Source organism: Crinia signifera, chromosome 4 (genome assembly GCF_055691185.1).
Source record: "Crinia signifera chromosome 4, ASM5569118v1, whole genome shotgun sequence".
Classification (NCBI taxonomy): Eukaryota; Metazoa; Chordata; class Amphibia; order Anura; family Myobatrachidae; genus Crinia; species Crinia signifera.
In genome coordinates this window covers 4,167,553-4,239,641 of record NC_139220.1, presented here as the reverse complement: position 1 = coordinate 4,239,641, position 72,089 = coordinate 4,167,553, and the positions used below count along the sequence as shown (strand labels likewise).

Here is a 72,089-nt window from a genome sequence, read left to right as displayed (position 1 = left end):
CTTCTATCATGCAGCCCAACCCTAACCTTCTATCCCGCAGCCTAACCCTAACCTACTATCCCGCAGCCCAACCCTAACCTCCCCTCCTACAGCCTAACCCTAACCTTCTATCCCGCAGCCCAACCATAACCTACTATCCCGCAGCCTAACCCTAACCTTCTATCCTGCAGCCTAACCCTAACCTTCTATCATGCAGCCCAACCCTAACCTTCTATCCCGCAGATTAACCTTAACCTTCAACCCCGCAGCCCAACCCTAACCTTCTATCCCGCAGCCCAACCCTAACCTACTATCCCGCAACCCAACCCTAACCTTCTATCCCGCAGCCTAACCCTAACCTTCTACGCCGCAGCCCAACCCTAACCTTCTATCCCGCAGCCCAACCCTAACCTTCTATCCTGCAGCCCAACCCGAAACTGCTATCCCGCAGCCTAACCCTTACCTACTATCCCACAGCCTAACCCTAACCTCCTATCCCACAGCCTAACCCTAACCTCTATCATGCAGCCTAACCCTTACCTTCTATCCCGCAGCCTAACCCTAACCTACTATCCCGCAGCCTAATCCTAACCTTCTATCCTGCAGCCCAACCCTAACCTTCTATCCTGCAGCCCAACCCTAAAGTTCTATACCGCAGCCCAACCCTAACCTTCTATCCTGCAGCCCAACCCTAACCTTCAATCCTGCAGCCCAACCCTAACCTTCTATCCTGCAGGCTAACCCTAACCTTCTATACCGCAGCCCAACCCTAACCTTCTATCCTGCAGCCCAACCCTAACCTTCTATCCCGCAGCCCAACCCTAACCTTCTATCCTGCAGCCTAACCCTAACCTTCTATCCCACAGCCCAACCCTAACCTTCTATCCCGCAGCCCAACCCTAACCTTCTATCCCGCAGCCCAACCATAACCTTCTATCATGCAGCCCAACCCTAACCTCTATCATGCAGCCCAACCCTAACCTTCTATTTCGCAGCCCAACCCTTCTATCCCGCAGCCTAACCCTAACCTTCTATCCCGCAGCCTAACCCTAACCTTCTATCCCGCTGCCTAACCCTAACCTTCTATCCCGCAGCCCAACCCTAACCTTCTATCCCGCAGCCAAACCATAACCTTCTATTCCGCAGCCTAATCCTAACCTTCTATCCCGCAGCCTAACCCTAACCTTCTATCCTGCAGCCCAACCCTAACTAACCTGCTATCCCGCAGCCTAACCCTAACCTTCTATCCCGCAGCCTAACGCTAACCTTCTATCCTGCAGACTAACCCTAACCTCTATCCCGCAGCCCAACCCTAACCTTCTATCCGGCAGCCTAACCCTAACCTTCTATCCCGCAGCCTAACCCTAACCTTCTATCCCACTGCCTAACCCTAACCTTCTATCCTGCAGCCCAACCCTAACCTTCTATCCCGCAGCCCAACCATAACCTACTATCCCGCAGCCTAACCCTAACCTTCTATCCTGCAGCCTAACCCTAACCTTCTACCCTGCAGCCCAACCCTAACCTTCTATCCCGCAGCCCAACCCTAACCTACTATCCCGCAACCCAACCCTAACCTTCTATCCCGCAGCCTAACCCTAACCTTCTACCCCGCAGCCCAACCCTAACCTTCTATCCCGCAGCCCAACCCTAACCTTCTATCCTGCAGCCCAACCCGAAACTGCTATCCCGCAGCCTAACCCTAACCTACTATCCCACAGCCTAACCCTAACCTCCTATCCCACAGCCTAACCCTAACCTCTATCATGCAGCCTAACCCTTACCTTCTATCCCGCAGCCTAACCCTAACCTACTATCCCGCAGCCCAACCCTAACCTTCTATCCTGCAGCCCAACCCTAACCTTCTATCCTGCAGCCCAACCCTAACCGTCTATCCTGCAGCCTAACCCTAACCTTCTATCCCGCAGCCTAACCCTAACCTTCTATCCCGCAGCACAACCCTAACCTTCTATCCTGCAGCCTAACCCTAACCTTCTATCCCACAGCCCAACCCTAACCTTCTATCCCGCAGCCCAACCCTAACCTTCTATCCCGCAGCCCAACCATAACCTTCTATCATGCAGCCCAACCCTAACCTCTATCATGCAGCCCAACCCTAACCTTCTATTCCGCAGCCCAACCCTAACCTTCTATCCTGCAGCCCAACCCTAACCTTCTATCCCGCAGCCCAACCCTAACCTTCTATCCCGCAGCCTAACCCTAACCTTCTATCCCACAGCCCAACCCTAACCTTCTATCCCGCAGCCCAACCCTAACCTTCTATCCCGCAGCCCAACCATAACCTTCTATCATGCAGCCCAACCCTAACCTCTATCATGCAGCCCAACCCTAACCTTCTATTCCGCAGCCCAACCCTAACCTTCTATCCCGCTGCCTAACCCTAACCTTCTATCATGCAGCCCAACCCTAACCTTCTATCCCGCAGCACAACCTTAACCTTCTATCCTGCAGCCTAATCCTAACCTATCCCGCAGCCCAACCCTAACCTTCTATTCCGCAGCGTAATCCTAACCTATCCCGCAGCCTAACCCTAACCTTCTATCCTGCAGCCTAACCCTAACCTTCTATCCCGCAGCCTAACCCTAACCTTCTATCCCGCAGCCTAACGCTAACCTTCTATCCTGCAGCCTAACCCTAACCTCTATCCCGCAGCCCAACCCTAACCTTCTATCCCGCAGCCTAACCCTAACCTTCTATCCCGCAGCCTAACCCTAACCTTCTATCCCGCTGCCTAACCCTAACCTTCTATCCTGCAGCCCAACCCTAACCTTCTATCCCGCAGCCCAACCCTAACCTTCTACCCCGCAGCCCAACCCTAACCTTCTATCATGCAGCCCAACCCTAACCTTCTATCCCGCAGCCTAACCCTAACCTACTATCCCGCAACCGAACCCTAACCTTCTATCCCGCAGCCCAACCCTAACCTTCTATCCTGCAGCCCAACCCTAACCTCCTATCCTGCAGCCTAACCCTAACCTTCTATCCCGCAGCCCAACCCTAACCTCCTATCCTGCAGCCTAACCCTAACCTTCTATCCCGCAGCCCAACCCTAACCTTCTATCCCGCAGCCCAACCCTAACTTCCTATCCTGCTGCCCAACCCTAACCTTCTATCCCGCAGCCTAACCCTAACCTTCTATCCCGCAGCCCAACCCTAACCTTCTATCCCGCAGCCCAACCCTAACCTTCTATCCCGCAATCTAACCCTAACCTTCTATCCTGCAGCCCAACCCTAACCTCTATCCCGCAGCCCAACCCTAACCTCCTATCCCGCATCCCAACACTAACCTTCTATTCCGCAGCCCAACCCTAACCTTCTATCCTGCAGCCTAACCCTAACCTTCTATCCCACAGCCTAAACTTCCATCCCGCAGCCTAACCCTAACCTTCTATCACACAACCCAACCCTAACCTTCTATCACACAACCCAACCCTAACCTTCGATCCCGCAGCCTAACCTTCCATCCCGCCGCCTAACCCTAACCTCTACCATGCAGCCCAACCCTAACCTACCTACTATCCTGCAGCCTAACCCTAACCTTCTATCCCGCAGCCAAACCCTAACCTCCTATCCCGCAGCCCAATCCTAACCTACTATCCCGCAGCCCCGCCCTAACCTTCTATCCCGCAGCCCAACTCTAACCTCTATTCCGCAGCCCAACCCTAACCTTCTATCCTGCAGCCTAACCCTAACCTTCTATCCCGCAGCCCAACCCTAACCTTCTATCCCGCAGCCCAACTCTAACCTTCTATACCGCAGCCCAACCCTAACCTTCTATCCTGCAGCAAAACCCTAACCTTCTATCCCGCAGCACAACCCTAACCTTCTATCCCGCAGCCTAACCCTAACCTACTATCCCGCAGCCCAACCCTAACCTCTATCATGCAGCCTAACCCTAACCTTCTATCCCACAGCCCAACCCTAACCTTCTATCCTGCAGCCCAACCCTAACCTTCTATCCTGCAGCCCAACCCTAACCTTCTATCCCGCAGCCCAACCCTAACCTTCTATCCCGAAATCTAACCCTAACCTTCTATCCCGCAGCCCAACCCTAACCTACTATCCCGCAACCCAACCCTAACCTTCTATCCCGCAGCCTAACCCTAACCTTCTACCCCGCAGCCCAACCCTAACCTTCTATCCCGCAGCCCAACCCTAACCTTCTATCCTGCAGCCTAACCCTAACCTTCTATCCTGCAGCCCAACCCGAAACTGCTATCCCGCAGCCTAACCCTAACCTACTATCCCACAGCCTAACCCTAACCTCCTATCCCACAGCCTAACCCTAACCTCTATCATGCAGCCTAACCCTTACCTTCTATCCCGCAGCCTAACCCTAACCTACTATCCCGCAGCCTAATCCTAACCTTCTATCCCGCAGCCCAACCCTAACCTTCTATCCTGCAGCCCAACCCTAACCTTGTATACCGCAGCCCAACCCTAACCTTCTATCCTGCAGCCCAACCCTAACCTTCTATTCTGCAGCCCAACCCTAACCGTCTATCCTGCAGCCTAACCCTAACCTTCTATACCGCAGCCCAACCCTAACCTTCTATGCTGCAGCCCAACCCTAACCTTCTATCCCGCAGCCCAACCCTAACCTTCTATCCCGCAGCCTAACCCTAACCTTCTATCCCACAGCCCAACCCTAACCTTCTATCCCGCAGCCCAACCCTAACCTTCTATCCCGCAGCCCAACCAAAACCTTCTATCATGCAGCCCAACCCTAACCTCTATCATGCAGCCCAACCCTAACCTTCTATTCCGCAGCCCAACCCTAACCTTCTATCCCGCTGCCTAACCCTAACCTTCTATCATGCAGCCCAACCCTAACCTTCTATCCCGCAGCCCAACCCTAACCATCTATTCCGCAGCCTAATCCTAACCTATCCCGCAGCCTAACCCTAACCTTCTATCCTGCAGCCTAACCCTAACCTTCTATCCCGCAGCCTAACCCTAACCTTCTAACCCGCAGCCTAACGCTAACCTTCTATCCTGCAGCCTAACCCTAACCTCTATCCTGCAGCCCAACCCTAACCTTCTATAGCGCAGCCTAACCCTAACCTTCTGTCCCGCAGCCTAACCCTAACCTTCTATCCCGCTGCCTAACCCTAACCTTCTATCCTGCAGCCCAACCGTAACCTTCTATCCCGCAGCCCAACCCTAACCTTCTATTCCGCAGCCTAATCCTAACCTTCTATCCCGCAGCCTAACCCTAACCTTCTATCCTTCAGCCCAACCCTAACCTTCTATCCCGCAGCCTAACCCTAACCTACTATCCCGCAACCGAACCCTAACCTTCTATCCCGCAACATAACCCTAACCTTCTATCCAGCAGCCCAACCCTAACCTCCTATCCTGCAGCCTAACCCTAACCTTCTATCCCGCAGCCTAACCCTTACCTTTTATCCCGCAGCCCAACCCTAACCTCCTATCCTGCAGCCTAACCCTAACCTTCTATCCCGCAGCCCAACCCTAACCTTCTATCCCGCAGCCCAACCCTAACTTCCTATCCTGCAGCCCAACCCTAACCTTCTATCCCGCAGCCTAACCCTAACCTTCTATCCCGCAGCCCAACCCTAACCTTCTATCCCGCAGCCCAACCCTAACCTACTATCCCGCAGCCCAACCCTAACCTTCTATCCCGCAGCCCAACCCTAACCTTCTATCCAGCAATCTAACCCTAACCTTCTATCCTGCAGCCCAACCCTAACCTCTATCCCGCAGCCCAACCCTAACCTCCTATCCCGCAGCCCAACCCTTACCTTCTATTCCGCAGCCCAACCCTAACCTTCTATCCTACAGCCTAACCCTACCCTTCTATCCCGCAGCCCAACCCTTACCTTCTATCCTGCAGCCTAACCCTAACCTTCTATCCCACAGCCTAAACTTCCATCCCGCAGCCTAACCCTAACCTTCTATCACACAACCCAACCCTAGCCTTCGATCCCGCAGCCTAACCTTCCATCCCGCCGCCTAACCCTAACCTCTACCATGCAGCCCAACCCTAACCTACCTACTATCCTGCAGCCTAACCCTAACCTTCTATCCCGCAGCTTAACCCTAACCTCCTATCCCGCAGCCCAACCCTAACCTACTATCCCGCAGCACAACCCTAAACTACTATCCTGCAGCCTAACCCTAACCTTCCATCCCGCAGCCTAACCCTAACCTCCTATCCCGCAGCCCAGCTTGAACCTCTATCCTGCAGCCCAACCCTAACCTCCTATCCCGCCGCCCAACCCTAACCTACTATCCCGTAGCCCAACCCTAACCTTCTATCCTGCAGCCCAACCCTAACCTTCTATCCTGCAGCACAACCCTAACCTTCTATCCCGCAGCCCAACCCTAACCTTCTATCCCGCAGCCTAACCCTAACCTTCTATCCCGCAGCCTAACCCTAACCTTCTTTACCGCAGCCTAACCCTAACCTTCTATCCTGCAGCCCAACCCTAACCTTCTATCCCGCAGTCCAACCCTAACCTTCTATCCTGCAGCCTAACCCTAACCTCCTATCCTGCAGCCTAACCCTAACCTCCTATCCCGTAGCCTAACCCTAACCTTCTATCCCGCAGCCCAACCCTAACCTCTATCCTGCAGCCCAACCCTAACCTTCTATCCTGCAGCCTAACCCTAATCTTCTATCCCGCAGCCCAACCCTAACCTTCTATCCCGTAGCCCAACCCTAACCTTCTATCCCGCAGCCTAACCCTAACCTACTATCCCGCAACCCAACCCTAACCTACTATCCCGCAGCCTAACCCTAACCTTCCATCCCGCAGCCTAACCCTAACCTTCTATTCCGCAGCCCAACCCTAACCTACTATCCCGCAGCCTAACCCTAACCTTCCATCCCGCAGCCTAACCCTAACCTTCTATTCCGCAGCCTAACCCTAACCTTCTATCCCGCAGCCCAACCCTAGCCTTCTATCCCGCAGCCTAACCTTCTATCCCGCAGCCTAACCCTAACCTCCTATCCCGCAGCCCAACCCTAACCTTCCATTCCGCAGCCCAACCCTAACCTTCTATCCCGCAGCTTAACCCTAACCTTCTATCCCGCAGCCCAACCCTAACCTCAATTCCGCAGCCCAACCCTAACCTTCTATCCTGCAGCCTAACCCTAACCTTCTATCCCGCAGCCCAACCCTAACCTTCTATCCCGCAGCCCAACCCTAACCTCCTATCCCGCAGCCTAACCCTAACCTTCTATCCCGCAGCCCAACCCTAACCTCTATTCCGCAGCCCAACCCTAACCTTCTATCCTGCAGCCTAACCCTAACCTTCTATCCTGCAGCCCAACCCTAACCTTCTATCCCGCAGCCCAACCCTAACCTTCTTTACCGCAGCCTAACCCTAACCTTCTATCCCGCAGTCCAACCCTAACCTTCTATCCTGCAGCCTAACCCTAACCTCCTATCCTGCAGCCTAACCCTAACCTCCTATCCCGTAGCCTAACCCTAACCTTCTATCCCGCAGCCCAACCCTAACCTCTATCCTGCAGCCCAACCCTAACCTTCTATCCTGCAGCCTAACCCTAATCTTCTATCCCGCAGCCCAACCCTAACCTTCTATCCCGTAGCCCAACCCTAACCTTCTATCCCGCAGCCTAACCCTAACCTACTATCCCGCAACCCAACCCTAACCTACTATCCCGCAGCCTAACCCTAACCTTCCATCCCGCAGCCTAACCCTAACCTTCTATTCCGCAGCCCAACCCTAACCTACTATCCCGCAGCCTAACCCTAACCTTCCATCCCGCAGCCTAACCCTAACCTTCTATTCCGCAGCCTAACCCTAACCTTCTATCCCGCAGCCCAACCCTAGCCTTCTATCCCGCAGCCTAACCTTCTATCCCGCAGCCTAACCCTAACCTCCTATCCCGCAGCCCAACCCTAACCTTCCATTCCGCAGCCCAACCCTAACCTTCTATCCCGCAGCTTAACCCTAACCTTCTATCCTGCAGCCTAACCCTAACCTTCTATCCCGCAGCCCAACCCTAACCTTCTATCCCGCAGCCCAACCCTAACCTTCTATCCCGCAGCCCAACCCTAACCTCCTATCCCGCAGCCTAACCCTAACCTTCTATCCCGCAGCCCAACCCTAACCTCTATTCCGCAGCCCAACCCTAACCTTCTATCCTGCAGCCTAACCCTAACCTTCTATCCCGCAGCCCAACCCTAACCTTCTATCCCGCAGCCCAACCCTAACCTTCTATCCCGCAGCCCAACCCTAACCTTCTATCCCGCAGCCAAACCCTAACCTTCTATCCCGCAGCCTAACCCTAACCTTCTACCCCGCAGCCCAACCCTAACCTTCTTTACCGCAGCCTAACCCTAACCTTCTATCCCGCAGTCCAACCCTAACCTTCTATCCTGCAGCCTAACCCTAACCTCCTATCCTGCAGCCTAACCCTAACCTCCTATCCCGTAGCCTAACCCTAACCTTCTATCCCGCAGCCCAAGCCTAACCTGTATCCCGCAGCCCAACCCTAACCTTCTATCCTGCAGCCTAACCCTAATCTTCTATCCCGCAGCCCAACCCTAACCTTCTATCCCGTAGCCCAACCCTAACCTTCTATCCCGCAGCCTAACCCTAACCTTCCATCCCGCAGCCCAACCCTAACCTTCTATACCGCAGCCTAACCCTAACCTACTATCCCGCAGCCTAACCCTAACCTTCCATCCCGCAGCCTAACCCTAACCTTCTATACCGCAGCCTAACCCTAACCTTCTATCCCGCAGCCCAACCCTAACCTTCTATCCCGCAGCCTAACCTTCTATCCCGCAGCCTAACCCTAACCTCCTATCCCGCAGCCCAACCCTAACCTTCCATTCCGCAGCCCAACCCTAACCTTCTATCCCGCAGCTTAACCCTAACCTATCCTGCAGCCTTACCCTAACCTACTATCCCGCAGCCTAATCCTAACCTTCTATCCCGCAGCCCAACCCTAACCTCTATTCCGCAGCCCAACCCTAACCTTCTATCCTGCAGCCTAACCCTAACCTTCTATCCCGCAGCCCAACCCTAACCTTCTATCCCGCAGCCCAACCCTAACCTTCTATACCGCAGCCCAACCCTAACCTTCTATCCTGCAGCAAAACCCTAACCTTCTATTCCGCAGCCTAACCCTAACCTACTATCCCGCAGCCCAACCCTGACCTCTATCATGCAGCCTAACCCTAACCTTCTATTCACAGCCCAACCCTAACCTTCTATCCTGCAGCCCAACCCTAACCTTCTATCCCGCAACCCAACCCTAACCTTCTATCCCGCAGCCTAACCCTAACCTTCTATCCCGCAACCCAACCCTAACCTACTATCCCACAGCCCAACCCTAACCTTCTATCCTGCAGCCCAACCCTAACCTTCTATCCTGCAGCCCAACCCTAACCTTCTATCCTGCAGCCCAACCCTAACCTTCTATCCCGCAGCCCAACCCTAACCTTCTATGCCGCAACCCAACACTAACCTTCTATCCCACAGCCCAACCCTAACCTTCTATCCCGCAGCCCAACCCTAACCTCCTATCCTGCAGCCCAACCCTAACCTTCTATCATGCAGCCTAACCCTAACCTTCTATCCCACAGCAGAACCCTAACCTTCTATCCCACAGCCCAACCCTAACCTTCTATCCCGCAGCCCAACCCTAACCTTCTATGCCGCAACCCAACACTAACCTTCTATCCCACAGCCCAACCCTAACCTTCTATCCTGCAGCCCAACCCTAACCTCCTATCCTGCAGCCCAACCCTAACCTTCTATCATGCAGCCTAACCCTAACCTTCTATCCCGCAGCCTAACCCTAACCTTCTTTACCGCAGCCTAACCCTAACCTTCTATCCTGCAGCCCAACCCTAACCTTCTATCCCGCAGTCCAACCCTAACCTTCTATCCTGCAGCCTAACCCTAACCTCCTATCCTGCAGCCTAACCCTAACCTCCTATCCCGTAGCCTAACCCTAACCTTCTATCCCGCAGCCCAACCCTAACCTCTATCCTGCAGCCCAACCCTAACCTTCTATCCTGCAGCCTAACCCTAATCTTCTATCCCGCAGCCCAACCCTAACCTTCTATCCCGTAGCCCAACCCTAACCTTCTATCCCGCAGCCTAACCCTAACCTACTATCCCGCAACCCAACCCTAACCTACTATCCCGCAGCCTAACCCTAACCTTCCATCCCGCAGCCTAACCCTAACCTTCTATTCCGCAGCCCAACCCTAACCTACTATCCCGCAGCCTAACCCTAACCTTCCATCCCGCAGCCTAACCCTAACCTTCTATTCCGCAGCCTAACCCTAACCTTCTATCCCGCAGCCCAACCCTAGCCTTCTATCCCGCAGCCTAACCTTCTATCCCGCAGCCTAACCCTAACCTCCTATCCCGCAGCCCAACCCTAACCTTCCATTCCGCAGCCCAACCCTAACCTTCTATCCCGCAGCTTAACCCTAACCTTCTATCCCGCAGCCCAACCCTAACCTCAATTCCGCAGCCCAACCCTAACCTTCTATCCTGCAGCCTAACCCTAACCTTCTATCCCGCAGCCCAACCCTAACCTTCTATCCCGCAGCCCAACCCTAACCTTCTATCCCGCAGCCCAACCCTAACCTCCTATCCCGCAGCCTAACCCTAACCTTCTATCCCGCAGCCCAACCCTAACCTCTATTCCGCAGCCCAACCCTAACCTTCTATCCTGCAGCCTAACCCTAACCTTCTATCCTGCAGCCCAACCCTAACCTTCTATCCCGCAGCCCAACCCTAACCTTCTTTACCGCAGCCTAACCCTAACCTTCTATCCCGCAGTCCAACCCTAACCTTCTATCCTGCAGCCTAACCCTAACCTCCTATCCTGCAGCCTAACCCTAACCTCCTATCCCGTAGCCTAACCCTAACCTTCTATCCCGCAGCCCAACCCTAACCTCTATCCTGCAGCCCAACCCTAACCTTCTATCCTGCAGCCTAACCCTAATCTTCTATCCCGCAGCCCAACCCTAACCTTCTATCCCGTAGCCCAACCCTAACCTTCTATCCCGCAGCCTAACCCTAACCTACTATCCCGCAACCCAACCCTAACCTACTATCCCGCAGCCTAACCCTAACCTTCCATCCCGCAGCCTAACCCTAACCTTCTATTCCGCAGCCCAACCCTAACCTACTATCCCGCAGCCTAACCCTAACCTTCCATCCCGCAGCCTAACCCTAACCTTCTATTCCGCAGCCTAACCCTAACCTTCTATCCCGCAGCCCAACCCTAGCCTTCTATCCCGCAGCCTAACCTTCTATCCCGCAGCCTAACCCTAACCTCCTATCCCGCAGCCCAACCCTAACCTTCCATTCCGCAGCCCAACCCTAACCTTCTATCCCGCAGCTTAACCCTAACCTTCTATCCTGCAGCCTAACCCTAACCTTCTATCCCGCAGCCCAACCCTAACCTTCTATCCCGCAGCCCAACCCTAACCTTCTATCCCGCAGCCCAACCCTAACCTCCTATCCCGCAGCCTAACCCTAACCTTCTATCCCGCAGCCCAACCCTAACCTCTATTCCGCAGCCCAACCCTAACCTTCTATCCTGCAGCCTAACCCTAACCTTCTATCCCGCAGCCCAACCCTAACCTTCTATCCCGCAGCCCAACCCTAACCTTCTATCCCGCAGCCCAACCCTAACCTTCTATCCCGCAGCCAAACCCTAACCTTCTATCCCGCAGCCTAACCCTAACCTTCTACCCCGCAGCCCAACCCTAACCTTCTTTACCGCAGCCTAACCCTAACCTTCTATCCCGCAGTCCAACCCTAACCTTCTATCCTGCAGCCTAACCCTAACCTCCTATCCTGCAGCCTAACCCTAACCTCCTATCCCGTAGCCTAACCCTAACCTTCTATCCCGCAGCCCAAGCCTAACCTGTATCCCGCAGCCCAACCCTAACCTTCTATCCTGCAGCCTAACCCTAATCTTCTATCCCGCAGCCCAACCCTAACCTTCTATCCCGTAGCCCAACCCTAACCTTCTATCCCGCAGCCTAACCCTAACCTTCCATCCCGCAGCCCAACCCTAACCTTCTATACCGCAGCCTAACCCTAACCTACTATCCCGCAGCCTAACCCTAACCTTCCATCCCGCAGCCTAACCCTAACCTTCTATACCGCAGCCTAACCCTAACCTTCTATCCCGCAGCCCAACCCTAACCTTCTATCCCGCAGCCTAACCTTCTATCCCGCAGCCTAACCCTAACCTCCTATCCCGCAGCCCAACCCTAACCTTCCATTCCGCAGCCCAACCCTAACCTTCTATCCCGCAGCTCAACCCTAACCTATCCTGCAGCCTTACCCTAACCTACTATCCCGCAGCCTAATCCTAACCTTCTATCCCGCAGCCCAACCCTAACCTCTATTCCGCAGCCCAACCCTAACCTTCTATCCTGCAGCCTAACCCTAACCTTCTATCCCGCAGCCCAACCCTAACCTTCTATCCCGCAGCCCAACCCTAACCTTCTATACCGCAGCCCAACCCTAACCTTCTATCCTGCAGCAAAACCCTAACCTTCTATTCCGCAGCCTAACCCTAACCTACTATCCCGCAGCCCAACCCTGACCTCTATCATGCAGCCTAACCCTAACCTTCTATTCACAGCCCAACCCTAACCTTCTATCCTGCAGCCCAACCCTAACCTTCTATCCCGCAACCCAACCCTAACCTTCTATCCCGCAGCCTAACCCTAACCTTCTATCCCGCAACCCAACCCTAACCTACTATCCCACAGCCCAACCCTAACCTTCTATCCTGCAGCCCAACCCTAACCTTCTATCCTGCAGCCCAACCCTAACCTTCTATCCTGCAGCCCAACCCTAACCTTCTATCCCGCAGCCCAACCCTAACCTTCTATGCCGCAACCCAACACTAACCTTCTATCCCACAGCCCAACCCTAACCTTCTATCCCGCAGCCCAACCCTAACCTCCTATCCTGCAGCCCAACCCTAACCTTCTATCATGCAGCCTAACCCTAACCTTCTATCCCACAGCAGAACCCTAACCTTCTATCCCACAGCCCAACCCTAACCTTCTATCCCGCAGCCCAACCCTAACCTTCTATGCCGCAACCCAACACTAACCTTCTATCCCACAGCCCAACCCTAACCTTCTATCCTGCAGCCCAACCCTAACCTCCTATCCTGCAGCCCAACCCTAACCTTCTATCATGCAGCCTAACCCTAACCTTCTATCCCGCAGCCCAACCCTAACCTTCTATCCCGCAACCCAACACTAACCTTCTATCCCACAGCCCAACCCTAACCTTCTATCATGCAGCCTAACCCTAATCTTCTATCCCACAGCACAACCCTAACCTTCTATCCCACAGCCCAACCCTAACCTTCTATCCCGCAGCCCAACTGCTACGTAATTGCAGTTGTAGAAGTACTTAAGGTGGCCATACACACGCAGATTTATCTGCAGATCTGTCTGGTTGGAACAAAATCCTGGTTATGGATGAGAGCCGATGATAGTTGACCATTTGCTTGGAAATGCTGGAAAACTGACAAACTGTCACTCATCCATAACCATGTTTTCGTTCCAACCAGCCAGATCTGAAGATAAATCTTACTAGTGTATGGGCACCTTAACTTAGACTTGCAGTCGCACGGCCAGGAAAACTGCACACACAACGTCAATCATGGCCTTGTCACCTCCAAAAAACGGTTGTTACACGTCTTGTTTTCCTGAGCGCCGGCCGCCTCTGCACACAGAGCTCGTCGCGTGAGCTAGTGATCGCTGTAGATGAGCTCCAGCAGGCGGACTCCTCATCCAAAACTGGCCGCCAGGCACTATAGGCACTTACCCATCTCGGAAAGTTTGCAGCTGCCGACGCTGACATCAGCATCCACCGACTGATAGAGAAGGTGGAAGCTATGTCAGAAAAGCAAAATTTACCTTTAACCCCTTGAGTGGTGGGTTTTGCTGGGGCAGGATAATCCAGGTTTGTCCTGCCCTAGCAAAACCCACCACAGATAGTAGGAAGCCGCCGCTCCCCCTCTCACCTCCGCTAACGCCGGAGCTCCTCTGCCGCCGCTTCCCCCGCCGCCTGTCAGTCATCACACAGGCGGCAGGCTCGGGGATGTTTTGCGGCGGCTCGGGAGGACTTGGGTGCCTGAACTCTCCCGAGACCCCCCGAGCCGCGCCGACCATCCCCGATAGCAACCTCAGATCTGCGTGCACATTTGGAGGGAAGTGGGCGGGCAGCTGACGTCTGATGATGTCAGCTGTCCCCCCCCCCCATTGGCCCATTAGCATGCCAACCCCCAGCGTTCTAATGGGAACAGCCATAAAATGCCGGTGTTTCCATACGCTATGGAACGACCCTCCGCGCCCCCAACGTCCGTTCACAAGGATGGGTGAGTGCACCCAGCAAAGTTTGTTCGCCGTGGACGCACGCACCCAGCGTATGTGCAAAGCGAAAATATCAGCCCTGTGCGAACACACCAGAATAAGGCCCAATATGTGTGTGCGGAGGTCTGTGGGGCATGTGGCGCACAGCAGAACTGTTGGGGGGCATCGTAGCACGTGTTTACATTGGGCATACATCTCTGTGCTTCCACTGGGTCGGGTTTGTTTCGTCAGTATCGAACCCCCCAATTTCTGATGGCGGTCCTGTCATCCTCTGTCCCCGTCTCCCACTATTCCTCCTCTCTCTCCTATCCCCCCTCCCGTTTTTCCTGTCTCCCATCTCACCATATTCATCCTCGCTCTCTCTCTCTCTCTCCCCAGTACTTCTCCTCTCTCTCTCTCTCATTCTCCAGTACTTCTCCTCTCTCTCTCTCTCTCCCCAGTACTTCTCCTCTCTCTCTCTCCCCAGTACTTCTCCTCTCTCTCTCTCTCTCCCCAGTACTTCTCCTCTCTCTCTCTCCCCAGTACTTCTCCTCTCTCTCTCTCTCTCCCCAGTACTTCTCCTCTCTCTCTCTCTCTCCCCAGTACTTCTCCTCTCTCTCTCTCCCCAGTACTTCTCCTCTCTCTCTCTCTCTCCCCAGTACTTCTCCTCTCTCTCTCTCTCTCCCCAGTACTTCTCCTCTCTCTTCTCCATTCTGTCTCCTGCCTATTCCTCCTGTGTATGTCTACCATTGCCATCCATTCTTTCTCTTCTTCTCTTGCTTCCTTCAATGCCCGTGGGAAATACAATGATGGGGGCCCTGGCTGTTTTGTCAGTCCTGGGCCCCACAATTTCTGGTGGCAGCCAGCGGCGCCGAACACTGCCACACACCTACAGTCTGCAGTGCAGGAAAGCGCCAGCAGGAGGCGCTCTCCCCGCTCTGCGGCTATCTGCCTCGGAGTCGGCCCCTTCCACACTCTCTCAACTAATCAGCGGCCGTCCATTCATTTGAAGGGGAGTTTTGAAATCTGCCCGCCCGATGCTACTAGAGCCTGTCCCCCCACCGGCAGCTGCCCGGGAGTTAGGAATGGCCATCGTTGCCATTGATGGCAATTCGGCAACTGGCCATCGATAAACTATGCAATGGATGGCCATCGATATTTTTTATCAAATCGATGGTCATCCATTGTGTTTGATTAGCCTGTGGGCCAATCAAAACATGGGGGGCGGGCTTCATGGGTGTCGGGGGGCAGAGCTATGCTCCGTGTCTCAGCACTTTGAAAAAAATAAAAAGCAAAACATCGTTTTGCTGTTCCATCGATGGAGGGAAACCATCTGGTTCTCCCCCATCGATGGCAAAAGTATTCGACATCGGCTATGAACCATCAATGATTTCTAATCATCAATATTCGATGGCCATCCCTACCAGGAGTCATGTGATTTATAGCATGAGTGCCAGATGGTGTGTGGCCATCCTGGGAAGCTGCTGGGGCAGGTGAAGGGATATCAGGTCTGACTTGTCCCTGGGACCTGTGTATGGGGCCTTTACTCACAATTTGCAGATGGCAAAGACTCTATGATGCTCCGGGATTTGTATATGGATCAGCGACGCATTCGCAAAATCAGCATGGGACATTGTCTCTTTCAGTCTCCGCCTTCAGCCGCCTCTGTCGTCGGTAGCATTGAGAACATTTAGTTCTGTGCTCGCTGCAATGAAGCCTGAAAGGGAAAAGGCCACAAACAGTGCTATATTCCGCGGCCACACCTTCACCTACACGGCCGCCCGTCCCTTGCGTCAGTCGGCAGTGCGGGCCTGTCAGACATGAAAGGGTTAACCGCGCTTCTCTCCAGTTCCCTGGAAATGCATTCGGTGACGTTACCACGGAACTTGCAATTTATCATCGCTATCTATATATTTTTTGTATCATTATTTTTATTTACGTTCAGTGTATTTCTCTTTGTTATGGATAATGGTGATAAATGATAATGTGTATTGAAGATAGTGACACACGCAGGGGGACACACATGAAATACTGCGCCCATAGGCTTTATGTAACACTGAGTGCACATGTGTATATTGGAGTGGAAACGATTACCATGATAAACGGACAAAGCGCAGATAGATTACAGTATTGATCAAGGTAAAGTGGAGATCGGGTTAATCTGTAACCGTAAGGTGTTCCGGGAATGTAGATAGAAGTTATCAGCGCAGGCTGTGCGCAGTGCGATACTGTGTGTACACATATTAGTAAATGGCATGGCCTGGGGTGACAGGTAAATATACTGCTTTCTGTGATTCCCTGGCTCCAGAGTTCTCCTCCACCCCAACGGCAGGGATCGGGGACAATGTATATATTGTGTGGACACATAAAGCTTGAGGAATATACTTCATATTCATGGCATCCTAGGGGCAGTTAAAGATGGGAACATTTCCTTAAAATTATTTAAATCCCTGTATATGAATGGCCAGTTGTTCCTGTTTTGTACTCTCTCCCAAAGGTCCACAAAAATGCCGGACGCCCACCAGGGCGACCCATCATAGCAGCCAGAGAATCTTTATATCAACCTGTTGCTAAATTGCTAGATTTCCTATTACAACCGCTATTACCTTTAAAACCTACATTCCTGAAAGATACAACCAGCTTTCTCAAATTACTGAATGAGATACTGTAGGGCCACTACCTAATGGGACCATTATGGTGTGCTTGGATGTATGCAGCCTATACACCTCCATCCCCCATGATGGAGGTGTGGAGGCAGTTAGGTTGTTCATTGGGCAATTTTTAGATCCTTTGCTGTTCAATCACGATTTATTCATCCAGCTGATTTTGTTAACCTTGAAAAGGAATTATTTCCTCTTTGACGGGGCGTATTACCTACAATTAAGAGGATGCGCTATGGGGTCCGCTGTGGCCCCATCATTTGCAAACATTTTTATGTTTAGTCAAGAGGAAATGACCTTTTTTAGTAATCCTGAAGTTAAGGGGGAAATTTACTAATATGGATTCGTAGGAAAAATTCATATTTTCCTAGGAAAATACGAATTTTTGGAGTGTATTTGTATTTTTGGCATTTACTAAGCCAAAAATACAAATATTCGTATTCATATTGATGGGACATTCGTATTTGTACATGTACACCATCGATAGAATATGACAGGAATCACCATTCAAAAGAATGGTGGTTCCTGATTTACTAAGCAGCCGTATTGAAAATACGGCTGCTATTAAGCGTGAAATACCCGGCCAAATAGGACAGGAAAATACACCTTATTTTCATGTCGTATTTGGCTTCAGCCTGCACGGATCAGTCAGATCCATGCAGGCTGCAATGTGTAAAAAAAATATAGATAAATAAATAAATGAAAAAAAAAACAGCGTCCCCCCCCCCCCCCCCCCCCCCACGGCTGTAACCAGCACCAGGCTCAAGGAGCCGGGGCCGGTAATAAAAAATCAGGAAACCCCGCAAATAGGGGTTCCCCGATTTTTACAACCAGCCCCAGGCTCCATGGCCGGGGCTGGTTCCCAAAATATGGGGGACAAAATGACTAGGGGTCCCCCGTATTTTAAGAACCAGCCCCAGGCACAACCAGCCGGCAGGGTAATGTCACAGCCGGGGAACACTTATGATATAAGGTGCCGCGGCCAAAACATCACCCTACTGACCAGTTAGCCTGGCCAGGGGCCCTGGGGGAGTGGGGACCCCCCCCCCAATTAAGGCCCCCCCCCCCTCCAGGACTAACCTGACCAGGCTGAAGCTTGGTGCTGTCCCCGGTGACCCTGGAGTGGTGGTCACCGGGCTGATGGCAGTGTAAAAAAAAAGAATAAACTATTGTCGGTACTTGTGGAGTATCACGGCTCCCATCGCATGCCATATATAGTGGCATGCGATGCGATTTTTACAGATTTTTGACAAAATCGTATGCAATCGCATCGCATGCGATTTGTTCGCATGCGATTTGATCGCATGTGATTTGATCGCACGCAATCGCATACGATTTTGCACTGAAAAGCAGCCAAATGCATTGGAATTAGTATTAAACATGTTCAATGGCCCCCAAATGGCATTTTTGAGGCTGTACCACCCACACTATCAACGCGAACCCGAAGCGTGGCGAGCGCAGCGAGCCCGCGAGGGGCGGCGGTACACGTCCTACGACCTTTTCATACCCCCACTATCCACGTCGGCGTGGAGTTGAGAATAGAAAGTGTGTCGAGCGCAGCGAGCCACCGAGCCCGAAGCGTGGCGAGGGGATGCGGACACCTGTGGAGCCCGTGAGGGGACGCGGATACCTTCACACTTTCTATTCTCAACTCCACGCCAACGCTCGCCACGCTTCGGGTTTGCGTTGATAGTGGGGGTGGTACAGCCTCAAAAATGCCATTTGGGGGCCATTGAACATGTTTAATACTAATTCCAATGCATTTGGATGCTTTTCAGTGCAAAATCGTATGCGATCGCATGCGATGCGATTTTTTCGCATACGATGCCCATCGTGGGAGCTGTGATACTCCACAAGTACCCTATTGTCTAATACTGGGGAACTATGAGCCCCAGCAAGCCTCCCCCACAAGCTGGGACTTGGAGAAACCATACTCACCTGTCCCGGGGCGACGTAGTCCAGGGGTTTTTTGCAAAATAACAAACCGACAAGCCGAACCAGACCGATCAGCTGAGCCGCACGGTACTCTGTGTACATGTGCGGCTCTGCCCCCGAATGCCGCTATTGGCCGCCTTGCCATGGAGCCTGGGGCTGGTTGTAAAAATCGGGGAACCCTTATTAGCGGGGTTTCCTGATTTTTTATTACCGGCCCCGGCTCCTTCATTTATTTATTTATCTATATTTTTTTTACACATTGCAGCCTGCACGGATCTGACTGATATTAGGGAGGCCAATCCCGGGGCATTTTTTCAATCCCGGGACTCGGGATTGAAAAATGCTCAATCCCGGGAATCCCGGGATTGGCCTCCCTAATAAAAAAAAAAAAAAAAATGACCCGCCCCCCCAAATAGCAATATTAATGCCCTCTTACTTCGCCCCGCCTGCCCGCCCGCCACTCTTCCCCATCCCCCTGCCCTGCGCTGTCACTTACAGAGGTAGTGGTGACAGGCAGCAGCAGGAGCGATGTTCCTCCATCCATCCAGCGGAGGAGCGGGCGGGCGGGCGGCTGAGCGATTGTGTGCTTGTGCTGAATTTAGTGCACTGACAGGCATGGCGGCGGACGGGCTGCGCAGCGTGGCATGATGTCAGGGGGTCACGCTGCGCAGCCTGGGCGCCGTCATGCCTGTCATCACAGAGCACCTGCACACAGCGGAGAGCGGACCAATCGGCCACCGGGGGGTACGGAGCAGACAGCCGGGCAGCATCTGAGCCATTCTAAAGTGCTCAGCGCTGCCCGGCTTTGAAAAAAAAGTACATTTAGCACTGGGATACTAATCCCGAAATCCCGGGATTGAAACCTTTAATCCCGGGATTCAAATCCTGACGATTTTAGGCCTAAATCCCGGGTTCCCGCCGATCCCGATCCCGGGATTGGCCTCCCTAACTCATATGATGGATCTGACTGATATGATGGATCTGACTGATCCGTGCAGACTGCCTGAAACATTCGTATTAGCGGCCGTATATATGTGCTGCTAATACGAATAGTTACACCATCGGAGGGTTACAAAGCAGTCGTATATGACTGCTTTGTAAATGACCGTCCGGAACACGACTTTGCATACGACTGAAACAGTCGTATGCAGTCGTAGGAAGAATGCAAATATGAATTTACATATTTGCATTCTTAGTAAATTTCCCCCTAAATGTCACATCCGACTCTTTACCCGTTACATAGATGACATTTTTATTCTATGGACGGGGGGTCATGAATCATTTATAATTATCAAAATTGTTGATTGACATTAATATGGGGGATTCCACCATTAAATATACATCTGTCTTTAGCAGCAGTGAGGCCCATTTTCTGGATGTAGCAGTAAGCATTCATGATAACATCATCAGCACGGATCTCTTTTTCAAAGACGTCGATAGGAACACCTTCCATATGTCATCCAGCCATCACCCTCCAGCCCTCAAATGAGGACTTCCCTCCTCCCAGATGATTAGGGTTAAAAGGATCATGAGTAATTCAGCTGACGTAGAATCCAGATTGGATTCATTGATAGAAAAATTTCTTGCCAGAGGTTATGATCGTGCAACTACAAAAACAGAGGGTTCTACACATGCCCAGATCTCAGCTCTTTGTTCTCAAAGTAAGAGATTCTGCAGCAGTTCTTCCCTGGTCTAGCACCTTTACGGTGGCTAGTCCAGTGATCAAACATGCCACCAATGCCTTATGGCCTATCGTGAAGACCGACCCTTATTCACCTGGTCTTAGTAAGATCAGACCACTAGCAGCATTCAGTAGAGGTCCAAATATCAGGGATCGGCTAGTTAAAGGGTTGGGCATCCCGAGACCCCCTAATACCTACATAAAACCCCCAGGCTGTTACAGCTGTTCAGCCTGTGAAACTTGCAAACACATGCTTTCATGTAGACAGATTAAGCACCCTCATAACCAAAAAATGTTTGACAGCAGGTCTGTTTTTTAACATGTAGAACATCACATGTTGTGTATGTGATTGTGTGCCCGTGTGGATTGTATTACGTCGGGCAGACGATACGATCCTTCCGTGAAAGGATGGCACTCCACCGGTCGGCCATAAACCTCTCTCTGCGCCACTTCAAAAGCATGGGCCCCTCTATTTCTGGGTTTAAGCATTTCATAATTGATCAGGTGGCAACAGAGCTCAGAAGTTGCTACGGAAAGAATCCGATTGGATTTTTCGCCTTAATACCATTTCACCACATGGATTGAACGAGAAAATTACCTGGAACAGTTTAATGTAACTCTGTTGTTTTTGTAGCGATTATGCCTTTTGTTCTCTATATGTCATGTTGTTTATTGCATTAGTTAGTGTGTTTTCATGCCACAGTGCGCACTGGCCCTGTGGATTGGATTCTGTGCAATGGATCTGGTCATGTGGGAGGTGACAGGCAGTGTTAGGTGCTGAGCCTTTCTAAGGCCGGGTTATGTGCAGGTTCCCATGCCGCTGGGTCAGTGCAGTAAGGCCTGTACTGATTCTTTTTGTATATATCTGTTTTTAATGTTTGTTGTTTTATGAAGGCAGCTCCAGCCCCCTGTCATCCCGCTACTCTGTGAGGACACTGAATGTTGATGGATCACCTGAGTTATCTTCTGGGTACTGAGACGCAAGCTGGTGGTTGCGTAGTAACATTCCTCCGGCGTCTGTAACCGGAAGCACACTGTGAGGACTTCCTGTCAGCGGTCCTGAGTAGAGATGGGCAAAACGGGTCAGTAGCGAGAGCAGTCAGTGAAAAGATCCGTATCTTTTGGGCGGGCCAACGGTTCACTTTGAAAGATGGGGTAATTTGATAATAATGAAGCATAAATTTGTTTCACAATCATTTATTGCCATTTTTTTACTTTTTTTTTTAAAACAGTGAGCTGAACAAATAAGAACATACATGACAGAGTAAAACACTGATCGATGGCTGGGTGCAGAATCGCCATCGATGGCAACCATCAATGGCGTCTGCACCGATGGCCATCCCTAGCAGCAGCCTTGTTATTCCTTCTCTCACTTGCAGTCGCAGCACTGAACTCAGTCTCCGGAGTCAGTACATCTCAGCTGCCACAGGTGGCAGTGCTGAGCTCAGGCAAATGCATTGTAATGGAAAACAAAACTGAAAGTAAAGGAACGACAGTTTACCTTTTTGGGATCGGCGGCTCACTCATTCTTTCATGGGATCTGTTCAAAAGACTCGCTTTGTTCGCGAACGACCTATCTCTAGGGGTGCCGGACGGGTTCCCGACAGTCGGGATCCCGACAATCATTTACCCGATGTCGGGATCCCGACTGTCAAAACGCCGACAGCCGGGTGCCCGACGGCCACCCGCTATTTTCCCTCGTGGGGGTCCACGACCCCCATAGAGGGAGAATAGAATAGGTGGCTCGCGTAGCGAGCCACCGTGCCCGCAGCGTGGAGAGCGCAGCGAGCCCGCAAGGGGCTTTTTTGCACTCGCCATGCTGTCTGACTCCGGCCAGTCGGGATCCCGACGTCGGGATAATGACTGTCGGGATCCCGACTGACGGGGTCCCATACCACACCCATCTCTAGTCCTGAGGGCACGATGACGGGTGAGACGCCAGGAGCCTGTAAGTATAAAAATGTTCTTTGTACTTGTGTGCAGTGCTGCAGGTTTTGGGCTGAAGACGGGGCTAATACCCCCGAAACGTCCCCAGAATACATCTCACTTGCATTTAATAATCGTCTCCTGAGTGCTGTGTCTGTCCGTATGGATTTGGATTTCTACTAGCATTGTTATTACTGGCACCGGGGGCATGTTGCAAGTGTTATACTAGAGTGCCGGCAGATCTTGGCGCTATATATATATAATTTCCATGTTTAGCTGAGGAAGGGGAGCAGAAACCGCTTGCAGTAACGATAAGGGAGACATCTGATATGACGACATGTCACAACAAACTCACAGAGAGATGTATAAAATTATACAGAAATCACAAACTGCTAAAAATAATTCTTTGACTCATATTGGCAAGTTTTTCTTTAACCCCCTCAGGTACCAATGTAGGGATGAGCGGATATCAGGCCTAATCTGGGAATTCGCAGGCGACTGAGGAGAAAGCCGCCACCTACACAGAAGGAGAAACCGCCACTTGGTAAATTGCGAGAGAATTGCGGACGGATCGCTATCCACTTGCAGATCCATAAGCAATTCCCGAACCATCTACTGGTTTTTGCCGTCTGTGCAAATGTGAGTTGGTCGGAGGCTTCCTGTAATGTGCGACTGAGACCGGCTGGAAGTGGTCAATGCTGATGTCACAGACCCTCCTGGTCCATTCGCATTTTCTGTATGCAAACAATTCGCATGCGCAGTTCATTTGTGAATTCTCTAGCGGTCTAGTCCGAATCAGGCCCAGTGAGCAAGAGGTCCAAAATCACACTGGATGCCAGTGCTGGAATCCCAACTGCTGAGATGCCAAACTAGAAGTAAAGAAGTATGCGGGCAGAACAGGCTGGATTTGGGGCACTCACAGATAGGCTGCATGGTGGAGGTGGTGCTAGGAAGGGTAAGGTAGAGGTGCGTGGTGGAGGTGGTGCTAGGAAGGGTAAGGTAGAGGTGCGTGGTGGAGGTGGTGCTAGGAAGGGTAAGGTAGAGCTGCGTGGTGGAGCTGGTGCTAGGAAGGGTAAGGTAGAGCTGCGCAGTGGAGGTGGTGCTAGGAAGGGTAAGGTAGAGCTGCGCGGTGGAGGTGGTGCTAGGATGGGTAAGGTAGAGCTGCGTGGTGGAGCTGGTGCTAGGAAGGGTAAGGTAGAGCTGCGCGGTGGAGGTGGTGCTAGGAAGGGTAAGGTTGGGCTGCGCAGTGGAGGTGGTGCTAGGAAGGGTAAGGTTGGGCTGCGCGGTGGAGGTGGTGCTAGGAAGGGTAAGGTAGAGCTGCGCGGTGGAGGTGGTGCTAGGAAGGGTAAGGTAGAGCTGCGCGGTGGAGGTGGTGCTAGTAAGAGTAAGGTAGAGCTGCGCGGTGGAGGTGGTGCTAGTAAGAGTAAGGTAGAGCTGCGCGGTGGAGGTGGTGCTAGGAAGGGTAAGGTTGGGCTGCGCAGTGGAGGTGGTGCTAGGAAGGGTAAGGTTGGGCTGCGCAGTGGAGGTGGTGCTAGGAAGGGTAAGGTTGGGCTGCGCGGTGGAGGTGGTGCTAGGAAGGGTAAGGTAGAGCTGCGCGGTGGAGGTGGTGCTAGGAAGGGTAAGGTAGAGCTGCGCGGTGGAGGTGGTGCTAGTAAGAGTAAGGCAGAGCTGCGCGGTGGAGGTGGTGCTAGGAAGGGTAAGGTAGAGCTGCGCGATGGAGGTGGTGCTAGGAAGGGTAAGGTTTGGCTGCAGGGAGGGGAGGTGCTAGGAAGGTTAAGGTAGGGCTGCGGGGGTGGGGCAGGTATGGATCATTAGATCTACAACACAATGGTCCACAAGCATTGGAGCGACACCATTAGGTCAACATGCAGAAAGGTATATATGGGTCTAGGTCGACAGGTCATTAGGTTGACACAAGCATTAGGTTGACATGGGCAATGTCGACTGACAAAAGGTCGACATGGGGTTTTTCACCTTTTTTTTACCAGAATTTCGACACAGTCGACATGGACTCTCGCATGGCTCGCTACACTTGGCAATAATGCACATTAACCACCAGGGATCGGGCACTATTGTACATCAACCACCAGGGATCAGGCACTATTGTACATTAACCACCAGGGATCGGGCACTATTGTACATTAACCACCAGGGATCGGGCACTATTGTACATTAACCACCAGGGATCGGGCACTATTGTACATTAACCACCAGGGATCAGGCACTATTTTACATTAACCACCAGGAAAAGGGCACTAATGTACATTGGCCACAGGGGATAGGGTACTATTGTACATTGGCCACAGGGGATCGGGCATTGTTGTACATTAACCACCTGGAATAGGGCACTATTATACATTAACCACTGGGGATCGGGCACTATTGTATGCTGGCCACTAGGGATAGGGCCCTATTCTAAATTAACCACTGGGGATCGGCCACTATTATACATTAACCACTGGGGATCTGGCAATATTGTATGCTGGCCACTAGGGATCGGGCACTATTGTACATTAGCCACCAGGAATAGGGCAGTAATGTAAATTGGCCACAGGGAATAGGGCACTTATGTACATTGGCCACTGGGGATCGGGCACTATTGTACACTGGCCACTAGGGATAGGGCACTATTGTACATAAGCCAGGGCACTTATGTACATTGGCCACAGGGGATCGGACTCTAATGCACATTAACCACTGGGGATCAGGCACTATTGTACATTAACCACTGGTGATTGGCCACTTATGTACATTGGCCACAGGGGATCGGGCACTATTGTACATTAGCCACCAGGGATAGGGCACTAATGTACATTGGCCACAGGGGATCGGGCACTATTGTACATTTGCCACAGGGGATCCGGCACTATTGTACACTAACCACTGTGGATCGGGCACTATTGTACACTGGCCACTAGGGATAGGGCACTTATGTACATTGGCCACAGGGGATCGGACTTTAATGCACATTAACCACCAGGAATAGCGCACTAATGTACATTGGCCACAGGGGATTGGGCACTATTGTACATTAGCCACCAGGAATAGCGCACTAATGTACATTGGCCACAGGGGATCGGGCACTATTCTACATTAACCACTGTGGATCGGGCACTATTATACCACAGGGGATCGGAAACTCTTGTTCGCTGGCCACTAGGGATCGGGCACAATTGTACATTAACCACTGGTGATCGGGCACTAATGTACATTGGCCACAGGGGATCGGGCACTATTGTACATTAACCACAAGGGGTAGGGCACTAATTTACATTGGCCACAGAGGATCGGACACTACTGTACATTAACCACTGGTGATCGGGCACTAATGTACATTGGCCACAGGGGATCAGGCACAATTGTACATTAACCACCAGGGATAGGGCACTAATGTACATTAACCACCAGACATAGGGCACTATTGTACATTGGCCACAGGGGATCGAGCACTATTGTACGCTGGCCACTAGGGACCGGGCACTATTGCAGCTGGTCACAGGGGATCAGGCACTATTATATATTAACCAATGGGGATCGGGCACTATTGCACATTAACCACCAGGGATAGGGCACTATTGTATGCTGGCCACTAGGGTTTGGGCACTAATGTACATTAACCACTGGGGATCGGGCACTATTGTACATTAACCACCGGGGATCGGGCACTATTGTACATTAACCACCGGGGATCGGGCACTATTATATATTGACCAATGGGGATAGGGCACTATTGTACATTAACCACAAGGAATAGGGCACTATTGTGCACTGGCCAGTAGGGATGGGGCACTATTGCACGCTAGCCACAGGGGATCAGGCACTATTATATATTGACCAATGGGGATCGGGCACTTACCGCACCAGGTAATTGGCTTGATGCCTGATTGAACGTTTACCACCGGCAGACTGCAGATCTTTTTCAGTTGTGGCAATGCTGAAATGACTGAGAAGAAGTGATTATACAGTAAGTGGCCGGTGTTATCCTCATGGTACAGATATCGGAACACAATAATTATATTACGTGCTAATGATCCTGGAATGTTCCTGGAAGCAGCTGTTTGATAACAATGGTCTGATCGCTCAGCAAATCTCTGTTGTACAGTCTACAGTTCAGAGTTCACAGTAAGAGAATTGACGAATCCCACCTCGGAGTACTGTACATTACACCATCGCCTCCCTAATCTCCTCTATTTACACTTTGGCACTGGCCATGTGGATTACACATCACAATAGTTCTATTTCAGGACTAGATCAATACTGGGAGGTGAAAAGGAAAAGTACAAACACATAAACTAGACCCAGCTGCATGGAAAAGCACTCGGCCTACACACATCGGGGGCCATTTATCAATGATCGCATATGCAGTGTGATCCGGGCGGGATATTAGCATCCGGGATTGCACTGCAGAATGCGGTAACTGCATGTATCAGCGGGAACAGGGGGGGACAGCAGCCATTTCCCGAGGAGGGTTCCCGGAGAACTCTGGCAGATCTGCACCCTCCATCTGTAGCCCGTAGGCTACTTTAGGATTTCGATATCTTCAGAGGCGGCAGCTGCGGGACCAGTATCCCGTATTCCTAGGCCTCTCATTCCAGATACAGGTTGAGTATCCCGTATCCAAAATGCTCGGGACCAGGAGAATTTTGGATAACGGATTATTCCGTATTTCGGAATATTTTAATATTTCAATGGTGTATTTTGAAGTATCTTGCATTTATGCTGTATAAACACATAATATACACACAAATATATTTTATTACCACATAAAATACACACAAACATATTTTAATTGTTCAAAAAACAAGGTTTCAAAACGTGAAACAAAATGTGTGTACTATCTCAGCACTGAATTTGAATGCCAAGCAATCATTGTCTTGCACATATATAGTGCCAGTTACATATCATGTCCCCAGTGATGCTGTTACATATGTCCCCAGTGAGTTTTTAGCAAAAAAAAAAATTTTTTTTCACTTTCTGGAATGTCCGTATTTCGGAATAATTCGGATAACGGATATTCGGATACGGGATACTCGACCTGTATTGGTAAATATGGCAGCACGGCATCGCCATAGAAATGTGTCAGAGATTCCCACTGCTCCCTCCATGTTACATTCCAATATTTGCGGCTATCCCCCAGAATCTGGAGTTTTGGGGGAAGTAGCTGCATGTACAGCTTGATAAATTGTCCCCAAACACATGTGACAGGAGAAATATAGGTACTTGTGTAGTTTCACGGCGCTGCCGCGCACACTCTGTCTCTGAAACTTGGCAGCCTGCCGGAGGCTCTGTTTACCTGTGCGCGTGCCACTCTAGCTCTGTCTGGCTGTTCACGTGCCGCTCTAGCTGTAAGCTACGTATTGTAAGCTTACGTTATCAGCGTAGCGCCGGGCAGCAGCAGCAGCGTGCTGCCCAGGCGCTGACAGGTCACTGTGGTACTTGTAGTTCCACAGTGAAATAGGCAGCCCTGCGCACCGCTGACAACGGGGGCATGTAAAAGTAGACACCCCGGGCACACCGCTGACGCTAAATTTAGACGCAAAAGCGTCTGAAACCCGGACTACCTGCTAGCCGCTACAAAGGGGTCGTGTCCCCCATGCAGACGCTAAAACTTAGACGATTTAGCGTCTGAAACCCGACTACCTGCTAGCCGCTAACAAGCCGGGGTTTCTGGACTTAGGGGCTAAAGCGTCTGAAACCCGACTACCTGCTAGCCGCTAACAAGCCGGGGTTTCTGGACTTAGGGGCTAAAGCGTCTGAAACCCGACTACCTGCTAGCCGCTAACAAGCCGGGGTTTCTGGACTTAGACGCTAAAGCATCTAAATTTAGTTGGGTCTAGGGGTACACTATTAAAACCTGTCCACAGTGGCACTAGTCAACGCAACAGCTGTCGACCTTGTAAATTCCACTATCCACGCCAACTCGAAGCGTGGCGAGCGGCGGCGGTACATGTCCTACGACCTTTTCATACCCCCACTATCCACATCGGCGTGGAGTTGATTGTACAAAGTGTGGCGAGCGCAGCGAGCCACCGAGCCCGAAGCGTGGTGAGCGCAGCGAGCCCCGCGAGGGGACGCGGACACCTTCACAGCTATCCGCGTCCCCTCGCGGGCTTCACAGGTGTCCGCGTCCCCTCTCGGGGCTCGCTGCGCTCGCCACACTTTATAAAATCAACTCCACGCCGACGTGGATACTGGGGGTATGAAAAGGTCGTAGGACGCGTACCGCCGCCCCTCGCAGGGCTCGCTGCGCTCACCACGCTTCGAGTTTGCGTGTATAGTGGTGCTGTTTCAGAAACACATTCACACCTGCACACTCATACACCTGAGACAGTAATGATGACATTTTTGGTAACTGTTAACTGGTTTTTAGTTAAAATTTAACTTGTGAGAACTGAGGATAAAAATGATTCAAAGAACATGTAGGTAATCAACGTGAAGAACAGTCCAATATTAGTTAAAAAGTCATGATTGGTGAGGGGAACAGGAAGGAGCTTGTGCGTCATCACCGCCACCACTTGCAGAGGAGTCGGCCGGCTCGGCGCTGTCATCATCCTTCTCGATCAGGGGGAGCAGGGTCAGAGCATGAAGGATTCATTTGAAGGGGTCCTGGGCGCCTAAACTCTGCCTCCACATGAACTCCTGGAGGTACGAGTCCAGGTGATGGCGCGCGGTCCCCCTTTGGCCACTTACAGCTGCCCCACAGGTGCTCTATGGTTTGGATGTGCACCCCAGTGTCCGGGTCAACGAAATTATACTTGTGGTTGACCTTCCCATGCAGGTAACCGGCCTGCTCGAGCTGCTGGGTGTTGTACGCCCTCCAACAGTCCGTGTAGATGGTGGTGCCCTGTTCAACATGGGCCTCAATGGCAGCCATCAGGGTGGCCGCATCCCGCCGCTCCACCGCAGTCATGAAGCACTGCCCGTTCTCCCTGGAGATGCCCCCGAACACCTACTGCTGGGGCGGGAGCCATCCCACGTTGCTCTTCCTCTTCACATAGAGGCTCTAGTCCACCTCCACGATGTGACCCGGGCCTCCGATCCACTGCTGCGGCTGCGCCAGCAGGTCCACCGTGCAGGCCTCCCTCATGAGGTTGTTATACTGGACGGCAGTTTTTTGAGAAATGTTGAGCTGGCGATCACAAAACTTGATGCTGGTCAGCTCTTCCGCCCAGCAATAAAGGAACCGGATCAGGGTCACGAAGCTGAGGTGAGACCCCCGGAACCACTGCGCGGACCTCACGCTCACCTTCTTGTGGCAGCTGCGAATGTGGCATGCGCTCTTTGACGCTCAGCCTCATGGGGTGGCCATTGGGGCAGGTCTGGGTCTGCGGCAGGAACTGGGGGGCCTGCAGGAAAGCAACCGCCTCCTCTTCCGTCTGCGGCAGACTAAACAGCGTCAGACGCTCCATCGCCATAGTCAGGTTAGCAACTGCCATTATACACCTCCATCTCTAACACAGTGCTACTACTGACTGACTACGCTAACTGCGTAGCGCTCTGTCTGACTATGTTACGCTGTCCGCGCGGGGCTAAGCAGCAGACTGTGTGCGCGAAGTGCCGGGAGTGTGAATTCAGACGCTAAAAGCATCTAAAAGCGCCTAAAATGTTAGCGTCTACATTGGGGACACCCCCTTTGGTAGCAGTGTGCCGGGGTGTGTAGTTTAGAAGCCCCGTTTGTGTCCTGTTTACACGCTACATTTCATTACATTATAGCTAAAGTGGCCCGCGCAGCGCTACGTTACATTACATTATAGCTAAAGTGGCACGCAAGCTTCTGGCAAGCTGCCAAGTTTCAGAGACAGAGTGTGCGCGTGGCGGTGCCGTGAAACTACACAAGTACCGAAATATACATAACAGACAGGGACACTATAGCTATTACTGGGCTTCGCCCTGCAGTGACAGTACTGTTGTCCTTCACTCTCCTCCTAAGTGTTTCGGAATCTGACAGTGCGCCAGAGGCCGAAGAGTCGCTCCAGAATAAGCCCCCTCCAATTACGCGTCACGTACCCAGCGTGCTTACACTGGGCGAAATAGGGGGTAAATTGCATCCCACAATTGGAAATAACAGGCTTGAGAAACCTGTGCTACCAGAAACTCTCCCTCATAAACACTTCGGGCGATTTTTGGTGCTGAGGGTAAACCCTTCATAAGAACAATATGAGCAGCCTTGGAGAACCAGTCCACCACCAGCCAGATTGTGTCAAACCATCACAAATGGGGAAATCTTACACAGAGTCCATGAATTTGTCGGTCTTGGATGATCGAGCACTGGTGGTAGATGCAGAGAACCTGAAGGAGAGTGCAGAAGAAGCTTGTGCTGAGGGCAAGTAGGACATTATGCCACTAAATCCCCGACATCCCAATATCCAGCCCTCCTCCGATAACCCCTGAGAATGGGCACACCACACTTGCATGAAGTGAGATGAATGTGCTCAGAGTTCGGGTAACACAAATGCTGCTGCAATAAAGCAACTCGGATTCAAAATGAGTTTGTCTTCTAGAATTTCCACCTCAGGGGAACAGACTGTTCAGGACAAAGCCTGGGCAGTAGGTGATATCCAAGTTGAAGTGGTAACGACCATCTGGACTGACCGTACTTCAGGCCGTGAGACAACTTGAGGTCCCACAGATTCTTATGAACGTTGTAATGCGTCACAAGGAATTTTGCCCACTCCAGCAAGTAACGCCATTCTTGCAGAGCCAACTTGATGGCAAGCAGCTCTACTCTATCTCTTATATATTTAGCCAGATCTGTCACTCATCCCCTGAGTATATAATGTTCCCGCCCAGCAGGATACACAAACCCGCCCCCCAGGGAAAAGTGTTCTATGTGTATAACGTTCTACACACCCTACCCCCTTGACATCATCTCCCCCCGCCCAGCCAGGGCTACAGAACACGCCCACCATCCACCATTACTCCACAGCCACCATCCACCATTACTCCCGCACCCCCCCCCCCCTCTGGCAGAAACCTCCCCCCACCAATACCCGCGACCCCACTCCCGCGATTCATGGCACCCCCCGCAACCCCCCCTCCCCCGATTCAGGGAACCCCCGTGACCCCCCCTCCCACGATTAGCGGGACCCCCTGTGACCCACGTCCAGCGATTCACGGCGCCCCCCCTCCTGTGATTTGCGGACCCCCTCCTGCAATTCACGGACCCCCACGGCACCTCCCGCGCCCCCTCCCGCGATTCACAACCCCCCATGACACACCCCACGCAGTTCACACACCCCTCCCGCGATTTATAGACCCACTCCCGCGATTCGCGGACCCCACTTCCCACAATTCACGCGATTCACGGTCCCCCACGACCCCCCCTCCTGCGATTTGCGGACCCCTGCGCCCCCCTCCCTTCATTCACGGCACCCCCCGCGCCTCTCCTGCAATTCACGGAACCCCCACGGCACCCCCCGCGCCCCTCCCGCAATTCACGGAACCCCCCCTCCCACAATTCACTGACCCCCACAACCCCCCTCCCGCAATTTGCAGACCCCCCTTCCAGCGATTCAAGCCCCCCCCCGCCCCCTCCCGCTGATCCCCGCACCCCCCCCTCCCGCACTTTGCAGACCCCCCTGACCCCTTTCCGGCAATTCCACTCCCCAGCAGACCCCTGTTCCTGCATTTCACATACCCCCGTGACAATGGGGATCCTGTACCGCCACAAGCAGGTGCCGCCCCTAGGTGGGAAATCTGGCCCTGGCTGCCGCGCTGCAGGTTCCCCCACTGCCAGAAGTGACCCCACGGTCCTCTGCACCAGCGCCACAACTTTTATCAATGTCTTGCCCACATACCACTTTTATACAGCCTCCTGTCCTCATGCACCCTCACTCCCTCCCAGTGGGAGGAGACGCTCACCCACTGCCGGGAGCTGCATACTGTCCCCCACCCTCCTCCAGTTCTAGGGATGCCCATCGACCATCAATGATTTCAAATCATCGATGGTTTATGGCCGATGTTGAATACTTTTACCATCGATGTGGGAGGACCAGATGGTTTCCCTACATTGATGGCAAAGGAGAACCGATCAAGTTTCAAAATTTTTTAAGGTGCTGGGACACGGAGCATAGCTCCGCCCACCCACACCCGGAAGTCCCGCCACCGAGTTCTGATTGACCCACGGCCTGTTCAGTCAGATATAATGGATACAAACGTTCACAAATTAAGGGGCCGCAGCCCCTGACGACGGTGTGAAGAGAGCCCGTTGTAAGATGGACAAAGCCATGTGCACTGCAGGTGGGGCAGATATAACAGGTGCAGAGAGAGTCAGATTTGGGGGAGTTATTTTGTTTCTGTGCAGGGAAAATACTGGCTGCTTTATTTTTACACTGCAATATACATCTCACTTTGAAGTAAAACCCCACCCAAATCTAACTCTCTCTGCACCTGTTACATCAGGAGAGGGTAATGGCGGGAGGCATACAGCAAATTATTATGGTCACTGGCTATAGGTCAGATGTACAGTAACTGCTGGTAATGTCCCCAACGCTCAAGATCAATAGTCAGGAGCATTCAGATGAGGCACAATGGAAGAGATCCTCCTAAAAGACCATTTCATTTGAGGATCTCGGATGCAAACTCTGGATGCACAGCATACATAAAGTCACTGGCATATGGTGGTGTCGGGTGAGGACCCATTGACGTCCCTGAACACCGGATGTAAAAGCAGGATGCAAATTTGAAGATGTTTTAGGTCAAGATGAGCTAGATTAGAAATGGGAAACATTTCATTTGTAGGAACTTCCCTGTTACTATCAGCAGGAAATAAATCTGGCACATTCTTATTTGCTTTAGACTGAAAACTGCAGGAATGTGTAAATGATAATTGATTTATTATCTGTTTATTCGATGTTCGGCATATTAAATCCAGGTAACATATTTGCATGAGATGTTTTGCAAGCCAGAACATGTCCCCCCGGGGGTTTAATAAGTAACTTTATTGTTTTATTTCCGGCCTAAATGCTGACATCGGACGTCTCTGATTTTGTTGTTTCATTATTTTGTAAATTGATATGTTACGGGAAAAATTGCAGATCATTATATCCTGGTGTGTGAAAACTGCTGGCGGTCCTGCCCGAATCGCATTGTATATGCCATCCTTAATAAATTGCCCCACATTCCCTTAGGACATGTGCGAGATCTCGGTACTCCCTGCAACCATGGACAGCATTGTCCATTGCTGCAGGTGACTGTGACCTTTCATACACTGTCCCCTGCCGCATTCCTCCTCCTCCATCCATAGGGGAAGCGGTATCAGCGCCGATATCTGCCGCCTCCATGCCCACATCCCACCTCAGGACCCCGTTCTGTTTGCAGAGAATAAAGTAAGCGATGGACAGTACTGTGCAAGCAGACAGCACAGGTCAGCGTGACAAAGCATTAACGCCATCATTACCGTAATGATTTACCGCAGTTTAGGGTCCATTACTACTCGCCGCACTCCGATTAATTCTTTCTTATGACCAATTGATTTCTTTCCTTGTTATCGCAAAACCTGAGATATTGAGCCTGAAGATAAGGTAATATTATTATTCGCAGAAGGATAAGAACAGCCTGTAGGGTCACAAGGTTTAGTGTACATTCACTTATATAATGGTTAAATAAAGGTTGACCAAGTCTGCACTGATCAAAAAAAATATACGATAGCTTATTGTTTAATCAGAATGTTTGCAATCAATAAAGTCACTGATAAGCTGCACTTGTAATAAATGAGTTATACAGTAATAAATCAGGGACACACCTCTCCCCGGACTTATATTAGCCCTGCAGTCCCAGCCACGGTGCCGTTGCATCTAACCGGTGCATCTGTCAGGTAGAACTTCCTCCGGTCCCCATCATGTCTCTGCAAACCGACCTCATCCACGTCTTCAACGGGATCCCGTTCACTACACGCTCCTCTGCCGAGCTGCTGCGATCCCTCGACACCTTTCAGGCCAAAGAGGATGACATCCTTCTGGTCTCCTACCCAAAATCTGGTATGGCCACATTTGTCCAAGATATCGGCACCTCCTGCCTCAGTGCCTCTCAGTAAATGAGCTTTGTATTTGCCTAGTGCCACACATAGATTCAGTCCAATATTAAAAATCTCTTTACGAAGCTTTGCGCCAAACATGAAACCAAATCTGACCGTCGCTTTAGCGTAATGCGGCCAAAGTAGGAACCCAACTGAGTGAATGTTATGGTGACGTTAGTTCCTGGGGGAACCCTACCCCCAATGCCCTGAAATGAGAAGGACTCTGGGATACTGCCAGACAGAAGGATTCAACCCAAACTGAATGTTGGCAATGCCCATTAGGATCTGTCCTGGCCCCGTAGGGAATCTGGGACTTGTTACGTCCTACAGTAGTTTCCTGAGAGTCTATCCCCGTATGATGGGCAGGGTGATGCCCAGAGGGTATACCTGGTGTCGGGGGGTCTCACCCGGTTCCATGTTTATTACAGGTACCCACTGGCTTGCGGAGATCATGAAGCATCTTTTCTCCTCCAACGTTTTGCTCACTTCCCCCATTGAGTTCGGAGATGTTTCCAAACTAGAAGAGATGAACAGTATCACGTCCAGGAGGGTCATCCCAACGCACCTGAACTACGACATGCTACCCAAGGACTTCAAGACCAAGAAATGCAAGGTAAGGGGTATAGGGGTAAGTGGTAAGGGACGGAGAGACATAGGGGGGCAACAGGGGAAGAGATTTTCATATTGAGTTCCGTGGAGGATAACAGAAGAGGGGGGTTAGGTATGAGGACTCATTAAAAGTCTTTGTGGTGATGTATAAAATGTAACCGTGTTATAGACAGCAGTAACCTCATCCCTCCGATACCCATGTGTAACATACGTGCATAATCCAGAGAGAAATACAAGGGGTGGAGGCCTGGGGGGTCCCAGAGGGCAGAGGGGTCCCAGAGGGCAGAGAGTCCCATGTGTAACATACGTGCATAATCCAGAGAGAGAAATACAAGGGGTGGAGGCCTGGGGCCCCAGAGGGCAGAGGGGTCCCAGAGGGCAGGGGGTCCCAGAGGGCAGAGGGGGTCCCATGTGTAACATACGTGCATAATCCAGAGAGAGAAATACAAGAGGTGGAGGCCAGGGGGGTCCCAGAGAGCAGGGGGGTCCCAGAGGGCAGCGGGGTCCCAGAGGGCAGGGGGGTCCCAGAGGCCAGGGGGGTCCCAGAGGGCAGAGGGGTCCCAGAGGGCAGAGAGTCCCATGTGGCTGTAATAGAATAACAAAGGCTAAGCGTCCTCATATATAGGTGAGAGAGATAAAGGGCTCTATGTACTAAGTCTTGCACTGAGATAAAGTACCAGCCAATCAGCTCCTGTCATTTTGCAAACTCAGCCCAACAATGGCAGTTAGGAGCCAATTGGCTGCTACTTTATCTTCGTGCAACATTTAGTAAATAGACCAATTTATATCTTTCCAAAGCTTAGCACATAGACTCCTTTATCTCTCTCCAAAGCTTAGTACATAGGCTCCTTTATCTCTCTCCAAAGCTTAGTACATAGGCTCCTTTATCTCTCTCCAAAGCTTAGTACATAGACTCCTTTATCTCTCTCCAAAGCTTAGTACATAGACTCCTTTATCTCTCTCCAAAGCTTAGTACATAGGCTCCTTTATCTCTCTCCAAAGCTTAGTACATAGACTCCTTTATCTCTCCAAAGCTTAGTACATAGACCCCTTTATCTCTCTCCAAAGCTTAGCACATAGACTCCTTTATCTCTCTCCAAAGCTTAGTACATAGACTCCTTTATCTCTCTCCAAAGCTTAGTACATAGACTCCTTTATCTCTCCAAAGCTTAGTACATAGACCCCTTTATCTCTCTCCAAAGCTTAGTACATAGACTCCTTTATCTCTCTCCAAAGCTTAGTACATAGACTCCTTTATCTCTCTCCAAAGCTTAGTACATAGACTCCTTTATCACTCTCCAAAGCTTAGTACATAGACTCCTTTATCTCTCGCCAAAACTTAGTACATAAGACTCCTTTATCTCTCTCCAAAGCTTAGTACATAGGCTCCTTTATCTCTCTCCAAAGCTTAGTATAGATTCCTTTATCGCTCTCCAAAGCTTAGTACATAGACTCCTTTATCTCTCTCCAAAAGATGAGTTTGTAAATTGATTATGTGTAAATCCCCTGCGACATTAAAGTCTGTAGTAATTACAGTTCTCAAGTGAAGAGATGTACAGTATGTATCCGTATAGCGCCCTGCACAGATCATATATACTGTATGGGAGGACCGGGGATTATATTAATGCAGACATTTGGCTCCGTGGCGTACAGTGTATATATATATAGACAGTCCAATAACGGAGGCACACAGGAGGTAAATTCAAATCACATGTATTAGCAAATGATCAAGCGCTTTCGGGGCTCTCCCCCTTCTTCAGGATCAGAGCCCTTACAGTGCAACGTGTATATATATATGGGAGGACCAGTGACTATATTAGTGCAGACATTTGGCTCCGTGGCGTACAGTGTGTATATATATATATATATATATATATATGGGAGGACCAGTGACTATATTAGTGCAGACATTTGGCTCCGTGGCGTACAGTGTGTATATATATATATATAATATATATATATATATATATATATATATATATATATGGGAGGACCAGTGACTATATTAGTGCAGACATTTGGCTCCGTGGCGTACAGTGTGTATATATATATATATATATATATATATATATATATATATATATGGGAGGACCGGTGACTATATTAGTGCGGACATTTGGCTCCGTGGCGTACAGTGTATATATATATAGACAGTCCAATAACGGAGGCACACAGGAGGTAAATTCAAATCACATGTATTAGCAAATGATCAAGCGCTTTCGGGGCTCTCCCCCTTCTTCAGGATCAGAGCCCTTACAGTGCAACGTGTATATATATATGGGAGGACCAGTGACTATATTAGTGCAGACATTTGGCTCCGTGGCGTACAGTGTGTATATATATATATATATATATATATATATATGGGAGGACCAGTGACTATATTAGTGCAGACATTTGGCTCCGTGGCGTACAGTGTGTATATATATATATATATATATATATATATATGGGAGGACCAGTGACTATATTAGTGCAGACATTTGGCTCCGTGGCGTACAGTGTGTATATATATATATATATATATATATATATATATATGGGAGGACCGGTGACTATATTAGTGCGGACATTTGGCTCCGTGGCGTACAGTGTATATATATATATAATATATATATATGGGAGGACCGGTGACTATATTGGTGCGGACATTTGGCTCCGTGGCGTACAGTGTGTATATATATATATATATGGGAGGACCAGTGACTATATTAGTGCGGACATTTGCCTCCGTGGCGTACAGTGTGTATATATATATATAATATATATATATATGGGAGGACCGGTGACTATATTAGTGCAGACATTTGCCTCCGTGGCGTACAGTGTGTATATATATATATATGGGAGGACCAGTGACTATATTAGTGCAGACATTTGGCTCTGTGGCGTACAGTGTGTATATATATATATATATATATATATATATATATATATATATATATATATATATATAGGAGGACCAGTGACTATATTAGTGCAGACATTTGGCTCCGTGGCGTACAGTGTGTATATATATATATATATATGGGAGGACCAGTGACTATATTAGTGCAGACATTTGGCTCCGTGGCGTACAGTGTGTATATATATATATATATATATATATATATATATATATATGGGAGGACCAGTGACTATATTAGTGCAGACATTTGGCTCCGTGGCGTACAGTGTGTATATATATATATATATATATATATATATATATATATATATATATATATATGGGAGGACCGGTGACTATATTAGTGCGGACATTTGGCTCCGTGGCGTACAGTGTATATATATATATAATATATATATATGGGAGGACCGGTGACTATATTGGTGCGGACATTTGGCTCCGTGGCGTACAGTGTGTATATATATATATATATGGGAGGACCAGTGACTATATTAGTGCGGACATTTGCCTCCGTGGCGTACAGTGTGTATATATATATATAATATATATATATATGGGAGGACCGGTGACTATATTAGTGCAGACATTTGCCTCCGTGGCGTACAGTGTGTATATATATATATGGGAGGACCAGTGACTATATTAGTGCAGACATTTGGCTCTGTGGCGTACAGTGTGTATATATATATATATATATATATATATATATATATATATATAGGAGGACCAGTGACTATATTAGTGCAGACATTTGGCTCCATGGCGTACAGTGTGTATATATATATATATATATAAATATCTATATATATATATATATATATATAGGAGGACCAGTGACTATATTAGTGCAGACATTTGCCTCCGTGGCGTACAGTGTGTATATATATATATATATATATATATATATGTATATATATATATATAGGAGGACCAGTGACTATATTAGTGCAGACATTTGCCTCCGTGGCGTACAGTGTGTATATATATATATATATATATGGGAGGACCAGTGACTATATTAGTGCGGACATTTGGCTCCATGGCGTACAGTGTGTATATATATATATATATATGGGAGGACCAGTGACTATATTAGTGCGGACATTTGGCTCCATGGCGTACAGTGTGTATATATATATATATATATATATATATATATATATATATATAGGAGGACCGGTGACTATATTAGTGCGGACATTTGCCTCCGTGGCGTACAGTGTGTACAGGGCCGGATTAACAATGGGCCTGATGGAGCTACAGCTCCAGGCCTACTCTCCAAGTAGGCACATTTTGTAGCTGAGGGTCAGGGCTTTCCAACGAGCCCAGCCCCGCATCACTAGCCCCCTGGGAACCGGAGATACCATCAGGCAAAGCTGGAATGTTTTCCCCATAGGATAACATGGGACCCGCTAATTCCACGGCTGCCAGTTCCCCCTCCAGCATCACAGAAGCTTGAGGTTGTTCTCAGTCGAACCCAAATCGCTGGGCCTTCAATCTGATACCAGGCTGGTCCATATGAGTTCATTGGTTCTAGAGATATTGCGGGCAAACTGTTTTTTTCACTTCTGAAATGTAATTTCATGGCTGTTCATGTTGTTTGAGGACAGATTTCCTATGCCAGCCCCCTGCCTTTTCCAGACATATATAATTATACAGGCACACCCATGAGCAGACCACCCAAACAGAACACGCCCCCCACATTATTAGGTGCTGGCCACAACCCCTATTATTACGCATAATAGGCCCTTGATAATTTTCAGCTCCAGGCCCATTTAGACCTTAATCTGGCTCTGAGTGTGTATATATATATATATATATGTATATATATATGTATATATATATATATAGGAGGACCAGTGACTATATTAGTGCAGACATTTGCCTCCGTGGCGTACAGTGTGTATATATATATATATATATATGGGAGGACCAGTGACTATATTAGTGCAGACATTTGCCTCCGTGGCGTACAGTGTGTATATATATATATATATATATATATATGGGAGGACCAGTGACTATATTAGTGCGGACATTTGGCTCCATGGCGTACAGTGTATATATATATATATATATATATATATATATATATATATATATATATATATATATATATATATATATATATATGGGAGGACCGGTGACTATATTAGTGCGGACATTTGCCTCCGTGGCGTACAGTATATTAATGATCCCTGTGATATTACGCCCTCAGGCCATATACATCATCCGGAATCCTAAGGACACAGCAGTCTCGTTATATCATTACTACAAGGATAACCCCAACCTGCCGACCATTGATGTGTGGAACACTTACTTCAGCATGTTCCTGCAGGGAGAAGGTGAGGATCCCCAGCGATGGGTGTACAGTCCGCTCTGTGTGTCCGGAGTGTAATAGAATGCACAGAATGAGCAGAATGAGCAATGATATTAATGACGTATTACGTATAGAACCAAAGTCACTGAATGGGATTGTGGTCTCTCTGCCATAGATGCTGATACAGAACACAGGGACTATGTCATGGGTCTTCAACCTGCGGCCCTCCAGATGTTGTGAAACTACATGTTCCAACATGCATTGCCACATTTTTTCCTATAAGGGCATGCCAAAACTGTCAGGGCATGCTGGGACATGTAGTTCCACAACATCTGCAGGGCCACAGGTTGAAGACCTGTGGACTATGCAATATTAGCAGATGGGTCATGACCTACAACAGTAATCTCTCAGTTACCCCCGGTAGGGTAGGAATAGCGACATTGCCCACAACCAATCAGATGCTTCTTTATCTGAACTGAACCAACCTCACGTGAGTCCTCATAATTAGTACAAGCACAGGGGCCCGGATTGGTAGGACCCAGAGTCCGGAGAACCCAGAGTCTTGTTTCCTGGTCTAAAAATCCCATGAAAAGTCGGATATGATTTGCATTCGTGAAGTTAAAGGCGCACGCCATTACAATGGCCCAATACCGGGAGAGAGTCAGACATTATAGGGTGCGACTTATTCCAGGACGCTACAACGTCATCATGTATGACTGATTGTGTGGCCAGCGGTTCACCAGCATACCGACATGATGATAACGGGCCTATTTGGACATGGAGGCCTGGGGCTGTAGTCCCATCCGCTCCATTGAGGTCCTAGCGGTGGTCTCCGATGATTACCTGGGTTGCTGGGCCAATCTCCGCCATCAGCGGCTGATTCTACGATTCTCTACGGAATTCTCCTGTGCGGAAAAGAGCAGAAACTAAATTTGCTGTGAGGAAATAAATGGGGTTAATCCGTGGAGAGCCCGGTGCGGGGATATCTGGGAACACTGCCCCCCACTATGAGAACACGCTGTTCTCCGTTGTATCACCGGCCTAGGTCCCAGCTGGCACAGAGTCTACTGATGTGTTCTGGACTCTCACTCTGATTATGACATAATAATATGATTAGTAATGAGACATGAGATTATGTTACGCTACCACGTCCCAGGGACGGACCACGTGTAATTATTATTATTGTTATTATCTGTAGCCAGATTACTTTCACGTTATGAGATAGACGTGACACGTGTGTGCCCTTATTGTGTACCTAGTCACCCCGTCACACTAATCCCTGATGTGTCTCTTCCAGTTGTCTGCGGATCTTGGTTCGACCATGTACTGAGCTGGGAAGGACACAGGAATGAAATGGGAACTTTATTCCTCTACTACGAATCTATGAAAGAGGTGAGATGATTGGTCGCATTACCGCATCCATTAAACAGAACATGCGCAGCGAGCATTAGGGTTTCCCATGCTTGCGCAGTGCGGTCCCAGCCCGGGAGGTGACAGCCGCCATCACCAAGCCCTTAGGGCTGTTTCCCACACACCGGTTTTAACCGGAAGGCCAAAATCCAGACACACTTTGGGCCAGATGTATCAAGCTTCAAAAAGTGATAAAATGGAGAGTGATAAAACGCCAGCCAATCAGCTCCTACTTGTCATGTCACAGGCTGGGTTTGAAAAATAACAGATATGAGCTGATTGGCTGGTTGTTTATCACTTTCCATTTTATCACTTTTGAAGCTTGATACATCTGGCCCTTTGTCCGGCTTTTGCCTGACAGTTGTTCCTTTCACATGCACCAGCTCCTTTCAACTGACCGGTGTGTGTGAATGGCCGCCATCGCCCTCAGCACACACTGACCTGTCAGGACGAGATGGCCACGGCACAACAGCCAACCTCTGCAGTGGTAAGATCCGGCTGCTACCCGGCGGCCGCGCCGTGACCGTATGAAAGGACAGATTGCTGTCCATTATCCTCAGTGGGGACGGCACGGCTTTTAGCCATGCAGCGTTTGGCCGCTCGGCAGGAGCCAGAGTGTGTAAAAGGGCGTTTTCACACGCTACAGCTGTCGCCGGGCAGCGAAACTCCGCCCGGCCAAGAAGCCGCTTGGTACATTTAGCCCAATGTGTTGCAATGAGCCCTTAGAATTAGAGGTAAGTTATAATTAAAAATTGGGTGATAAAGTTATCCAATTATAAGATATTGTCAAAGAGAATGTTCCCCATAACTGCAGACTGGAGGGAACCCACAGCCGGACGGGGAACCCACAGCCCGACAGGGAACCCACAGCCGACCAGGGAACCTGCAGCCAGCCGGGGGAACCCACAGCCGGCCGGGGAACGCACAGCCGGCCGGGGGAACCCACAGCCAGCCGGGGAACGCACAGCCGGCCGGGGAACCCACAGCCGGCCGGAGAACCCACAGCCAGCCGGGGGAATGCACAGCCGGCCGGGGAACGAACAGCCGGCCGGGGGACGCACAGCCGGCCGGGGGAACGCACAGCCGGCCGGGGAACATAAGCGAGAAACAAATTTAATATAATGCTTTATTTTTGTTTTTTATTAAATGACATTATCTCTCTCTGAGCTGCGATACATTATCTCTCTCTGAGCTGCGATACATTATCTCACTGGTGGTTATTTCTCTCTTTAGAATCCGTTCAAAGCAGTGAGAAAAATCAGCAGCTACCTGGGAATAAACATCAACGACAACGAAATCCACGATATCTGCAAGAAGACGTCGTTCGCGGAGATGAAGACCAACGTGGAGAAGGAGAACCACGACCTGAAGAACACGGTCTGCTCTCTGACCTCCAACAAGAAGCTGATATTCAGAAAAGGTGAGCAGCCAGACACACGGCGCCGCACATCGCCGCACATCGCCGGGCTGCAGAATAAATGAGGGCTAGGGTCTGGGCTGTGCCACTCTATGCTCTGCGACCCCAACAGCAAAGTGGGGCCTATTGCGAGCACGTGCAGGTCAGGCGCAGTAGGTCTCCGACTAGGGGTCTCAGAGGAAGGGGGGAAATTGGCGCTGCAGCCACTGCCCAACAGTATACGCTATATCTCCCCCCCCCCCCCCGACCAGGTATGGGGCTCATTTCGTACCATTAGCAAAAGTGCGAACCCATCATCATTCACACTTCTGCCCATGTACAGCACCCACAACGCGCAGGCGAGAAGATCATCCCTGAAAGATGCCATCGCAGATTGATGGACAGCAGGGGGACATGATCTGGACAACGCCGCCATGTTTCGGGTCATTACGACTGCATGTGACGCCACGCAGCTATTACAACCCGAAACATGATGGTGGTGCGCAGCCACGGGGCAACCCTGATTCTGCAATGGGATGGCAATTACATCACAGCACAGGCCTGTACATGCTATTCTAGCAGAACTGCAAATGCTCCTGAATCAGCCCCATGGTGCAGGTATCCGCTGAGCCTCCTCCACCACTATTACCTATAGTTACCAGAGAGAAGGAGGGAGCAGGCCAGCTGCAGGCCTAAATAATACCTTGTATCAGCGACACGTCCACGTCAGAGGGGGCGGGAGCTAATGTCATGTGACTTCAGCTGCCCACCCCGAGTAGGTGAACGCCCAGTTATTTCACCGGGGTGGGCACTCGGTAAGCTGCGAGCTTTGCAACTAACCAAATCAGGCCCAAAGTGCCAACCAATCAGCTCCCGTCATTTTTCAAACCAGCCAGTGCTATGGCAGATAGAAGCAAAGTGGATGGTACTTTATCTCTCTCCACTGCTTAGCACATAGGCCCCTGAATCACGTTCCTACATTTCCTCCTTTAATATTTAGATTTTATAAAAATACAAAGGTTAAATAAGAAACAAAATGGGGTTCCAGCATCTTTAATGTTACCGTTGATGTAAGTTACTGTATCTGTGAGGTGGCAGAGAGCAGGCGCGCGCAGCACTCCCACATCTCTTACAGTGCGACCATATAGCACCCCTGGCCTGGGGTGTCGTTCTGTGCTGTGGTGCTTCTAGCACAGGCTGATCTGTATTTCAGCAGAGAGATACAGACCAAACTGTGCCTGCCCACTGCTGCAAAACACACCTGCAGGCTGCAGAATAACAGCGGACCTCTGTACCAATCCCAGGTCTCATCCTTCTCTTGCAGGTACCGTCGGGGAGTGGAAACATTATTTCACCAACAAACAGAACAGACAGTTCGATGACCTGTACAGGGCCAGGATGACTTCCAGCGGCTTGGCCAAATATATCCGCTACGGAACTGAAATGGCCGCCCCGTAATCTGCGCCTCCAGAGTGACGGCAGTTTCCAGAGATTTCCACAGTTACTGAATAAACTGGACAAGCGCTACCAGAGTACAAAAGGTCAAACACAAACTGAGGGCAGATTTACGAACCTCGTGATGTGATAAAGTGCCCGGTACTTTATCACCTGCCAATCAGCTCATAACGGTCACGTTACAGGCTGGGATTGAAAAGACAGTTGGGAGCTGATTGACAGGTGATAAAATACCACCGCACTTAATTAATCTGCCCCTTAGTTCAACTATGGACCCCAGTTGTGATTTGGGGGGGATTGAATTAGGCAGTAATTGGGGGGAATAGGTTTAGGGTAATTTCAACTCTTTCCACACCTAAAGCTGCCACTAGAAGTGGTAAAGATGTCATATTCCATCGTGGCCACAAGGTGTCACTGTGTGTCTGTGGCTGAAATGACTACAACATCCTAAACTGCCTACAGCCTATTACTGCAGTTATAGTGTAGATTATTCTTTAGGGAGAGGATGAACAAAACCGCAGCCCCCATCACCTTATAGCCGATACGTTCACACAGTAAGCCAATATACACAGTATATATATATATATATACATGCACCTTATCTATCTATCTATCTATCTATACATATACACACACACACACACACATACTGTATATACATACATACACAGAAATCAGTGACTTTCCTTTCTGAAAGATTATATGCTCCATTAATAGAAGTGTAATATTTGAAATGATGCGTTCTGTGGGGAATCCCTTTTCCCACGCACCTCTGACTTCCTGTAACGTATGAAGATACTGTAATAGGCGGACGCCATAACGGGCCTGGTGCCGCCAGCTGTTGCTGTTCTGCCATTATGCTGCGCATTGTTACTGTACAAATTAATTCCATTCTGTATTTGTGAATAAATAATACTTAACGCTACACAGTGTCAGCGTGTTCCTGATCAAATCTGACTCCTGACTAATGCCATAGACCCAGAGACGCTGACTGATCGCTCTCCCTGTATTACGCTGACTGATCGCTCTCCCTGTATTACGCTGACTGATCGCTCTCCCTGTATTACGCTGACTGATCGCTCTCCCTGTATTACCACTGACTGATCGCTCTCCCTGTATTACGCTGACTGATCACTCTCCCTGTATTAGCTGACTGATCGCTCTCCCTGTATTACGCTGACTGATCGCTCTCCCTGTATTACAGCTGACTGATCGCTCTCCCTGTATTACGCTGACTGATCGCTCTCCCTGTATTACCACTGACTGATCGCTCTCCCTGTATTACGCTGACTGATAGCTCTCCCTGTATTACGCTGACTGATCGCTCTCCCTGTATTACGCTGACTGATCGCTCTCCCTGTATTACGCTGACTGATCGCTCTCCCTGTATTACCACTGACTGATCGCTCTCCCTGTATTACGCTGACTGATCGCTCTCCCTGTATTACGCTGACTGATCGCTCTCCCTGTATTAGCTGACTGATCGCTCTCCCTGTATTACGCTGACTGATCGCTCTCCCTGTATTACAGCTGACTGATCGCTCTCCCTGTATTACGCTGACTGATCGCTCTCCCTGTATTACCACTGACTGATCGCTCTCCCTGTATTACGCTGACTGATCGCTCTCCCTGTATTACCACTGACTGATCGCTCTCCCTGTATTACGCTGACTGATCGCTCTCCCTGTATTAGCTGACTGATCGCTCTCCCTGTATTACGCTGACTGATCGCTCTCCCTGTATTACAGCTGACTGATCGCTCTCCCTGTATTACGCTGACTGATCGCTCTCCCTGTATTACCACTGACTGATCGCTCTCCCTGTATTACGCTGACTGATAGCTCTCCCTGTATTACGCTGACTGATCGCTCTCCCTGTATTACGCTGACTGATCGCTCTCCCTGTATTACGCTGTGCGCAGAGGCGGGTAACTGCGGGAACAATCACGGTAATAACGCATCATGTAACAGAGGAGACACAACCGGCAGATGTAAGACTGATGGCGCAATTAACATACTGGCAAACAGGGAGGTGTGGCTAGTTCTGTGTCCGGCTGGTGTCAGGTCAGCCTCATGTGGTCAGGGTGATGGGCATAGATTTATGTGAGGCCTGGAGCTGGAGCCTCATCCACCCCATTGCCAATCTGACCCCAGATGCATACAACATATACCCGCTCTGTAGTGTTCAGAATGCGATGTGCTCACAGTTCCGCCTGTGGGAATTAGGAACAAGTGTCTGCCAGTGTCCTTCCACACCACCACTACCAGAGCCCTTCTACACCACCACTACCAGTGTCCTCCTACACCACCACTACCAGTGTCTTCCTACACCACCACTACCAGTGTCCTCCTACACCACCACTACCAGTGTCTTCCTACACCACCACTACCAGTGTCCTCCATCACCTCCTCCAGAGTCCGCCAACACCACCCTTACCAGTGTCCTCCATCATCTCCTCTACCAGTGTCCTCCATCATCTCCTCCAGAGTCCGCCTACACCACCCTTACCAGTGTCCTCCATCATCTCCTCCAGAGTCCGCCTACACCACCCTTACCAGTGTCCTCCATCATCTCCTCCAGAGTCCGCCTACACCACCCTTACCAGTGTCCTCCAGAGTCCGCCTACACCACCCTTACCAGTGTCCTCCATCATCTCCTTTACCAGTGTCCTCCTCCGCCACTCCTACCATTGTCCTGCATCATCATCTCTGCCACTGTCCTCCTACACCACCCCTATTAGTGTCCTCCATCTTCTCCTCTATCCCTGCTCTCCAGTACCGCCCCTTAGTGTCCTCCTACACCACCCTTACCAGTGTCCTTCCACACCCACTACCAGTGTCCTCCATCATCTCTTCTACCAGTGTCCTCCCACACCACCAGAAGTGTTCTCCCACACCAGCCCAGCCAGTGTCCTCCGTCATCTCCTCTACCAGTGTCCTCCCAAACCAACCATACCAGTTTCCTACATCATCTTCCCTACAAGTGTCTACCATCATCTTCTCTACTAGTGTCCTCCCACACCACCCCTACCAGTGTCCTCCATCTTCTCCTCTATCCCTGCTCTCCAGTACCGCCCCTACCAGGGTCCTTCTACAGAGTCCCGCTACAACACCCTACGTGTCCTTCATCATCTTCTCTACCAGTGTCCTCCCACACAACACCTACCAGTATCCTCCATCATCTTCTATACCACTATCTTCCCAAACCACCCCTACCAGTGTCCTCCGTCATCTCCTCTACCAGTGTCCTCCGTCATCTCCCCTACCAGAGTCCTCCGTCATCTCCCCTACCAGAGTCCTTCATTATCTTCTCTACCAGTGTCCTCCTGCATCACCACTACCAGTGTCCTCCATCATCTCCTTTACCAGTGTCCTCCTCCGCCACTCCTACCATTGTCCTGCATCATCTTCTCTGCCACTGTCCTCCTACACCACCCCTATTAGTGTCCTCCATCTTCTCCTCTATCCCTGCTCTCCAGTACCGCCCCTTAGTGTCCTCCTACACCACCCTTACCAGTGTCCTCCATCATCTTCTCTACCAGTGTCCTCCCACTACCAGTGTCCTCCATCATCTCTTCTACCAGTGTCCTCCCACACCACCACAAGTGTTCTCCCACACCAGCCCTACCAGTGTCCTCCGTCATCTCCTCTACCAGTGTCCTCCCACACCAACCCTACCAGTTTCCTCCATCTTCTTCCCTACAAGTGTCTACCATCATCTTCTCTACTAGTGTCCTCCCACACCACCCCTACCAGTTTCCTCCATCTTCTCCTCTATCCCTGCTCTCCAGTACCGCCCCTTCCAGGGTCCTTCTACAGAGTCCCGCTACAACACCCTATGTGTCCTTCATCATCTCCCCTTCCAGAGTCCTCCGTCATCTCCCCTACCAGAGTCCTCCGTCATCTTCTCTACCAGTGTCCTCCTGCATCGCCACTACCAGTGTCCTCCCACACCAACCCTACCAGTATCCTCCATCATCTTCCCTACAAGTGTATACCATCATCTTCTCTACTAGTGTACTGCACCACCCCTACCAGTGTCCTCCATCTTCTCCTCTATCCCTGCTCTCCAGTACTACCCCTACCAGGGTCCTGCTACAACACCCTACGTGTCCATCATCTTCTCTACCAGTATCCTCCATCATCTTCTATACCACTGTCCTCCCACACCACGCCTACCAGTGTCCTCCGTCATCTCCCCTACCAGAGTCCTCCGTTGTCTCCCCTACCAGAGTCCTCCATTATCTTCTCTACCAGTGTCCTCCTGCATCACCACTACCAGTGTCCTCCATCATCTCCTTTACCAGTGTCCTCCTCCGCCACTCCTACCATTGTCCTGCATCATCTTCTCTGCCACTGTCCTCCTACACCACCCCTATTAGTGTCCTCCATCTTCTCCTCTACCAGTGTCCTCCATCATCTCCTCCAGAGTCCGCCTACACCACCCTTACCAGTGTCCTCCATCATCTCCTCCAGAGTCCGCCTACACCACCCTTACCAGTGTCCTCCATCATCTCCTCCAGAGTCCGCCTACACCACCCTTACCAGTGTCCTCCAGAGTCCGCCTACACCACCCTTACCAGTGTCCTCCATCATCTCCTTTACCAGTGTCCTCCTCCGCCACTCCTACCATTGTCCTGCATCATCATCTCTGCCACTGTCCTCCTACACCACCCCTATTAATGTCCTCCATCTTCTCCTCTATCCCTGCTCTCCAGTACCGTCCCTTAGTGTCCTCCTACACCACCCTTACCAGTGTCCTCCCACACCCACTACCAGTGTCCTCCATCATCTCTTCTACCAGTGTCCTCCCACACCAATCCTACCAGTTTCCTCCATCTTCTTCCCTACAAGTGTCTACCATCATCTTCTCTACTAGTGTCCTCCCACACCACCCCTACCAGTTTCCTCCATCTTCTCCTCTATCCCTGCTCTCCAGTACCGCCCCTTCCAGGGTCCTTCTACAGAGTCCCGCTACAACACCCTATGTGTCCTTCATCATCTCCCCTTCCAGAGTCCTCCGTCATCTCCCCTACCAGAGTCCTCCGTCATCTCCCCTACCAGAGTCCTCCGTCATCTTCTCTACCAGTGTCCTCCCACACCAACCCTACCAGTATCCTCCATCATCTTCCCTACAAGTGTATACCATCATCTTCTCTACTAGTGTACTGCACCACCCCTACCAGCATCCTCCATCTTCTCCTCTATCCCTGCTCTCCAGTACCGCCCCTACCAGGGTCCTGCTACAACACCCTACGTGTCCTTCATCATCTTCTCTACCAGTATCCTCCATCATCTTCTATACCACTGTCCTCCCACACCACGCCTACCAGTGTCCTCCGTCATCTCCCCTACCAGAGTCCTCCGTCATCTCCCCTACCAGAGTCCTCCATTATCTTCTCTACCAGTGTCCTCCTGCATCACCACTACCAGTGTCCTCCATCATCTCCTTTACCAGTGTCCTCCTCCGCCACTCCTACCATTGTCCTGCATCATCTTCTCTGCCACTGTCCTCCTACACCACCCCTATTAGTGTCCTCCATCTTCTCCTCTACCAGTGTCCTCCATCATCTCCTCCAGAGTCCGCCTACACCACCCTTACCAGTGTCCTCCATCATCTCCTCCAGAGTCCGCCTACACCACCCTTACCAGTGTCCTCCATCATCTCCTCCAGAGTCCGCCTACACCACCCTTACCAGTGTCCTCCAGAGTCCGCCTACACCACCCTTACCAGTGTCCTCCATCATCTCCTTTACCAGTGTCCTCCTCCGCCACTCCTACCATTGTCCTGCATCATCATCTCTGCCACTGTCCTCCTACACCACCCCTATTAATGTCCTCCATCTTCTCCTCTATCCCTGCTCTCCAGTACCGTCCCTTAGTGTCCTCCTACACCACCCTTACCAGTGTCCTCCCACACCCACTACCAGTGTCCTCCATCATCTCTTCTACCAGTGTCCTCCCACACCAATCCTACCAGTTTCCTCCATCTTCTTCCCTACAAGTGTCTACCATCATCTTCTCTACTAGTGTCCTCCCACACCACCCCTACCAGTTTCCTCCATCTTCTCCTCTATCCCTGCTCTCCAGTACCGCCCCTTCCAGGGTCCTTCTACAGAGTCCCGCTACAACACCCTATGTGTCCTTCATCTCCCCTTCCAGAGTCCTCCGTCATCTCCCCTACCAGAGTCCTCCGTCATCTCCCCTACCAGAGTCCTCCGTCATCTTCTCTACCAGTGTCCTCCCACACCAACCCTACCAGTATCCTCCATCATCTTCCCTACAAGTGTATACCATCATCTTTTTTACTAGTGTACTGCACCACCCCTACCAGCATCCTCCATCTTCTCCTCTATCCCTGCTCTCCAGTACCGCCCCTACCAGGGTCCTGCTACAACACCCTACGTGTCCTTCATCATCTTCTCTACCAGTATCCTCCATCATCTTCTATACCACTGTCCTCCCACACCACGCCTACCAGTGTCCTCCGTCATCTCCCCTACCAGAGTCCTCCGTCATCTCCCCTACCAGAGTCCTCCATTATCTTCTCTACCAGTGTCCTCCTGCATCACCACTACCAGTGTCCTCCATCATCTCCTTTACCAGTGTCCTCCTCCGCCACTCCTACCATTGTCCTGCATCATCTTCTCTGCCACTGTCCTCCTACACCACCCCTATTAGTGTCCTCCATCTTCTCCTCTACCAGTGTCCTCCATCATCTCCTCCAGAGTCCGCCTACACCACCCTTACCAGTGTCCTCCATCATCTCCTCCAGAGTCCGCCTACACCACCCTTACCAGTGTCCTCCATCATCTCCTCCAGAGTCCGCCTACACCACCCTTACCAGTGTCCTCCATCATCTCCTCCAGAGTCCGCCTACACCACCCTTACCAGTGTCCTCCAGAGTCCGCCTACACCACCCTTACCAGTGTCCTCCAGAGTCCGCCTACACCACCCTTACCAGTGTCCTCCATCATCTCCTTTACCAGTGTCCTCCTCCGCCACTCCTACCATTGTCCTGCATCATCATCTCTGCCACTGTCCTCCTACACCACCCCTATTAATGTCCTCCATCTTCTCCTCTATCCCTGCTCTCCAGTACCGCCCCTTAGTGTCCTCCTACACCACCCTTACCAGTGTCCTCCCACACCCACTACCAGTGTCCTCCATCATCTCTTCTACCAGTGTCCTCCCACACCAACCCTACCAGTTTCCTCCATCTTCTTCCCTACAAGTGTCTACCATCATCTTCTCTACTAGTGTCCTCCCACACCACCACTACCAGTGTCCTCCTACACCACCACTACCAGTGTCTTCCTACACCACCACTACCAGTGTCCTCCATCACCTCCTCCAGAGTCCGCCAACACCACCCTTACCAGTGTCCTCCATCATCTCCTCTACCAGTGTCCTCCATCATCTCCTCCAGAGTCCGCCTACACCACCCTTACCAGTGTCCTCCATCATCTCCTCCAGAGTCCGCCTACACCACCCTTACCAGTGTCCTCCATCATCTCCTCCAGAGTCCGCCTACACCACCCTTACCAGTGTCCTCCAGAGTCCGCCTACACCACCCTTACCAGTGTCCTCCATCATCTCCTTTACCAGTGTCCTCCTCCGCCACTCCTACCATTGTCCTGCATCATCATCTCTGCCACTGTCCTCCTACACCACCCCTATTAATGTCCTCCATCTTCTCCTCTATCCCTGCTCTCCAGTACCGCCCCTTAGTGTCCTCCTACACCACCCTTACCAGTGTCCTCCCATACCCACTACCAGTGTCCTCCATCATCTCTTCTACCAGTGTCCTCCCACACCAATCCTACCAGTTTCCTCCATCATCTTCCCTACAAGTGTCTACCATCATCTTCTCTACTAGTGTCCTCCCACACCACCCCTACCAGTGTCCTCCATCTTCTCCTCTATCCCTGCTCTCCAGTACCGCCCCTACCAGGGTCCTTCTACAGCAGGGCTGGGCAACACAGGCCCTCCAGATGTTAATGAACTACACATCCCAGCATGCCTTGCATCAGTTTCAGCATGGCCACATATCTGGAGGGCCGGTGTTGCCCAGCCCTGTTCTACAGAGTCCCGCTACAACACCCTACGTGTCCTTCATCATCTTCTCTACCAGTGTCCTCCCACACACCTACCAGTGTCCTCCGTCATCTCCCCTACCAGTGTCCTCCGTCATCTCCCCTACCAGTGTCCTCCGTCATCTCCCCTACCAGTGTCCTCCGTCATCTCCCCTACCAGTGTCCTCCGTCATCTCCCCTACCAGTGTCCTCCATCATCTCCTCTACCAGTGTCCCCAGTCATCTCCTCTACCAGGGTCCTCCCACAACACATCTACCAGGGTCCTCCCACAACAGATCTACCAGGGTCCTCCCACAACACATCTACCAGGGTCCTCCACATCCTCTATCAGTGCCTCCCACAGTCCTTACCACACCATAAAAGCAGACACACTGCAGCATAGTGATCATACTGTATTTATTGCAGTACAGAGCATAGCAGCCAGTGATAGTATTGTCGGATTCATTCCTGACCACCACAGAAAAGAACATTAAACCTAATTCCATATATAAATAAAATTAACATAATTTTAACCCAAACATCATAAATGAAAATGATTGGTCAGCCTGTTAAACCTCTCTGGGTTTCCAATGATTTGATCCCGAATGCTTGTAAACCGTTCTGCAGAGAGAACTATTAAAGAAATTCATAGATTGACCAGAAGATAAAACAATTCCTATATACGGTATAGAACAACGTCGGCCGCTGACAGATTCAAGTTCACTGGAGAAACAGAAGATAAAAAACATATGTACAACACAGTGCAATTAAAATAATCTCCTCGCGAATGCATAGCGCAGATGCACGGCTATAAAACTATACCGCCTGTAATAAGAAAACGTAGAGACATGTGGTGAGCACAGATGACCCGACACAGCCAATGAGAATGCACTATCCGTACAGACCAGGACTCTGCGAACACCAGACAGACAAATGGTCCGACAGAACAGTCTTCATGGGATTATGCAGCTCAAATGCGTGCACATGGGTAGCGCCATGTCTCCGAGGGCTATTGGGTAGTTTCTAACTGCTGAAAGCAGAGGGATAACGCAGCATATGTTGTTCTACAGTATAGGAACAAATCAATAAAAAAAGTTACACAACGGCGTAAAAATCCTCCACATTTAGTTCCTAAAGTAAGAGGTTAAAGGAAATTTTGATTTCTGTTATTGTAATTTAAAAGCCCCGAAAACCGTCCGACTCCTCTGGAAAATTATTTTCTAGGCGTAAGCCCTCGAGGATGCAGACCGCCGGTAACTTATACAGTCACAAAAAGTAAATATAAAAATAAAATGTCATATGCTATAGATGGACCGTAATAGACATTACATACATTATAAAGCAGCAGAACAAGAGGCCTTAACTTCTTTCCTATGGGTGATATCTCCCCAGCGGTCAGGACGGAGGTGCCGCCGCTGACCCTATAGATCTGAAATTACTGGCGGGGAATCAGATATTCTGCTTCAAGCTGGATTAAGTAGACTCCACATAAAAAGATCATCTTCCCGTCTCCATCAACGTTATTATGTGTTCTGCAAATTCCTGGATGGCTCCGTAGCCGCCTCCATATCTGCAGACGAAGGTGTCCGTCATCTTGGCGGCTGTACAGGCGTCAGCTGGGACTCCGCTGGTCCCAACCAGCTTCAGGCACTCCACGTCTGAATTGGCGCATCCTGCCAGGGAGGAAACACGGGGAAAGATGGCATTACTGGGCAGGAGTAACACGCAACGGCAGCTATGGAAAGTGACAGACGGCGCTGCGCTACCTCTGGAATAAGCTCACGTGTAACGTGTTACAGTCTATACACAGGACAATATCAGCTAATGCTGCCTGGCACATCCTACGCCAGGAGATCCTGCGCGCTGAGCACACGCATAAGACCAGCTGCCAGGGGACGAGCAGTTGTACCGGATACCAGGACACGTGGCGCGAGCCAGCAGATACTGACCCATGTAGGCCACTTGGTTCCATGACGTCAGCCCCAGCTCCGCCTTCCATCTCTCCAGGATTTCCCTCTTGTTGGACACATTCGCCTCGATCGTACATGGCAGCTTCAGGCTGGACACCAGCGTGGGGCTTATGTTCCTCTCGGAGATGAGCCGGACCTGATAAACACAAGGGTACAATTGCACTATACAGCTGAATAAAAGGTGACCCTGGGAAACTGGAGACTATGGTCCAGAGGCCACTTACCTGCACATTCCTGTCCAGTAACATCCCGATCCCGTCCAGGTCCCGGAGACTGTAGGAAATTAATTCTTGCTCCTGGTTGACGTAAACCCGCCCATCGGTGAGACATCCGTCAATGTTACACACCAAGAGCCGCACCAAGGTGGGGCCGCCCGTGCCGAAGTAGCCAAACCTACATGGACACGGAGAACGCGGTTAGTCTGCCGTGGTGATACAGTATCGGCCGTACCGCGGAACACTGCGTTATATCCTCTGGGATCAGATAAGTTCTACACCACAGGTTCACAAACTCGGTCCTCGGGACATCACACAGTTCACGTTTTCCAGGTCACCTGATAGGTGCACTCCTCTAATGATACAGCTATGGGTATGTACCATGTACCTGTCCTACATTGTCTGTAACTGTAAGTCACTGTCTCCTGTTTATATACTCTGTAATTGGGCGCTGTGGATCCCTTATGGCGCCAGATTAAAAAAATACCTAATATTATTATTAATAATAGGTATGGCTGGGTAAATCCATCATTACAGTGGCTATGCCTTTGACAGACCCTCTGAGGTCACCCCCGTCCCCGTTTATTATCATTGTACCTTTTAACTCTTTGTTCAGCAATTGGCCAATCCAGATCAATGTCAATATCCACACTGTGTTCCGGCTTCATCTCGTAATAGGCCGTCTTCCCACCCTGAAAACAAACATCAGCAGGGACAGCGCATCACACAGCAATCCGGTATCACTCTAGAAACGTCTGCATTGGTTACGGGGGGTGACAAAGATAAACCACAACTAACAAGGCGACTTGGGCCCCTTCACCCGCCCATCAAACGTTGCTAAAATAGGCTTGGGGGTCAGAAGCACAGTGACAATCTAAGCTGTGTCTAGCACTACGCGGTTCACAAGGGATCCTATAAGGGGATCCTGGAGAGTGTTTGGATGGGGGAGGGGGAAATGAAGGCATGCGGGAGGACACGGACCTGCAAGTAGCCCTGGGTGATCAGTTCTTTGGTAGCGAAGTAAAAGGATCCGTTCTCATACAGCTCCCCGCTCCAGTCCTGCCGCCGCGGCCTACATGCTGGGTTAAAGTTCTCCGACACGGTGTTCTCACCTGCAGAACGAGCACATAAATGCTGTGTATACACAGGGTCACCTCTGCTACTCACCCCCGTATCGTAGTTTCCATAGCTGGGAACACTGCGGGTAACGGAGATCTATCTCATAATTACAGATTTATTGTCCTCCCCACCCCCCGGCCACACAGCACTTACTCCAGCCCCATCCACAAGTAGCCCTGGGTCATACCATTATTACATAAGGCGGGGAGGCTTGTATGGCCACACAGCACTTACTCCAGCCCCATCCATAAGTAGCCCTGGGTCATACCATTATCACATAAGGTGGGGAGGCTTGTATGGCCACACAGTGCTTACTCCAGCCCCATAGACAAATATCCCTGGGTCATACCATTATCAGGGGGGTGGGGAGGCTTGTAAGGTCACACAGTACTTACTTCAGCCCCATCCACGAGTAGCCCTGGGTCATACCATTATCACATAAGGTGGGGAGGCTTGTATGGCCGCACAGTACTTACTCCTGCCCCATCCATGAGTAGCCCTGGGTCATACCATTATCACATAGGGTGGGGAGGCTTGTATGGCCACACAGCACTTACTCCTGCCCCATCCACAAGTAGCCCTGGGTCATACCATTATCACATAAGGTGGGGAGGCTTGTATGGCCACACAGTACTTACTCCAGCCCCATACACAAGTATCCCTGGGTCATACCATTATCACATAGGGTGGGGAGGCTTGTATGGCCACACAGCACTTACTCCTGCCCCATCCACAAGTAGACCTGGGTCACACCATTATCACGTAAGGTGGGGAGGCTTGTATGGCCACAAAGTACTTACTCCAGCCCCATCCACAAGTAGCCCTGGGTCATACCATTATCACATAGGGGGGGGGGGGGGAGGCTTGTATGGCCACACAGCACTTACTCCTGCCCTATCCATGAGTAGCCCTGGGTCATACCATTATCACATAGGGTGGGGAGGCTTGTATGGCCACACAGCACTTACTCCAGCCCCATCCACAAGTAGCCCTGGGTCATACCATTATCACATAAGGTGGGGAGGCTTGTATGGCCACACAGCACTTACTCCTGCCCCATCCACAAGTAGCCCTGGGTCATACCATTATCACATAAGGTGGGGAGGCTTGTATGGCCACACAGTACTTACTCCAGCCCCATACACAAGTATCCCTGGGTCATACCATTATTACATAGGGTGGGGAGGCTTGTATGGCCACACAGCACTTACTCCTGCCCCATCCACAAGTAGACCTGGGTCACACCATTATCACGTAAGGTGGGGAGGCTTGTATGGCCACAAAGTACTTACTCCAGCCCCATCCACAAGTAGCCCTGGGTCATACCATTATCACATAGGGGGGGGGGGAGGCTTGTATGGCCACACAGCACTTACTCCTGCCCTATCCATGAGTAGCCCTGGGTCATACCATTATCACATAGGGTGGGGAGGCTTGTATGGCCACACAGCACTTACTCCAGCCCCATCCACAAGTAGCCCTGGGTCATACCATTATCACATAAGGTGGGGAGGCTTTTATGGCCACACAGCACTTACTCCAGCCCCATCCACAAGTAGCCCTGGGTCATACCATTATCACATAGGGTGGGGAGGCTTGTATGGCCACACAGCACTTACTCCTGCCCCATCCACAAGTAGCCCTGGGTCATACCATTATCACATAAGGTGGGGAGGCTTGTATGGCCACACAGTACTTACTCCAGCCCCATACACAAGTATCCCTGGGTCATACCATTATCACATAGGGTGGGGAGGCTTGTATGGCCACACAGCACTTACTCCTGCCCCATCCACAAGTAGACCTGGGTCACACCATTATCACGTAAGGTGGGGAGGCTTGTATGGCCACAAAGTACTTACTCCAGCCCCATCCACAAGTAGCCCTGGGTCATACCATTATCACATAGGGGGGGGAGGCTTGTATGGCCACACAGCACTTACTCCTGCCCTATCCATGAGTAGCCCTGGGTCATACCATTATCACATAGGGTGGGGAGGCTTGTATGGCCACACAGCACTTACTCCAGCCCCATCCACAAGTAGCCCTGGGTCATACCATTATCACATAAGGTGGGGAGGCTTGTATGGCCACACAGCACTTACTCCAGCCCCATCCACAAGTAGCCCTGGGTCATACCATTATCACATAGGGTGGGGAGGCTTGTATGGCCACACAACACTTGTACATGTACAGACGATGGGGGAAGGGGTGTTGTTAATGACCCATGGGAGCAAGTGTCGTTCGTACTGGACACACTGGGCGATGTTTTACACATTACCGCATAGTGTGTACATACCTTCAGTGAGGCACAGCCACTTAGGGAGACTGTAGGATATAATGCTGGTAGGGCATGCTGGGACTTGTAGTCACAGGTTACCCATGTCTATGATCCCAGTAGGACTAGGCCCGCTGCGGTCACCTAATCTGCTGACAGGTAGTAGACTATGTACAAGCACACGCGTGTCTTACCTGCCGTCTTCACCTCTCTCCACCTGAACAGGTGATGCCTCACTACAGAGAACACAGAGTCATAGCCCTCCGTCCGGATCATGTCCACCACCTTCCTCAGGTCGCTGGGATGGAGACACGGGGATGTGGCCTGTATGTTCCCGACGATGTCCACCTCTGCGGGAGACAAGAAGAGCCCCTGTCAGACGTGGACCGGTCTCATGGAGGTCACGCGATGTGAGGAAGGCAGAACACGGCACAGACGTGATCACTGACCCGGGTGGTGCTGCAGGAACTCCTGTATGGTCTCCAGGGAGGACGTGGTGTCTCTGGATACCTCCGCGGACCGACGGTGCACCTGAGCACCATACTGCTTGGCCACTTTCTCTATTTCATCACTGTCCGTAGAAACCCAAATGCTGAAAGACAGGGGACAGGAACAGTGACATAGATGGCACGCCGCGGGCAGGACTGGTGTATGGGTATACCCACCAATACTACCTAAGTACAGGGTCAGGGATCGTACCCTATGTGTAACATGCCCCCACCCCCCACAATACTACACACATACAGGGTTGGGACCTCACCATACCGCATGACACTCACATATTTATTAGACACATACAGGGAAGTATATGGATGTGTGTGGAGGGGTATAGGGTCCCCGTTAAGGTGTATGGGGACCTCTTCGTGTGTAGGGGAGTGTACAGGTGCCCATGTGTAGAAGGGTGTATATTGGGGCACTGGGAGATTTGGGGATGTATATAGGGGACCCGATGTATACGAGGGAGTATTTGGGATATATATATATATATATATATATAGCCCCTGAGTGTATGGGGGTATGTATGTGAATATATACGTGGCCCGGCACCTGTGTGTGTATATGAGGGTATAAGAGGGATATGGTGGTATATATACGGGGGCCCGGGGTGTATAGGGGGCAGTATATACGTGGCCCGGGGTGTATAGGGGGCAGTATATACGTGGCCCGTGGTGTATAGGGGGGGTATATACGTGTTCCAGCACCTGTGTGTGTATATGAGGGAATAGGAGGGATTTGGTGGTGTATACTGTATATACGGGGTAATGGGGTGGGGGTTATAGCTGGGGGTATATAGGAGGACTATATACGTGGCCCCCGGTGTATAGGAGGCAGTGTATACATGGCCCCGGGTGTATAGGTGGGAGTATATAAATGGCCCCCCGATGTACGTGGGGGGATATGGGGGGGGGGGGGGGTATGTGTCCCGGCACCTGTGTGTGTGTGTGTATGTGAGGGTATAGGAGGGATATGGTGGTGTATATATATGTGCCCCCCGGTGTATAGGGGGGTATATACGTGGCCCCCAGGTGTATAGGGGGGTATATAAGTGGCCCCCGGTGTATAGGGGGTATATACGTGGCCCCCGGTGTATAGGGGGTATATACGTGGCCCCCGGTGTATAGGGGGTATATACGTGGCCCCCAGGTGTATAGGTGGTATATACGTGGCCCCCAGGTGTATAGGGGGGTATATAAGTGGCCCCCGGTGTATAGGGGGGTATATATGTGGCCCCTCACCTGTGGAAGCCCCCGCAGGCCGCCGCCGCCCGCAGCACCCAGGCGATGAGCGGTTTCCCCGCCAGTCTCTTGATGTTCTTGTGCGGGATCCCCTTACTGCCGCCCCGGGCCAGCACCACGGCCGCCAGGTGCCCCCTCCCGCCATCTCCGGCTCCCCGCTCCGCCGCCATCTTAACCGGGACGTGGCGGCGACACCCGCTTCCGGCCGCGTCACTCACCCGCAGCTCCGGGTCCGGGGGGGGGTCACTGTGCGGCTTCCGGGGACAGAGGGGTTAATAATGTGGGGTCCCCGGGGACAGAGGGGTTAATAATGTGGGGTCCCCGGGTACAGAGGGGTTAATAATGTGGGGTCCTAGGGTACAGAGGGGTTAATAATGTGGGGTCCCCGGGGACAGAGGGGTTAATAATGTGGGGTCCCCGGGGACAGAGGGGTTAATAATGTGGGGTCCCCGGGTACAGAGGGGTTAATAATGTGGGGTCCTAGGGTACAGAGGGGTTAAAGCACGGCTTCCGGGGATGAGGGGTTAATAGTGTGGGGTCCCCGGGTACAGAGGGGTTAATAATGTGGGGTCACCGAGTACAGAGGGGTTAATAATGTGGGGTCCCCGGGGACAGAGGGGTTAATAATGTGGGTTCCCCGGGGACAGAGGGGTTAATAATGTGGGGTCCCCAGGGACAGAGGGGTTAATAATGTGGGGTCCCCGGGGACACAGGGGTTAATGCACGGCTTCCGGGGACGGGGGACGGGGGGGGGGGTGTTAATTAAGTGGGGTCCCTGGGGACAGAGGGGTTAATGTGGGGTCCCCGGACACAGAGGGGTTAATGCGCAGCTCCCGGACACAGAGGGGTTAATGCGCAGCTCCCGGACACAGAGGGGCACCGGGTACAGGAGAGCTGGTACTAGAATAAAGCAAGCTGGCCTTCCTGGCCGTTGAAGGGCCGGTGCCTGCAGGGAGAGCAGAGAAGACCCTCTTGTCAGTAAGGAGAGTGCTGCTGGTGTGTCAGGGCTTGCACACTCAGACGCACTCTAGTGCACGGTATCCGGACTATTGTTAGACAGCACTTACATCGACAGCCATTACATCGACACCATTAGTTCGACAGCTCAATAGGTCGACATGGTTTTAGGTCGACATACCATTAGGTCGACATGTCATTAGGTCGACAGCTCATTAGGTCGACAGCTCATTAGGTCGACATGTTTTTAGGTCGACACTACCATTAGGTCGACGGTGTCTATGTCGACAGTCAAAAGGTCGACATGGGTTTTTTCACTGTTTTTTGAGCCGACATGTGCGGTATTTCATGCCCTACTATCCACTAGGGCGTGGTGGGAGAATAAAATAGTGTGCCGAGCGCAGCGAGGCACCGCGCCCGAAGCATCGTGAGCGAAGCGAGCGATGCGAGGGGCTGCGGTACACTTCAAACTGTGTCCATGTCGACTGTGTCGACATTTCGGCCAAAAAACTGTGAAAAAACCCATGTCGACCTTTTGACTGTCGACATAGACACTGTCGACCTAATGGTAGTGTCGACCTAATGAGCTGTCGACCTAATGAGCTGTCGACCTAATGAGCTGTCGACCTAATGAGCTGTCGACCTAATGGTATGTCGACCTAAAACCATGTCGACCTATTGAGCTGTCGAACTAATGGTGTCGATGTAATGGCTGTCGATGTAAGTGCTGTCTAATATCCGTCCCAGACCCCTAGTGCACAAGGTGAAGGCTGAAACCATTTGCATATTATCGGAGCTGCAAATTCTGCAACAGGCGCTAGAACAAATGCTGCAGTGTCCATCTTTCCATCGCTTCTGTGCACATTCTGAGTGGTTACATGAAGACGTTAGTGCAGATTTCATTGCTGCTATGTAAACGTCGCTAGTGGGTGTTTAATTAGTGATACGCTCATGCCTTGGTATGTGCTGTGATGCACTAGGCCAAGTGTGTTTAACCACCCAAAGTGTGCCGCTGTCTTTGAGGAAGGGATGCGCTGCTGTCAGTGAGGTGGGGATGTGCTGCTGTCAGTGAGGCGGGGATGCGCTGCTGTCAGTGAGGCGGGGATGTGCTGCTGTCAGTGAGGTGGGGATGTGCTGCTGTCAGTGAGGTGGGGATGTGCTGCTGTCAGTGAGGTGGGGATGTGCTGCTGTCAGTGAGGTGGGGATTAGGGTTGCCAATCCCGGGGCATTTTTTCAATCCCGGAATTCGGGATTGAAAAATGCCCGATCCCGGGATTCCCGGGATCCCGGGATTGGCTTCCCTAATACAAAAACCCGCCCCGGCCGCCCGCATATTTACTTACAGGTGCGGCCGGGCGGGTGATGAGAATGCAGGCTGGGTGGGAAGGAGGGCGGGCGGCGGGAGGTCAGCGCAGGAGTGAGATAAGGAGGCGGCGGGCGGCGGGAGGTCAGCGCAGGAGTGAGATGAGGAGGCGGCGGCTGCTGTGTGCCCTGCGCAGCGTGACCTCTGACGTCGTCACGCTGCGCAGAGCTGCACTGCCCGGGACGGGAGAAGCCGGGCAGCGTCTGAGCACTAGCTCAGACGCTGCCCGGCATTAGACTGCGCATGCGCAGTCTAATCCCGAAATCCCGGGATTGGAAACTCCAATCCCGGGATTGAAATCCCGGAGTTTTAGGGGCCAAATCCCGGGATCCCGCCGATCCCGATCCCGGGATTGGCCACCCTAGTGGGGATGTGCCGCTGTCTGTGAGGAAGGGATGTGCTGCTGTCAGTGAGGCGGGGATGTGCTGCTGTCAGTGAGGTGGGGATGTGCTGCTGTCAGTGAGGTGGGGATGTGCTGCTGTCAGTGAGGTGGGGATGTGCCGCTGTCTGTGAGGAAGGGATGTGCTGCTGTCAGTGAGGCGGGGATGTGCCGCTGTCAGTGAGGCGGGGATGTGCCGCTGTCTGTGAGGAGGGGATGCGCTGCTGTCAGTGAGGCGGGGATGTGCTGCTGTCAGTGAGGCGCGGAGGTGCTGCTGTCAGTGAGGTGGGGATGTGCTGCTGTCAGTGAGGTGGGGATGTGCTGCTGTCAGTGAGGCGGGGATGTGCTGCTGTCAGTGAGGCGGGGATGTGCCGCTGTCAGTGAGACGGGGATGTGCTGCTCTCAGTGAGGTGGGGATGTGCTGCTGTCAGTAAGGTGGGGATGTGCTGCTGTCAGTGAGGTGGGGATGTGCTGCTGTCAGTGAGGCGGGGATGTGCTGCTGTCAGTGAGGCGGGGATGTGCCGCTGTCAGTGAGGCGGGGACGTGCCGCTGTCAGTGAGGCGGGGACGTGCTGCTGTCAGTGAGGCGGGGACGTGCTGCTGTCAGTGAGGCGGGGACGTGCCGCTGTCAGTGAGGCGGGGATGTGCCGCTGTCAGTGAGGCGTGGATGTGCCGCTGTCAGTGAGGCGGGGATGTGCCGCTGTCAGTGAGGCGGGGATGTGCCGCTGTCAGTGAGGCGGGGATGTGCTGCTTTCAGTGAGGCCAGGATATGCTGTTGTCAGTGAGGCCGGGATACGCTGTTGTCAGTGAGGCGGGGTGTGCTGCTGTCAGTGAGGCGGGGATGTGCTGCTGTCCGTGAGGGCGGGAAACACTGCTGTCAGTGAGGCAGGGGATGTGCTGCTGTCAGTGAGGCAGGGGGTGTGCTGCTGTCAGTGAGGCAGGGATAGGCTGCTGTCAGTGAGGCAGGGATAGGCTGCTGTCAGTGAGGCGGGGATGGGCCAGCATCAGTGTACCATGATTGGTGCAATAATATGTTGGTACTTGTGTACTAGCACAGCGCCCACGATATTTGGTCGCACAACATATAATCGCATGGCATACACCCGATGCACTGCGATGCGATTTAAAATTGTATAAGCCCCCTATACGATGTTTAATTGTATAAGCTCCCTAATGGGGGCTTACAATGTTAACTGCACCCCCATGCCACCCCTACTATGAACGTGAACCCGAAGCGTGGCGAGCCCAGCGATTCCGTGAGGGGCGGCGGTACGCGTCCTCCAACCTTTTCATACCCCCACTATCCACGTCAGCGTTGAGTTGATTTTATACAGTGTGGCGAGTGCAGCGAGCCCGAAGCGTGGCGAGCGCACACATATTATTTTACATGTATTCCCGAGCCCGAAGCGGTGGCTCGCTGCGCTCGCCACACTATATAAAGTCAACTCTACGCTGACGTGGATAGTGGGGGTATGAAAAGGTCGTAGGACGCGTACCGCCACCTCTCGCGGGCTCGCTGCGCTCGCCATGCTTCGGGGTCACGTTCATAGTGGAGGTGGCGTGGGGGTGCATTTAACATTGTAAGCCCCCATTAGGGTGGTTATACAATTTAAAATCGCATCGCATTGTATGCCATATACAATGCTATACAATTTTAACATTGTACGACATTGGGGGACATCTCGTCGCATTGCATACCATCGCATGCCTTATGGTCTGCGATGCGATGGGCGCCGTGATAGTACACAAGTACCAATATGTTTGCTATTGTACTTTATGGTTGGGGGGTCACTTGGTCCCCTGCGCTAGCACCATGTAATCCTCTGCCACTTTGATGCTCTGGCAATCATGTCCATACACCTAAAGATTTAGGGGGAAATTTACTAAAGGAAATTTGTAAAAAAAATAGGTGTATTTGTATCCAGAAATACACTTATTTTTACATTTACTATCCCGAAAATACGTCAATTCGTATTCGTATTGATAGCACATCAATACGACTACGAATTGCCGTATTTTCGGGATAGTAAATGTCAAAAATAAGTGTATTTCTGGATACAAATACACCTATTTTTTTACAAATTTCCTTTAGTAAATGTCCCCCTTATTGTCTGGTTGGAACAAACACCTGGTAATTTATAGGAGCAGATGACAGGTGACCATTTTGCTTGGAAATGCTGGAAAACTGACAAACTGTCATTCAGACATTACCAGGTTTTTGTTCCAACCAGCCAGATTGGACAATAAATCTTTAGGTGTATGGCCAGCTTAAATCTACTCTGAAAGTCATTATTATAGTACAATATAAATAGTTATTATTGGTGCATATAAGTGATGCGGTGCACAGATGATCAGCACTATAGTAATCAATACTCAGGCTTTAATATTTCCTTCATCTCTACCAGTCGGTTAGCTAATGATGTTCCGAGTCGGTGAGTGGACGGCGGACGCAGTAATCACAGATACAGGTTCCTGGCTCTACCTGCAGTCCTGTTACACACACAAGGTACACAGTGGAAGGACGCCTCAGACAAAGTATATATACAGTGTATATATATCATACTTGCCTACATTTAAACTCTGCTCCCGAGAAGGAGACTGGCAGCATCACTTCTGGGGGCGGGGCCTGATTAAGACATCATCAAGCCCCGCCCCCAGCACTGTATATCCCCCCAATTTGCGTGGCCTCAAGGAGCACGGCGCCCACGATTTTAAATCGTATGGCATCTTATCCATTGTATCGCATTGCATGCCATATCGCCGTATGCGATGCGAAGCAGTTCTAAAACTCTTCCAGTTTGCTTATAAAAGCAAAATCGAATAGAAAATCGAATGGGCATCGAATGGTTTTTCTACAATCGATGCAGATTCGATCCCAACGCATGCTCCCGTGTAGTGTAAATCAAATAGAAAATAGTCTTGGTAGCCAAGACTATATTCTAGAAATCTAATGTACATAGGGCCTTATTCTAGTTCACTCTTTCTGACAAAATACTTCTTAGATGGGCAAAACCATGTGCACTGCAGGTGGGGTAGATGTAACTTGTGCAGAGAGAATTAGATTTGGGTGGGGTTTTACTTCAAAGTGAGATCTATATTGCAGTGTAAAAATAAAGCAGCCAGTATTTACCCTGCACAGAAACAAAATAACTCACCCAAAGCTAATTCTCTCTGCACATTTTACATCTGCCCCACCTGCAGTGCACATGGTTTTGTCCATCTAAGAAGGATTTTGTCAGAAAGAGTGAACTAGAATAAGGGCCATAGTGCAAATCTAATGTGTTCTCTGCAGCATTCCATTCAAAGTCCATCTCCTGCCTGAAGCCAGTGTTGATCTAATGCACATCGAATAGAAAATAGAATTGAACTGTGTGTATGCAACTTTAGCCATCATTTGATGGCGGGCTTCTGATGTCCATCCCTAATTCGAGGCCCCAGTAATAGGCCCTTCTTCTGGTTCATTTACAAAGGCAAATTCCTTCTCAAATGTCCAAAACCATGCGGCACTGCAGGGGGGCAGGTTTGGGTGAGTTATTTTGTTTCTGTGCAGGGTAAATACTGACTGCTTTATTTGTACACTGCAATATAGATATCAGTTTGAATTAAAATCACACCCAAATCTAATTCTCTCTGCACAAGTTACATCTGCCCCACCTGCAGTGCACATGGTTTTGTCCATGTGAGAAGGAATTTGCCTTTGCAAGTGAACCACACACTGTTATAGGTAGCTCAGCTGCTGTGATGTGCTGTTATGACCACTGGGGGGCAGTATAACTACATGTAAGCTCCGGCAGTATTTGGCCTGTTGTAATCTGGGCCAGCTATGGACAGACTGGCCTTTGAGGTAGGTAATGGGGAGAATAGCAGGTACGCCGCCAGCGTTCCGGCTGCTGTTGTTGGCGTTTCTACACCATTACATCGGCAATTCGCCCCCTCGCAGCTAATTGAATGGTTCTGTAGATATCGTTGCAATCGACCATCGATATCATTACCATTTTAATGTCCAAAGAGAATATGAAGGCTGAAAATGTTGCTCCCAAAATGGCCACAGCGTACATCTGTAAGTACCTGCAGGTCCAGGCAGTGGTAGCAGCAGACCCCCAGGGCCTCCAAGCCACCACAGAGGCTATTGCTATGCCACGGACCATGCCCCATTTTCAGACATGCCCCATAGCCTGTGCCTCGGTTGTCACCATACGCAGTGCCGCCTCTGCCATCTACCATCGGCAATGGTGTGAATAGCGATGGCCTGGTGCCACCTTATCACCCTGTGACCTCGCCCATGTCTGCTCATAGAGGCCCCTGGTCACTTATTACCCAGACCCGTGTGCCAGCCAGGACAGTGGAAGCAGACTGCCTGCCACCTACACTGTGCCAACTCCTCGAGTGTAACGTGCAGTTCCCCTGGAACGCGCAGTGCTGAGCACACGGTCTATTAGCTGCACAACAGGAGGAGAACATGCGCGGCATCCTCCCCGTGTGAGCTGGCAGCGGTGCCAGGGGAGCTGCGCTGTCAATTTCCTTATCGCTGATCTGCCGGGTCACAGTCCGGATGAGACGGGAACGCGGCTTAACCCCTTCCTGACAGAGCCAGTTTTTGCGTTCCTGACAGAGCCCTTTTTTTCAAATCTGACATGTATCACTTAAGTGGGGATAACTTTTTTTTGCTTTTACTTATCCCAGTGATTTTGAGATTGTTTTTTCGTGACACATTGTACTTCAAATTAGTGGTAAATTTGGGTCGATACAGTCTGTGTTTTTTTGTGAAAAATACCAAAATGTCGTAAAAAAATGGAAAATTTAGCAATTTGCAAAATGTTAAATTTTCTGCTTGTGAGACAAATAATCATACCACTCAAAATAGTTAATAACTAACATAGACCATATGTCTACTTTATGTTTCCATCATTATTTCAACTTCCTTTTAATTTTTTTGGACACTAGGAGGCTTACAATATGAATAGCAAATTCTCAAATTTTCAAGAAAATTTCAAACACTGATTTTTTTAGGGACCAGTTCAGTTCTGATGTGACTTTGAGGGACTTGTATGTGAGACACCCCCATAAATGATGCCATTTCAAAAACTGCACCCCTCACAGTATTCAAAACAGCATTTTGGAAGTTTGTTAACCCTTTAGGTGTTTCACAGGAATTAAAACAAAGTGTAGGTAAAATTTCATTTTTTTTGCAGATTTGCAATTTTAATAAATTTTTCTAAGGAACACAGTACATTTTACTAGAGAAATGTGACTAAAAATTGATTCCCCCAATTCTTTTGTTTTCATAAATATCCTATATGTGGCCCTAGTGTGCACGTTGACCAAACCACAGGCTTCATAATAGAAGGAGCACCTACTTGATTTTGGAGCCTCCTTTTTATGAGATTATTTTTTAGGCACCATGTAGGTTTCTAGGCACCATAAGATGCTAAAATTTAGGAACCCCCCCACAAGTGACCCCATTTTGCAAACTACACCCCTCAGGGAATTCATCTAGGGGTATAGTGTACATTTCAAACCCCCAGGGGTTTCACCAATTGTGGTACAACTGGGCAGTGAAAATGAAAAATTACATTTTTTACACAAAAATGCAGTTCTGGCTCAAAATTTTTCATTTTCAGAAGGTATGAAGGAGAAAAAGCACCCCAAAATCTGTGCCCCAATTTCTCCCGAGTACGGCAATGCCTCACATGTGACCAAAAAATACCATTTGGGTGCATGGCAGGACTCAGAAAGGAAGGAGTGATTTTTGGATTTTGCAGCTCAGATTCTGGTGGAATGTTGGTGGGTGCTATGTTGCATTAGCAAGACCCCCCAAGCACCAATACAGTGGAACCCCCCCACAAGTGACCCCATTTTGCAAACTACACCCCTCAGGGAATTCATCTAGGGGTATAGTGTACATTTCAAACCCCCAGGGGTTTCACCAATTTTGATACAACTGGGCAGTGAAAATGAAAAATTACATTTTTTTACACAAAAATGCAGTTCTGGCTCAAAATTTTTCATTTTCATAAGGTATGAAGGAGAAAAAGCACCCCAAAATCTGTGCCCCAATTTCTCCCGAGTATGGCAATGCCTCATATGTGACCAAAAAATACCAGTTGGGTGCATGGCAGGACTCAGAAGGGAAGGAGTGATTTTTGGTGGTGGAATGTTGGTGGGTGCTATGTCGCATTAGCAAGACCCCCAAAGCACCAATACAGTGGAACCCCCCCACAAGTGACCCCATTTTGCAAACTACACCCCTCAGGGAATTCATCTAGGGGTATAGTGTACATTTCAAACCCCCAGGGGTTTCACCAATTTTGATACAACTGGGCAGTGAAAATGCAAAATTACATTTTTTTACACAAAAATGCAGTTCTGGCTCAAAATTTTTCATTTTCAGAAGGTATGAAGGAGAAAAAGCACCCCAAAATCTGTGCCCCAATTTCTCCCGAGTACGGCAATGCCTCAAATGTGACCAAAAAATACCATTTGGGTGCATGGCAGGACTCAGAAGGGAAGGAGTGATTTTTGGATTTTGCAGCTCAGATTCTGGTGGAATTTTGGTGGGTGCTATGTCGCATTAGCAAGACCCCCCAAGCACCAATACAGTGGAACCCCCCCACAAGTGACCCCATTTTGCAAACTACACCCCTCAGGGAATTCATCTAGGGGTATAGTGTACATTTCAAACCCCCAGGGGTTTCACCAATTTTGATACAACTGGGCAGTGAAAATGCAAAATTACATTTTTTTACACAAAAATGCAGTTCTGGCTCAAAATTTTTCATTTTCAGAAGGTATGAAGGAGAAAAAGCACCCCAAAATCTGTGCCCCAATTTCTCCCGAGTACGGCAATGCCTCACATGTGACCAAAAAATACCATTTGGGTGCATGGCAGGACTCAGAAAGGAAGGAGTGATTTTTGGATTTTGCAGCTCAGATTCTGGTGGAATTTTGGTGGGTGCTATGTTGCATTAGCAAGACCCCCCAAACACCAATACAGTGGAACCCCCCCACAAGTGACCCCATTTTGCAAACTACACCCCTCAGGGATTTCATCTAGGGGTATAGTGTACATTTCAAACCCCCAGGGGTTTCACCAATTTTGATACAACTGGGCAGTGAAAATGAAAAATTACATTTTTTTACACAAAAATGCTGTTCTGGCTCAAAATTTTTCATTTTCAGAAGGTATAAAGGAGAAAAAGCACCCCAAAATCTGTGCCCCAATTTCTCCCGAGTATGGCAATGCCTCATATGTGACCAAAAAATACCAGTTGGGTGCATGGCAGGACTCAGAAGGGAAGGAGTGATTTTTGGTGGTGGAATGTTGGTGGGTGCTATGTCGCATTAGCAAGACCCCCAAAGCACCAATACAGTGGAACCCCCCCACAAGTGACCCCATTTTGCAAACTACACCCCTCAGGGAATTCATCTAGGGGTATAGTGTACATTTCAAACCCCCAGGGGTTTCACCAATTGTGGTACAACTGGGCAGTGAAAATGAAAAATTACATTTTTTTACACAAAAATGCTGTTCTGGCTCAAAATTTTTCATTTTCAGAAGGTATAAAGGAGAAAAAGCACCCCAAAATCTGTGCCCCAATTTCTCCCGAGTATGGCAATGCCTCATATGTGACCAAAAAATACCAGTTGGGTGCATGGCAGGACTCAGAAGGGAAGGAGTGATTTTTGGTGGTGGAATGTTGGTGGGTGCTATGTCGCATTAGCAAGACCCCCAAAGCACCAATACAGTGGAACCCCCCCACAAGTGACCCCATTTTGCAAACTACACCCCTCAGGGAATTCATCTAGGGGTATAGTGTACATTTCAAACCCCCAGGGGTTTCACCAATTGTGGTACAACTGGGCAGTGAAAATGAAAAATTACATTTTTTTACACAAAAATGCAGTTCTGGCTCAAAATTTTTTATTTTCAGAAGGTATGAAGGAGAAAAAGCACCCCAAAATCTGTGCCCCAATTTCTCCCGAGTACGGCAATGCCTCACATGTGACCAAAAAATACCAGTTGGGTGCATGGCAGGACTCAGAAGGGAAGGAGTGATTTTTGGATTTTGCGGCTCTGATTCTGGTGGAATGAATGGTGGGTGCTATGTGGCATTAGCAAGACCCCCGAAGCACGGTGAAATTATGAACCTAATAATCCATAGATGTGTGGTATAATTTAAAACACTCCTTTATACATAGGCCGGGTTTGTCGGGGCAAGTGTCACACTGGAAAATAGTTTGCTTTCTTATTCCCTTTTTATAGCAAACTTTGCACCTTTTTTGTGTCCTGCCCTTTTTTCCAGTGGAGGGGATTTCATCAGGAAAATGCTGCCCTGGTACAATACGGGGGCCAGTACTAGAAGTACTGGGGCCCTCTGCCTGCTGGTTCCCAAATATTAGGCCCTTTATGACTTCCTCTTGAAAGTGCATAAATGTCCCCCTCTGGCCGGTAGAACGGAATAGCACGTAAGCGTTATACAGTGCCATCTGGATGATATACACGGCCAGCTTCTTGTACCAGATTTTTGTTTTCCGCAGGGCACTGTACGGCTTCAGTACCTGATCTGAAAGATCCACTCCGCCCATGTACCTATTGTAATCCAGGATACAATTAGGTTTTGAGGTGTGGGTACTGGTACCTCGTACAGGGACGGAGGTGGTACTGTCTCCGTGAATTGTTGTCAGTATAAGGACATCCCTCTTGTCCTTATATTTGACCAACAACATATTTTCGGTGCATATTCCCCTGCTTTCACCCCTTCTCATTACTTGGGCAATGTGCGTTTTTGGGAGGCCTCTTTGGTTCTTGCGCACAGTACCGCAAGCTGCTGTACCTCTTGAACCAAGGGCCTTAAACAGGGGGATGCTAGTGTAAAAGTTATCCACATAGAGGTGATAACCTTTATCCAGGAAGGGGTGCACTAAATCCCAGACAATTTTTCCACTAACACCTACGAGGGAGGGGGGGGCATTCTGGCGGTTCAATTCTTGAATCCTTCCCTTCATATACCCTAAACATGTGGGTGTACCCTGAGGTGCTTTCACACAGCTTATACATTTTTATGCCATACCTTGCCCTCTTACTGGGAAGGTACTGGCGGAATTTAACCCTTCCTTTAAAATGTATAAGGGACTCGTCAATACAAATAAATTTTTCAGGGATGTACATCTCTGCAAATTTGGCACTGAAATGATCAATGACCGGCCTGACTTTGAATAGCCGGTCAAAGGTGGGATCATCTCTGGGTGGGCACTGTGCATTATCGTTGTAATGCAAAAATTTAAGGATCGTCTCAAATCGAGCCCGGGTCATGGCCATACGGTA

The 72,089-nt window shown here is 50.4% G+C and overlaps 2 protein-coding genes across 4 annotated transcripts; one reads left to right on the top strand and one right to left on the bottom strand.

Annotated features, from left to right (window-relative positions):
• Positions 1 to 22,805: 22,805 nt before the first annotated feature.
• Positions 22,806 to 45,542, top strand: LOC146072212 (sulfotransferase 6B1-like). Of its 3 annotated transcripts, none has more exons than XM_083179544.1 (6): positions 22,806 to 23,103; positions 35,004 to 35,188; positions 40,311 to 40,437; positions 41,710 to 41,804; positions 43,056 to 43,242; positions 44,543 to 45,542. In XM_083179544.1, exons 2-6 carry the CDS (start codon positions 35,027 to 35,029, stop codon positions 44,674 to 44,676), a joined length of 705 nt encoding a protein of 234 aa, XP_083035670.1. In that variant the 5' UTR covers positions 22,806 to 23,103; positions 35,004 to 35,026; the 3' UTR covers positions 44,677 to 45,542. The 3 variants fall into 3 exon arrangements, with proteins under 3 accessions (XP_083035670.1, XP_083035668.1, XP_083035671.1); XM_083179542.1 differs by having other exon boundaries at positions 22,808 to 23,198; XM_083179545.1 differs by lacking the exon at positions 22,806 to 23,103 and adding an exon at positions 34,399 to 34,537.
• Positions 45,543 to 53,148: 7,606 nt separating this feature from the next.
• Positions 53,149 to 60,314, bottom strand: CMAS (cytidine monophosphate N-acetylneuraminic acid synthetase). The gene is made up of 8 exons (XM_083180781.1): positions 60,067 to 60,314; positions 58,780 to 58,922; positions 58,525 to 58,680; positions 55,915 to 56,045; positions 55,531 to 55,625; positions 54,943 to 55,111; positions 54,698 to 54,854; positions 53,149 to 54,421 (listed from the first exon to the last, which is right to left on the bottom strand). The coding sequence occupies exons 1-8, from the start codon at positions 60,234 to 60,236 to the stop codon at positions 54,246 to 54,248; spliced, it is 1,197 nt and encodes a 398-aa protein (XP_083036907.1). The 5' UTR covers positions 60,237 to 60,314; the 3' UTR covers positions 53,149 to 54,245.
• Positions 60,315 to 72,089: the final 11,775 nt, after the last annotated feature.

What these genes read in the sequence shown, in the direction of transcription:
- LOC146072212 (XM_083179545.1), top strand. Translation starts at nt 34,399, where the DNA reads ATGTCTCTGCAAACCGACCTCATCCACGTCTTCAACGGGATCCCGTTC. An exon ending in GGTCTCCTACCCAAAATCTG is followed by an intron (nt 34,538 to 35,003) that starts GTATGGCCACAT and finishes TGTTTATTACAG; the next exon opens with GTACCCACTGGCTTGCGGAG. An exon ending in CATGTTCCTGCAGGGAGAAG is followed by an intron (nt 40,438 to 41,709) that starts GTGAGGATCCCC and finishes TGTCTCTTCCAG; the next exon opens with TTGTCTGCGGATCTTGGTTC.
- CMAS (XM_083180781.1), bottom strand. Translation starts at nt 60,236, where the DNA reads ATGGCGGCGGAGCGGGGAGCCGGAGATGGCGGGAGGGGGCACCTGGCG. An exon ending in GTTCCTGCAGCACCACCCGG is followed by an intron (nt 58,681 to 58,779) that starts GTCAGTGATCAC and finishes TGTCTCCCGCAG; the next exon opens with AGGTGGACATCGTCGGGAAC. An exon ending in GCTGAACAAAGAGTTAAAAG is followed by an intron (nt 55,112 to 55,530) that starts GTACAATGATAA and finishes GTGTCCATGTAG; the next exon opens with GTTTGGCTACTTCGGCACGG.